Here is a 72089-nt window from a genome sequence, read left to right on the forward strand (position 1 = left end):
CACCGTGATGATCAGAGAGAGAGAGAGAGAGACACGCAAACTCCAAATATACAGCAGGCATCAGGGGTTGAGATCGAACCCACGGCCTCCTGTATACGAGGCGAGGTAGTTAACATCTCCTGGCCACCGTGATGATGATGAGAGAGAGAGAGACACGCAAACTCCAAATATACAGCAGGCATCAGATTTGGCATCAAACCCAAGACGTACTGTATACGAGGCGAGGTAGTTTACATCTCCTAGGCACCGTGATGATGAGAGAGAGATAGACACGCAAACTCCAAATATACAGCAGGCGTCAGATTTGGCATCGAACCCAAGACGTCTTGTATACGAGGCGAGGTAGTTAACATCTCCTAGCCACCGTGATGATCAGAGAGAGAGAGAGACACGCAAACTCCAAATATACAGCAGGCGTCAGATTTGGCATCGAACCCAAGACGTCCTGTATACGAGGCGAGGTAGTTAACATCTCCTAGCCACCGTGATGATCAGAGAGAGAGAGAGACACGCAAACTCCAAATATACAGCAGGCATCAGGGGTTGAGATCGAACCCACGGCCTCCTGTATACGATGTGAGGTAGTTAACATCTCCTGGCCACCGTGATGATGATGATGAGAGAGAGAGACACGCAAACTCCAAATATACAGCAGGCATCAGATTTGGCATCGAACCCAAGACGTACTGTATACGAGGCGAGGTAGTTTACATCTCCTAGGCACCGTGATGATGAGAGAGAGAGAGAGACACGCACACTCCAAATATACAGCAGGCATCAGGGGTTGAGATCGAACCCACGACCTCCTGTATACGAGGCGAGGTAGTTTACATTTCCTAGCCCCCCTGATGATGAGAGAGAGACACACAAACTCCAAATATACAGCAGGCATCAGATTTGGCATCGAACCCAAGGCGTCGTGTATACGAGGCGAGGTAGTAAACATCTCCTGGCCACCGTGATGATGATGAGAGAGAGATACGCAAACTCCATTTATACAGCAGGCATCAGGTTCGGCATCGAACCCACGACGTCCTGTATATCAGGCGAGGTAGTTAACATCCTGGCCACCGTGATGATGATGAGAGAGGGAGAGACACGCAAACTCCAAATTTACAGCAGACATCAGTGGTCGGGATCGAACCCAAGACCTGTATACCATATTCTTGGTTCTTTCGGTAAAGTAACGTAGAAGGGAAACAATAAAATAATACAAATATAAAACAATAAAATTCTCACGACGTTTCGACTGCAACACAAGCAATCATCATCAGGTGTGAAAACCACAACAAGAAATTTTGAAAAAAGTGGCGTTTTTTTAACGTTAGCACCACGGATAGCGATTTGACAGATGGACGAGTCCATCTATGTTCGGAAAAGAGGAGGGGGGAGACGAAAAATAATGGATGCGGTCTGAAAGCCACCTTAAGCGTGATCAATCAATTAAGACCCGAAATGGTTTATCAAATCCTTCCAATGATTGCTAAGCCAGAATCCATCTTCTCAGTTGAAATTGTTTTTATGTTTGTATATGTGGATAGCCTCATGAACGAATCTCTTATGGTAGCCAGATGGCTTGCAAAGAACCTCTGTCTTGGAGAAGTCAATGTCATGTGAACCTACTGAATTATAACAGTGGTCTGCCACGGCCGAGGTGTTGGTCCTACCGTGTTTCAGGTCTGCTTTGTGTTCACGAATGCGGTCCGAGACATGTCGTTTGGTTTCTCCAAACTAAGTTGCCTCTGTGGTAGCAGCTACATTGCACGGGGTAAGTCAGCCAGTGCCAATGTAGAAGTAGACAATGTGGGAGCTGGGCGGAGGAGAGCTGCACGGGGTAAGTCAGTCAGTGCTAATGTCGGAGTAGACAATGTGGGAGCTGGGAGGAGGAGAGCTGCACGGGGTAAGTCAGTCAGTGCTAATGTCGGAGTAGACAATGTGGGAGCTGGGCGGAGGAGAATTGCACGGGGTAAGTCAGCCAGTGCTAATGTCGGAGTAGACAATGTGGGAGCTGGGCGGAGGAGAGTTGCACGGGGTAAGTCAGTCAGTGCTAATGTATGAGCACGGACCAGTGAGAGGCAAGCTGAAGTCGCCGCCCGTCATGGTGCCGGAGCGGCCGCTGTGGTTACAATCATCACTACAATTGCTGCTGTTAAAACAATCACGTAGTTATAACCTTAATGAATAGTATTATCATTTGTGTTGTCATGCCCATTCCGACGCGCTCAAGTTGAACGAGGTGAGAGCCGTGATCATGATTTACAATTTAATGTCGTACCTGCTACCCCTATTTTGATTGCCTAAATGTTCGCATTATGATTGTTGATATAAGTGCTTTCGATGCTGACCCTCACGCATGTATATTTGGAGTTTTCATGTTCTTCCCGTGGTCGCGTGCATTTTTCTCCAGGCTCCGATTGCCCCCCCCCCCTCCCTCCACCCCTCCGCATTTAGAAGCATGTGCTAAGATCAATTATTTAGCTGTGATAAATTTCCACATAAGCCGCGTTTGTTGGCCTCTCATTTGTGGCCAGGTCGCTTATGAAAAAAAAAACAGCTATATAGCTCTAGTGGGCCTTACCTGGTAAAATAAAATAGCAGTTAAATAAGTTACACGTTTTCACGGTGAAACCAAACCTAGTTTTTCAATGCACACACTTTATTTGCACTCTAAAGTAAAACATAAATTATTTTAACCCCATAAATGAATAACACCTCATCAGAGTATATTTGTTTGCACGTTCACTACAAGTACTGTGTGTGGTTAATGCGGACTTTATTCCTTGCAAAAGGTTTCTATTCGGTGTTTGGACATCGTAACACACGCTGTTTTATTGCTCTTTGGTTCTTTCATGTAAATTGACGTAGAAAGAAAATAAATTTAATAATAGAGTACGACGTTTCGATTGCAACACGAGCAACCGTCATCAGGCGGGACAAAATTTGAGAGAGACAAAACACAGACACGGAGACACACAGACTTGTTTTATTGCCAGAAAGGGTAAAACCTATTCTTATTTTTTTTCAATCTTTAAACTTATATACTGTAGCACCTTTATCCGAGGTGCTTTACAAGATTTGAGTGTATTCTTAGCTCTTTCGGTAAAGTCACGTTGAAGGGAAACAATAAAATAATAAAATATATATAATACAATAAAAATTCTCACGACGTTTCGACCATAACACAAACGGTCGTCATCTGGTCGTCATCTGATGACGACCAGACGTTTCGACCATCTGGTCATCTGGTCGAAACGTCCAGATGGTCGAAACGTCGTGAGAATTTTTATTGTTTTATATATTTTTTATTATTTTATTGTTTCCCTTCAACGTGACTTTACCGAAAGAGCTAAGAATATGAATTACTGCAGTCACGAAAGCTTTAAATCAAAAGATTTGAGTGGTACAGTGATATGGCGAATCGGGAAGGGTATGGGGAGGGATGTTAGTGGGTACAGGAATTACTGGGGTACCTAGGGATGGAGGTAAGGATGGGAAAGGGAGAAGAGGTGGGTCTTGAGGGAGGAGCGGAATCAAGACAGGGAGGGTGCTTGCTACTTAATGTGGAGGTGAAATTTGTTCCAGTGCAAGAGGGGCAAGTAGGGAATAGGAGCGGAAACGGGGGATTGTTCACAAGGTAGAGGGGGGAACCAGTAGGAGTCGGAGCAGACAATATGAGACAAGAGAAGTGAGGTACGGTGGGGCAAGGCATGGAGAGATGTATGAACTAGCGTAAGGAGCTTAAACAGACACCGATAGTATATGGGGAGTCGGTGCATTTCTAGAAGGGTGGAGGTGCAGGAGCAGTATGGTAGGTTGTAGATGCATTTTTGTTGTAGACGCATTTTGGATCTGTTGCAGTGGAATGAATGCGTTGGCTGAGAGACCGAGTAGGAGACAGTTGCAGTGGTCTAAACGAGGGGAAATTAGAGAGTTTATCAGTAGTTTGGCGGTGGACTGAGTGATGAGAGGTCATATTTTGCAACCTCTCATCAAGGTTGCGGGCAGAGGGGACAGGGATGAGTGAGAATGGGGGGGGGGGGGGGGGGAGATGATGGTGGGAGTGGGTGCAGGGGAAAGAGCAGCAGGGAAAAAAATAACCTGGGTTTTAGAGGGGTTGATGGCAGGAAAGTGAAGCAACATCCAAGACTGAAGGGAAGTTAGGCAGGTTGAAATACAAGAAGGTCCGGAGTGAAAGTGGAGAAAGATAAGTATATTTGAAATGTTGTGTGGTGGGATAAGTTAAAGGAGGAGATTAGTGCTTCAAAGAGGGGAGATGTGGAGAGAGAAGAGAAGGGGGGCCCAGGACAGAGCCCTGGGGAACACGTGTTGTGACGGGGAAAGGAGGGAAACATGAGTGATTGAAGGAGACCGATGATGAGCGCGAAGAGAGATATGATTGGAGCCATGATAAAGCAGTACCGGAAATGCCCAGATTAGAGAGAGAAGAGTGGGATGATGGACAGTGTCCAACGCCGAGGAGAGGTCGAGAAGAATGAAGATTGGGGAGAAACGTGCGTGCGCCGAGTTGGTCAGGTGGTTCTGAATGATAATGAGGGTGGTTTCTGTGGAGTAGACGAAAACCAGACTGGTGGAGTGGGTAGAGGGAGTGGGTGCAGATGAAGTTGGTGAGTCGGGAGTGGACAAGACGCTTGAGAACTTTGGAGAGGAAGGGAAGCAGGGAAATCGGACGGTAGTTGGAGATGCAGTTGGCATCGAGGGAGGGTTTCTTAATGAATTGGGTGATGATGGCAGACTTGAAATTAACAGGAAAGGCACCGGAGGATAGAGAAGAATTGAAAAGGGAGAGTAAGAAGAGAAGGATAGAATGAAGGAAGGATGGATGGAAGAGTGGAAGCAGGGATAGGGTCAAGGGGTGAAGGTATTGAGATGGACTTTGGAGATGGTAACAGAGAGTTCCTCCAGGATCACCCGGGGGAAGTCGGTGAGGGCAGGAGGAGGGAGTTGGTGAAGGGTTGAGCGCAGAAGAAGCAGGTTGGAGGATGGAGAAACTGGGAAAGAGGAGCGAATGGCATTCGTTTTGGAATTGATGAATAGGGCAGAGACGCCAGTTGAAAGGGCGGGGAGGAGTTGGGGGGGGGGGGAGTATTAAGGGTAGAGAAGTGTAGGCAGGGATGAGAGAAAATTAATGTGTGGAAGGAGTTCTGTTTGATTATTTCCAACGAAGATAGGAATGGCCGGAGGGAGAGGTAAGAGAAGGAAGAGGGGGAAGGAAGTCCTATCCACGTATACTCTGACCTGCGCATAGAGCGACGGCTCCATTGGATGGAGGGGTTTAGCCAGGGCTGGGGGGGCTTCGGGTGGTGGGTGTGAGGGTGCAGGGGAGCAAGGAGTTGAGTGATGAATTAATGGTGGCGTGTAAGATGGCAGAGGCAGTGTCCAGGTTGAGGGAGGAAAAAGAGGGCAATTAAGGGAGGGATAAAGTGATCCGGGGGATTAGGGATGTAGAGTCTAGTGAGCGGAGATTGCGGGAAAGAAAGTGGTGGGGTAGGATGAGGTTTGGAAGCGGTGGACTGGGTAAGGTGAGGGAGAGGTGGTCAGATGCAGGGCGGGGGTCGGTGGCAATCGGGGAAAGGGAAGGATAATTGGAGTTCAAAGGAGGGGAAGGACATCTTAGAGGGGAGTGTAGGTTTAGGGATCCAGGATGGATGATTGAGCAAGCCTACGCCTCCACCTTTGTCCACCCGAAGAGGGGTGTGGGCAAAGGAGGAGGGTGAAAGGGTAGCAGGGGGTGGCGGCGGTGTTAGAGGGGGCGATCCAGGTTTCTGTGGTAGCGACGGCGGTTAATTTAAGAGATAGAAAATAATAATGTGGTGGCAGATTTATTGAACACGGCATGATGAATGGGTGAGTACGCGGATAATATAATAGGTTGAGTAGGTGGGTGCATGAGCGAATAGTTGGATGAGGGTGTATGATTGAGGAAGGTGAGTGGGTGAGAGTGTCTTCTTTGGTTCTTTCAGTAAAATCACGTAGAACGAAAATAAAATAAATTGATAAAATAACACAATAAAATTCTCAGCCAGTCTCGTCCCTTCACCTGATTAAGGCCGCTTGTGTTGTGGCCGAAACGTCGTGAGAATTTTATTATTTTATTTTATCAATTTATTATTTTATTCTCATTCTACGTGACTTTACCGAAAGAACCAAAGAAGATGAATCCTTGCAGTCACGAAAGCTTTAAATCGAAATTTGGGTGAGAGTGGTTGAGATGGTGCGTGAGTGAACAAGTTGCTGATTAAGTAAGGTGGAAACACACTAACAGGTTTAAATGAGAACGGAGGACGAGCAATTAAACAGTGAATGGGTTTTTTGAGCGAGTCAGAAAGTGGTTAAGAGATTCATTGTTTGAGATAGTTGGGTGAGTGCGTGAATAGTCTCAAGAGGGGTTAAGATCGGATGTGAGGATAATCGAGTGACAGGGTGCATGTGTTGCTGATGCAAAGAGGTTTACATGTGAGCGAGGGACAAGCAAGTATGAGTGAATGAAAAAGTGAATTGGTGCGAGTATCAATGGGTTAGTGGGAGAATGGCAAATTGATTGGGGCCGTGCGGCACTGCCCATTTGGGCGGCACAGCAGGCAAGCCCCATTGTCTCACGGGCGCCTTGGCAGGGCGGCGCGAGTAAGGAGGCAACAGCGGGATCCCAGCGGCGCATGCATGCGGCGGGAAGGTGGTCCCCGGCTCAGCGCCAAGGCAACCCGATGGTCGGGCGTAAGAGCCATGGAGGAGCACGGAGCCGCGCAGGAAAGGCAACGTGGGCGAGTGCGTCCCACGGAGCAGGAAGCGGAGTGGGAGCAGCCCAAAGTTTGGGGCGCCACAACGCGGGGGAAGCCGGCTTGGCTGCAGGTGCGACTCCATCTTCCCAAGGTATCATAAAGGCAGCATTTGATGTACTGAATAAAAGTGGGTGGCTTCCTTTCGATGTTTAATTTTCTTCGTGCAAGCCACCCACTTTTATTCAGAGCATCAAATTTTATTAATTTCTGGGGTAAAACTTAAGTTTTACTTGAGTGAAAATAAGTGTGTGGATTGAAAAACTATTTTTTTAGATGTTTTCACCACTGTAATGTTGACCTTCACTGACCAGCGTGGTGAAGTACTCTGCGGTCTATTATCCTGACCCAGAGTGCTTGGGAAGTTGATTGATAAAATAAGTTCTGCATGTGCGAGCATCGCGTCATCACAAGTTCTACGCAGCAAAGACGCGGCTTCAAAAATTATACTTTGATGTTCTCCGCTGTGTATTGGATTAGTCTATGGTTCTGTGATAAGATGAAGGATCCTGTAAAAGTTAACTTATTACGATGAATTGCGCGTGTAATTAATGGATCATTTTCACCAACTTCAGCCGACAATTTATTACACAATTGACGTGGCTTTTCAAGAAATACAACTTTTCAGACGTTTGTATATAAAAAAAACAACACGGACTGCTTTGTATTCATGACATTTTTTTAATACAATGTACAGTATGTATTAAAATAGGCAGGACTCGGAAAAAAATAACTTTAAAATGTAAAAACCCTCAAACCAGCATCCCGGGGCTCAGCTATCATCAATACAGCATTTCTGCAGTGCGCAATATGCACTGACATTAGGGATAAAAACACTTACTCCAACACACCCATACATACCTTTATATACATATAAAAGTTTATATACACAACACATACATACCCACCTCATGAATCCGTCTAATCCCTAAATTTTCCATCTCATCCCAGTTCTGATGAAGTCCGATTTATCTTTCAAATCCTTGTATTTTGTCTTCACAGCTCCCATTGGGATCCACAATCTCCTTTGCAAGACGTACAGTATCTGAATCATTGTTTCGTCAATGGCAACTTTTGAATCTGAGATTTATTAATATCTACACACCTCTGTTGTGTCCCATGCGGCTCTACATGTTTTAATATTTGTAAGGGCCTTGTTAATCAATAAACTATAGCCTTTAAATTGGCTTTTTAGGAATAGCCACATTTCTCTCACGAAAGTCACATCACTGGTGTTTAAAAACATCACCCCAGTGCAACTGAAAGTCAATTTACGTTTTTTTCAGCCCTATGGACAATGCTTCAAATGTGTCAGTAACATTTTTGGAAAATGGGCATTCTTCATAGCACATGATACAGGAAGGCCACAGATAGCGTTAATCAGGGTTGGAGTCCGCACTTAACACCATTGTGCCTGATGAGAAATTAAGTTTAACAAAAATGTGATCACCAGTTTTTAAACAGCCATATGAAGTTACCCAATAGCAGCTTGTGAGTAACAGACAAGCCCTTTAATAGTCAAATAGTATTCCTAAAAAAAACAATTAAAAGTTACAATATAAAATGCTACTGACACATTGCATTATGGGAAGATTTGTGCTTGTAAGAACAAAGTAAGATTCTACCCAGAAATAAATTCTAAGCCCAATTACCAGTTCAATAAAATAAATGTAACTACCTAAGATTCCTGAGGCAGAGGAGAAATAAAGTGAGGTACAACTATGAAACAAAAAAAATAAACTACAAAGGTTTTAGGTTTGTCTAGCACTCAATAAAGTTAGATTTTCAGTGAAGGTGAGGCGTTCAAAGCTGAAAATGTATTTGATTTTTGAGTTGTAGACCAACTTGATGCCTTTTTAGTTTCATTTCAATTATTAAAAAATTTAAGTTGATGCACTCATAAATTGGGGTTCAAATTCGATTAAAGATTCAATGATTTTGTCTCATGTGTAATGCCATCTATTCTGCCTTGTTTGTAATGTATCGTTCGCACCACGATCGTTAATGTAACAATCACATATGCTTTGCATAACTCTTAATTTTATGCAAGCGTCATGAGTGACAAAAAGAACGTTTAATCAATTCATCAATACATGTTAAAAATAGTAATGTCTCACAGCTGCAGTGAGAACTGAACCATCAATCCCATGCCAAGTAGTTCAGCGATGAGCAAAAAGAACACTAAAACTAACCAGCTACCACAATGTAAACCAACATCACATTCATATCACCTGCCCTGGACCAAAATTGCGATTTCAAATGTTTTATTCAACAACGTATTGGGATAAAAAAAAAATCCCAGACGGTTGCCTCTTTCAATAACTAAACAACCTCACCAAGCAATTATGCAAGCTGCTTGTACAATTTTAAACACAAAGGTCTGCGGTTGACAACACCACAACGAAATCGGAAGCTTTTGGCAAGTTCAATGTACACATTCATCATAATCACACCCGTAAAGCAAGTTAAACCCAGCATAGCCCAGTTAAGATAATATTAAGATTGGGAATGAATGGCTCATGCATGCAAATTAAATAAACTTGACACCATCGATTAAGTCTCAGATATGGAGAGATAATACGAAATCAAACGGAATGTCTCGCGAAAATGGAACGTGATCGGCACTGAGTTTTGAGTCCGGTTCCAGTATGAGGTTGGGCCTAAGGATTGGGAAAGGTGCATTTTGGCACCATCCCAGACCAATCTACTACTTGGGTCTGATTCATCAACAGTCTGCAAGCTATTTTTTATTGACAATTTTTTTCAGTAAACATCTCTGAAAGCACTTATCAGCCAACCCCAAAAAAGAAACCTCCCAGTTTAAATTGACCCCACAATATTCTATTAAAGCACACAAAAGCATCGTGAATCGATGTGGCTTTCTCCTGCAGCAATGGCCAATAGGCAAGATTGACAACAATCAAATTTAACACCATCGACCACAAAATATGCTGCTGCACACTTTAATCATTCGCCAGAAGCATTTAAGACATTCAGGCTACTCCTGAAGCCATTCAACCGGCTCACCTGCCTCGTTATGTACATAGGGTGCTGACAAACTCCGAAGATAGGATTGCAGAAACCTATAACATTTGAAAAATCATGTAAATGTTGCCATTTTATATTAAAGATCGGCACAGACCGCCTTTCCCAACACATGATTCAGACCCAACACGTGCCTGTGAGCCACAGGTTACAAGCTGTGAAGCACCCACCCAATGTGTTGTCTCTGTATACATTTTTTTACACATTGTTCCATCCTGCCATTGTCTGCGTTTAAAAGACTTAACACTCTAAAACCAAGTCTCAGAACTCCTTCAAACTTAATAGTTAAGATGTGCAGACGGCAGTCTACAAATGTGGATCTCCTAGTGTTGGATTTGAAAATGATGTTTCTGAAACAAAGTCACAAGATTTCAGTACCAGATGGGGAAATAAGGGTTCTGTGTTGGAAAAGTTTTTGTACAACGGTTGCTTGGTCGATAGTATTTTCAAATGCTTTTTACTGTAAATGGGTTTTCTCAAATAAATGAATTTAACATTTTAAATCAAATTTAAACAACTAAATTACATAATTGCAGCCCTCGTCAATGTGCATTTTGCCCAAGTAACAAACAACTTAATGTTCCCTTGAGCCAATTATCAAATCACACCGTGACATTCCCTAAAATACCAATTAAAGCTCCAGTAGAAATTATTGAAATAAAAATTACGATCCAAAATATACATATACATCCATTTGGGATACTTTACAGTATTCCGAATTAAAATCAGTTAAAAGCCAAATAAGTTTTCATTGCCTCTTAATGACTCGGCCAATGAGAAACAAGATCTCTGCCTTACCATTCCCGGACTGATTTGCTTACCCCAATTCATGCGCAGGCATACTTATTTCCAGTTTGAAATCAAATACAAGCTCTAATAATTTGTGCAGGAATTTTAACCGGACGTGGCAATGTACTGTGCCATTTCTAATCAGCCTTAAACAAAAAAAACAGCCAAAAGCAGGCAAACCCCCTCAGATCATTACGCTCCCTTTGCTGCACACCAACAGCATTTACAGCTAGGCGCAATGTACTGAAAACCCTGGCCACATACAAAACAGGTAGGATGGCTCGCATGGCAGCGATCTTCTGGCCCTATCACTAAAACATCTAAAAGTTGCGCGAAAGCCAGTCTCCCGAAGCCTCGTTTCACAACACTGTTCATGGGGGCACAGAGTATCGAACAGTTTATGCAATTGTGTAAGTCACATAGGTCAGGATTTTCCCCATTCAGATTCCCGATGGGATTTATACGAGTGGATTGTGTAAATTTCAATGAAAACGTAGGAGCAGGTGGGACCAGCCTTAAACCCACACGGAAAAAAATGTCATGCAAATGATTTTCCCACAGACATGCACTGGCATATATAGATGAAGATCCCCCGTAGTATTTTAGCAAACTGTTAGGAAGCACCTATTAAGGCAGGCACGGGACACATTTACTTAAAAACACTCGGCAAATTGCACACAAGACATTCCCACGCAAATACACTCGAACAATTATAAACACACAAATAAATGCACGCAAAAATGTTCACATTACTTTAAAAACAATAAAAACAATCGTACAACATACAACTCGGCCACAAACCGAGCGATGACATCAGCCGGCCACATCGCACAGGGACTTGATTCAACGGTAGCCATGTTGCATTAGATTGTTTTCCTGGCAGACGATTGGATGGTGCAGTAGAAGTGATGGCGTAATCCTAGAAATCACTGCCATGAGTCCATCTCGACGATCTCACTGGCACACCGAAATAGAGCAAACCCCTGCCCATCGTGGGGGGCATAAATCCGTAAACTCGGAGGCATATGGGCAAACTCGTATTTGGTTCACGGCTCAATACGACACCCCCTACTTTTGTTTTATGTTATCCTACATGAACTCAAACATTAAACAGCAAGTATTTTGAATGTAAAATCTGAATACGACTTTTACAGCAAATGTATTGAATGGGAAAAAGGCAGTGTACAGTATTGTACACTACATAAAGCACAATCGTATGGCTGAACCACACGCCCTTACTGGAGTCTGGGCACACGTGACCTGGGAATCGCGATGGGCCAATTGGGAGATAAGATGGAGACAAGATCGCGTGTTTATCGCAGGAGAATCATCGCGAGCAGCACAGTTACGATGCATTACAGGAATCTCGAGATCAACTGCGAATGGACCAGTCACTGTGGCACGATCGACAAACTATAGCTCAATAAATGTGGTGCAAAACCACGATAGCCAAACCTTCGAGAGGGAGGGGTTTGCTGGACTCTGCTTTTCACAAGACAGCATTTTAGTCCCTAAAGAAATCGCTGCCCGTCAGATTTTACAGTTTCTGTACTCAGGCCTCTGGTCTCTTGGAGATGCGCGTCAAGACACCGATTCTGAAGGTTAGTCTTCTGCATCAGTCTCTCGTGACCCTGAATCCTGGTTTATTGGCGCTGGGTCTCAAGACAATGATAATGTCGCCCTGTTCTACTGGATCCAAGTCTCAAGACTCTGGTACTAAAATCCAGTCTCCTGATGCCAAGTCTTATGACATTGATCCAGAAAAACCACCTCCTTAAGTCATGTCTAGTCACCGATCTGGAATCGTATACTTGGAGGCAAGCATCAAGACGCCAACCGAAAAACCTGGAGCCCGAGTACAGAAAAACTACGTAAATCCTGCAAAGCAGTATTTTGCGTATGCACCGAAATTGCGTGGTGTAAAACTCGTGTGTCTGTGCGTGTTTCCGCCACTCTGAAAAGATGGACACGAGTGATTAATATGGATTAGATACTCAGCTACCAAAAGAAAAGAGCCTCTGTGCAACATGACTGCTGTGACAGCATCGTGCCGTGCATTTCAGCCGGGTTGTGGCCACTTGTATATTTGTTTTTAATGTTTTTTAGAGTAAGGTGTGATTTTGCGTGTATCTGTTGGTGCGAGTGTGTGAGCGAGTGTATAACCATTCGAGTGTCTTGCTCTGTGGAGATGCCTGTGTGCGTGAGAGGTAATGTATTGTTTTTGTCTGCATCTGTCATGTTCCGGATTTAATAGGTAGCCTTTCAACAGTCTGTTGAAAGACTATACGGGCTACCTTTTTCTTTGTATGTTTGCGACAGTATCTGTATGGAATTGTGCACCTATGTTTGTGCGTTGGGTGTGTGTGTGTATGTTTGCATATGTGATGTTGTGTCTCTCTGCTCGTATTTGAGTCTCTGCATGTGTACTTGTGATAGTGTCTGTGTGTGGGTGTGGACATAAGTAATTGAGAAAAGGAGCCCCGTAGAATCTCAAAAATGTTCATTATCCCCCTTGCGTAAATCCCACAGGGAATCGGATATTAGACAAATCTTGGCTCGGTCGGTACTCGGGGCCCCTGGTTCCTGAGGGCCAAACATCAAGAAACTGATACAGTACATTAGTCCTCGGAAACCAAGTCTCAAGTCCTAAAAAGTATCCATATGTTTCCAGTGTTGGAAAATGAAACAGCTGAAAAAAAATCTTAGGCATTACTCTGATGTCATGCTACAACACTCCAGATAAGCGATGGAGTGGTAGTTTTACACATTAAACAAAAAATTCCGTATGGAATGTAAATGTCATTTTTTACATGCAAATCAAGTTTACTGCCACAGCTTTGAATTTCAATATAACTCACTCACAGCGTGTCCTGAACATTCCCGCCGCCCACCCCCCTCTTCACCCTCCCTCAATCGCCCACGCCCCCCACTTAACCAGAAAACGTCCTCCCCCCTAACGTGAATAGACACCCTACAGGGAGAGTCACTAGCCCAGAGGACACAACCTGAGTATTCTATCGCGAGTAACCGTTGGATATGCAATGGGTCCAATGAAAAAAATTGCATGATAAAAAAGTGATGCACACTTAGTAAAGGAGTGCTCATTGAGGAAAATCTCACGTTTGTAAGACCAAGGATTTTGTACACGAGTACAAAGTTTTTCTACAGTTCAAAGACTGCAGTTAAAACTTAAGGCTCTAATTCGTGCATTTCCCAAATAAAATTCCTCAGCTTTTTTGGCTAATTACAACCAGCATCATCAGGCAGTAGCCAAACATTTAATTTATGTAATCGGACCATAAAAAATATATAACATGCATAATGGTTTATGAGAGCCTACATGATAAAAAAAATGAGTTTCAAAGTTGCTCGTTATGATAATCCTGGAAACACATTGTACTCATATCATGTCAAAATTGGACAGCAAGTTATGCAAATATCTGGAGCACTGGCAATAGCAAAAAAAATATATCGTAAAAATCTTAGGCATTATTCAAACGTCACACATGTACCAGCTGCCAGCTCTTCTAGAAAGAGTAAATCCAGAATATACACTTGCTTGCAGATTAATTTCTGCAGTCACCTCAACAGATACATCCCTTATTAAAACAAACGAATGCTCAATGCAAGAAAAAAGCCACCTTTCAATAGCAGTAGGGTAATTTACTACCAAGAACAAGTCTCAAGCATGGTTGAATTAAAATTAACCTTGAAAAAGAAAGTCTGATTAAAAGAATGCATACTTTCCAAACCACTCATGTTCCCTTGCAAAAGTAGCAGCCAGTTGTAATAATAGGGTTTTTCCCCTTTTTTCTGGCAGCAAAACTGAAACCTTTTTACAAGGATTCATGTCTGCATTAACCACAATACCTGCAGTCAAAATGCAAACAAAAAACATACTATGATAATATATGCATTGTCCTTGAAACTGATTGGTCCACACCAAGGGACGGCTTTCTTTTGAGCCTCGACCCAATTGGCACTCGACCAGATGACGCCAAAAGGCGTACAGCTCAAAAGACAATGCACTATCAAAGTAATGAGGGCTCGGGGTGAGCATCACATCATTAGACCTCCTTTGCCAGTACCAAAATGTAATAGGGTTTTTCCCCTTTTTTCTGGCAACAAAACTTTTATAGTGCATTGTCTTTGAGCTGTATGCCTTTTGGCGTCATCTGGTCGAGCACCAATTGGGTCGAGGCTCAAAAGAAAGCCGTCCCTTGGTGTCGACCAATCAGTTTCAAGGACAATGCATATATTATCATAGTATGTTTTTTTGTTTGCATTTTGTCTGCAGGTATTGTGGTTAATGCAGACATGAATCCTCGTAAAAAAAGGTTTCAGTTTTGTTGCCAGAAAAAAGGGGAAAAACCCTATTAGTACATTTTGGTACTGGCAAAGGAGGTCTAATGATGGTAGCAGCCAGTTGTTGCCCCAGGTGTTGGAAACAAAGCAATGGGAGTTGCCAACCGTGTGCACGCAGCACCAGCCATTGGCAACTTGTAGGTGCCCAATTTTCAGTTCGCGATCGCACATTCGGATGGGTGCACGAGCCTAACAACGTCTCAAGGTTCCACGTCGCTTGTACCTACGACGTTAAGCTCCAGGCTCCCAGCGCTGTACCTGCACGGCACCAATCTGCTCTGCTACCACCCGTGCCGTGCGCATGATGCTTGGCGCCAACCTGCAGCTTCACGCAAGTGGGCGATGTTTCCTGGGTAGTCGAACTCAATGCGCGTGCGTATGCGCGGTGGTTACGCTTGCTGTGCACCCTCGTCGCAGGCGGCCGCATGTGCGGTGACGCTTGCCAAGTCCTCAAGAACGTGCGTATGGCGTTGCCTGGCTTATGGCTCCATGATTAGACAGTAACACCTACCGAGCGGTCAGCCACACATGGACCGCCTGGCTGGTGGTACGTAGTCTGTTCTCATATAACGCGTGTTTTCATAATGCGAATTGGATACAACGCGATGAATGTATTATGGAACATTTTTTATAACGTGGATGCAAATTGAATATAACGCGATTGAGTGAACAGAGCTACGTCATGCGAGTATGAATAAGCGGTTATACGGCTGCCTCGGTGTAGCATCACACAATGGTGGGATGCTGCTGGATGCTTCTAGATGCTACCCATGCGCCTCACACTGTTTGGCCTGCACACACATCGCGCATGTTATCACGGACTGTGCGTGCTTTAACCTATATTATAACGGGATTTTTCCACAATGCGATGTACTTCAGAAACGCAACTACCACGTTATAGCAGAACAGACTAATGTGTGACATGCAGTATTTGGCTGCCCTCACTTGAGTGCGCACGGTAATTCGCCAAGAGCTTGACTTCACACCAGTGTGCACGCGCATCGACATCTGGTGCTCGCTCAGGTCGATGCAAGCAGAAGTCAACAATGGCTAGATTCATAAGGATTCGCACAATGCGCTGCACTGTCATTACAACCGATTCTTAAAAGCATGCTTTGATGCGTGCATCTTGTAGGTAATAGATCCTGACTGATGATTCATTGCATGCCCAATACCCACTAATCACTCCGCTCCCAAGTGTTTGGCTGCTACTGGGAGCTCGCCAATTCACAGAATTCAGCTCAATGCGAGCGAAAGAGCAGCAACCTTCAGGCAGGCAGCTCTGCACATGCACACACGTGTGTGTGTGTGTGCTTTGAACATTAACAGTCTCATCACTCAGCTGCGTTCATGTATAGAGCGACTTTGCTGGGCGCTCGGCTGCACACGAGGCATGCAGCGCTGACTTGCACGCGAGCAAGAGCGCAGCAGCACTTTACCGGGCACTGAGCGCCAGGAAAGCATGTTTCAATCAACAGACTAATTGCTCAGCTGCAGGGCTTCATTTCTGCCAGATCGGTCCAGGTCAGTGAAACTGGGAAAATATTCTCATACTCGCAACAGCTGTGGCTCTCATCACATGTCTACTCCTCTGGTCAATTACAATTGTGCAATTCATAATGAATTACAACCACAATGTTAATTGTAAGTGAAATTTCAGTCAACAATGATGCCGTGTTTGTGATTAAGATGAGCCCTAGGTATGCTCCAGTCTATCGGCAATCCTGGAAATAATTTGGCAAGAAATTAAGCCCTGCTCAGCCTTGTGCGCGTGCATAGTGTAACACTCATCAGACGGCCGGGCTCCACACACTGGTGAGCACGTTTGAGTAGCAGCAACACGTGCTGGGCATCGCCAGGCTCCGCTCACGAGCGGCATTCGCAGCAGCGGCGGCGGTGGAATGACTGGCTGTCATCTCTGGGTGGCCTTCCGCGCAATGCAGCACCGCCCCCGGCTCAGCTCTGCGCGCTCTCGTCCTCCTCGTCGGGCTCCAGTTTGACGACGGAGAGGGGTGGAGGCGAGCGCTCGACGTCCTCTCGGGCATCACTTTCGGGAAGCGGCGCGACACAGTCGTCTTCCAACGCAGACTTGTCATCCACGAGCATCCCCGACAGGTCAGAGCACTTGAGCACACTGTGCGGGGGGAAAAGACACGTTCTTTAAAGTCATCGGGGTGCACCTCTGCGTGAGTAGGTGCCGCGGGGGAGAGATGTTAACTCCCTCGCTTTCTATGCAGGAGTTGGTAGGGTTCGATCCCGACCCTGACGATTCCTGTATTTTTTTAGTTTCTCGTGTCTCCTCGTGGTCGCGTAGATTTTTCTCCGGGTCCTCCGGTTTTTCCCATTTAGAATCAACGTGCGTTCAGAGTATTTGGCTGCTATACATTTCCACATAAGCCACTTTGTTGAGCTATCATTTGTGGCCAGGTCGCTTCTGAAAATGAGCTAGAATGCCTCAGTGGGCCTGACCTAGTAAAATAAAAAGTTTATAGTTTTGTTGATAAGAGGAAAATGCCTTTGGGTAAATATAAAGGTCTGAGTATATTGTAATCTGTGCGAGTCTTTGGGTTTTTGCAAAAACAGCACAGTATGGTTTGGATTAATTCAGTGTCTAAATATGTAAGAGTTATTGTAGTCCTGCCTTCAGACAGATGGACAAAGCTAATACAATATCTTTTGACCTTAGCTGGAGAGGCAGCACATGGAAGTTATTTTAAAAAATCCATGTTTTCATCTCAATTATGCTTTTGATATCCCATGAAAAAACCATTAATGAATAACTTTTGCATGGCAATGAAACCCTCTGTGTTAAGGGAATAGTCGACGGAAGAAGTAATCTTGCAACTACTTCTGACATCCGTGGACCACATTATGGGGCAGCACTTTCCCACCCACCCTCCTTCAGAGTGTCAAATGACAGTCAAGCCTATATATTTTAATTATCAGGGCTGGAATGTAGCCAAATCAAGTGGAGAGCATAATACAATGAGGAATAGATACATTCAAGTAATGGCCAGACATGTCATTAAGGCATGCTTGTAAAGTCACCACGATATCACTTAATGTTCTAAGTTTATTTTATTTGTTAGACAGCTGGTCCTGTATATCCAATTGCCCAGATATTTTAAGTAAAATAAAAAGTATTTTACCAGGTAAGACCCACTGAACTATATAGATCTTTTTCAAAAGAGACCTGGCCACAAATGAGAGACTAGGCTTATCATGTGGAAATTTATAGCAGCTAAATAATCTAAGCACATGTTTCTAAATGTGGAGGGAAAAACTGGAGGGCCCGGAGAAAAATCAATGCCACCACGGGAAGAACATGCAAACTCTCATGGTGAGTGACCGCAGCAACGACAAAACAAAGACAAAAACATCCATATTACAAAAAAGTAGTGGGTTCTTAAGGAATATTGTAGTTAATGAACGAGGTATTTAACGGTCTTAAACAAAACATACACTGGTAAAAAATAGTGCAAGTGTAATGTGAAAAGGCAGGTACAGGTCCACGTAAGCTCTATATTTTGGTCTAACAGCAACACACTAAAATCTAAAAAGACAGTGCAAACATGAAGGCGCAAGAGTTAGGTACAGGTGCATGTGTAGTGACTGTACTTGTCACTGTGTGGTGCCGGGACTTGCGAAGTCACGGCCGGTAATGTTGTCATTGCGGGCAGCCCGGATTGCGGGCTGCAGTACCAATACTAGCGGTGGTTGGGTGAGCGCTGGTTAGTGCGGAGGCACCGCAAGCAATGTGCGGTGCCAGCTCCCAGTGAGGGAGCGAGAGCAAGTGTCAGCCAGCCAGGGTTACTCTGGGGCATGACACTCTGGCTGACCTGCTGATACGTGACCGGACGATACTGGAAGAGGGCCACCGGTGGACGGGGGCCGAGGGCCGGTCACGTGGTCCCGGAGAGCTCTCGGGAACATTCGAGAAGGTGCTCGAGGAGCCTGGAAGGTGGGCGGGGCTAAGGGAGGAGCCAACCCCAGCCCTGTAGCATATAACGAGAGCTCCGTGAGGAGCTCGGGGTTCTTCAAGTGTTGGGTGTTCGAAGATCCACGTCGGGGAGAAGCCTCTAGCCACGCGGTCTGGGACCCAGCTTGTGGTCCGGACCGGGATAGCGAACTGGGTCTATTTCTGCCGTAGCGTGGTTAGATGGGCATTCGAGGCCCGAGCGTAGGTTGTGTTATGTTCGTGCTGTTGTGCGAATAAATAGTGCTGCTCCCAAGATAAGTCTGTGATTAAGTTGGACTCACTACACATGCAAGCTCTGTGTTTTGGTTTAATAGGAAGTAGGAAAGTTGAGAGGGAGCGTCACGGCAGGGAACCAAGTTGGAGATGACCAGCAAGCGTGTTCCAGATACGTGGAGCATCCATGCTGAGAGACTTTTGAGCAAGCAAAGTTTAAGCCAATGGAATTTTAAGTAGGAATAAAAGAGGAGCTTCTGAGGCTATGGGAGGGAGTCAGAGGAACTATGTGGGCCTTTAGGTTATTGGCGAAATTGTTATAGAGAACCTTTAGCACGAAAACAGCTCTCTCCAGATATCCAGAGGGAACAGATTTGAGTTAATGTACAGATTGCAAGGATTAATTATTTCAGCGGAGTCAAGGGCAAAACTGAGAATGAAGTGGTATAATGGAATCGGCACCACGGTGGCGAGATGCTTACTCCCTCGCCTGGTATGCAGGAGGTTGTGGGGTTGATTCCGACCCCAAAGCCGATATATTTGGAGTTTGCATGTTCTCCCCATGGTCACATGGATTTATCTCTGGGTCCTCCGGTTTTTCCCTTCACATTTTGAAATGTGTTCATTTGGCTGATAAAAAAAGAGTATTTGGCTGCTATAAATTTCTACGTAAGCCACTTTTGTTGAGCTATCATTTCTGGCCAGATTGCTTTTGAAAAAGAGATATATAGCTCAGTGGGTCTTACCTGGTGAAATAAAAATTGTTTTACAATGGTTGATAGTTAGGGAATTATACATTTTAAGGTAGACTCAGAAGCTAGGCAGTAGATGGTGTCACAATGAAATATGGGTCAAATGGTGGCTTTAACTACAGACGGAATCGAGGTGGAATACATCAAGTGATATAAATTTGTGTGCCATACCAAGAAAGTTGTTGACAAACCTCACAAAAAAGCTTAACTGGCACTGGATAGTCTACGACTCATAGCCTAGGGCAGACATGGGCAAAGTACGGCCCGTTGGGCTTTTTAATCCGGCCCGCCGAACTTGTCCAAATATTATTATTAAATTAAATTTTTCCTTTCTCCTGTAATGCCCCCATTTCCCCATTAGGTGGCGCACTTTGACCGGGAGTTACATGTTTTTGTATTGTTCATGTTCGTGCAATTTGTTAAATTGCCTTGCAAATAAATGCTTTGCTACCTGTTAAAGGCCAAATCCTTTCATGTAATGATTTTTACACGTCATTTATATTAGTTCACACAAACACTCCATCCATCTGTTCCTGGCCTGACCCCTCTGTCAAATTTTAGAACCCATTGTGGCCCGCGAGTCAAAAAATTTGCCCACTCCTGACCTAGGGACATGTTTACAAGAGTTGTTCAGTTTTTGTGTTGCACCTTCCTTTAAAGCTGGAACAGTAAAGGATGGGTGTGGTGCAGCCAGTACCACAGCCAGCCATCTGTGTCTTCCAAGTGCTGACATTTACACACCACGCCGTGAGTGGGACTCAACCTCGGGCTGTTCAGTTCATAAAGCAGTGCATGAACCATGGCATTACCACTCCAAATTTTTTTATCGACATAGCCTTTAAAAGCCTGTTGGAGCAGGTGCTGTTAGCGAGTGCCTAACGAAGGCCAATACGGCACACAAGGGGTGTGTGTGGATAGCCAACACTGCACCTGGCTGCCTTCGTCTCCACAGTGTTGATGTTTTCACACCACACCAGACCAAGTCCACCTAGGGGAGGGCCCAGGATCCGTTCAGATATTCATCACAGATGGGAATTGAACTTGGTTCCCCGTATGTGTAACGCAGTGCACTAACCACTACACTACCACTCCCTACAAAGACCCTGCTTATAGCCTTAACAGACTGGGGGCAAGTGCTGCAAGCGAGCACGTATGAGGACCAGAATGCCACACGAAGGATTGGGTGGCCTGCACCAACGCCCGGGTGCCTTTGTCTCCCGAGTGGCCATATTTACACATTTCCCCAGATACTAATGTGAGCCTGAGTCGACCTAGGGGATGCCCATGACCTGTTCAGATAATCATCCACGATGTTGGCCGGGAGTGGGAATGGAACTCGGGCTGCCGGATTCAATATGCAGCACGCGAACCACTACACCACCACTCCCACACAATACACATGTACAAACACACCTACAGTGAGGGAAAAAAGTATTTGATCCCCTGCTGATTTTGTACGTTTGCCCAATGACAAAGAAATGATCAGTCTATAATTTAAATGGTAGGTTTATTGGAACAGTGAGAGACAGAACAACAAAAAATTCCAGAAAAACGCATGTCAAAAATGGTATAAATTGATATGCATTTTAATGAGGGAAATAAGTATTTGACCCCCTCTCAATCAGAAAGATTTCTGGCTCCCAGGTGTCTTTTATACGGGTAACGAGCTGAGATTAGGAGCACACTCTTAAAGGGAGTGCTCCTAATATCAGCTTGTTACCTGTATAAAAGACACCTGTCCACAGAAGCAATCAATCAATCAGATTCCAAACTCTCCACCATGGCCAAGACCAAAGAGCTCTCCAAGGATGTCAGGGACAAGATTGTAGACCAACACAAGGCTGGAATAGGCTACAAGACCATTGCCAAGCAGCTTTGAGAAGGTGACAACAGTTGGTGCGATTATTCGCAAATGGAAGAAACTCAAAAGAACTGTCAATCTCCCTCGGCCTGGGGCTCCATGCAAGATCTCACCTCGTGGAGTTGCAATGATCATGAGAACGGTGAGGAATCAGCCCAGAACTACACAGGAGGATCTTGTCAATGATCTCAAGGCAGCTGGGACCATAGTCACCAAGAAAACAATTGGCAACACACTACGCCGTGAAGGACTGAAATCCTGCAGCGCCCGCGAGGTCCCCCTGCTCAAGAAAGCACATATACATGCCCGTCTGAAGTTTGCCAATGAACATCCGAATGATTCAGAGGACAACTGGGTGAAAGAGTTGTAGTCAGATGAGACCAAAATGGAGCTGTTTGGCATCAACTCAACTCGCCGTGTTTGGAGGAGTAATGCTGCCTATGGCCCCAAGAACACCATCCCCACCGTCAAACATGGAGGTGGAAACATTATGCTTTGGGGGTGTTTTTCTGCTAAGGGGACAGGACAACTTCACCGCATCAAAGGGACGATGGACGGGGCCATGTACCGTCAAATCTTGGGTGAGAACCTCCTTCCCTCAGCCAGGGCATTGAAAATGGGTCGTGGATGGGTATTCCAGCATGACAATGACCCAAAACACACGGCCAAGGCAACAAAGGAGTGGCTAAAGAAGAAGCACATTAAGGTCCTGGAGTGGCCTAGCCAGTCTCCAGACCTTAATCCCATAGAAAATCTGTGGAGGGAGCTGAAGGTTCGAGTTGCCAAACGTCAGCCTCGAAACCTTAATGACTTGGAGAAGATCTGCAAAGAGGAGTGGGACAAAATCCCTCCTGAGATGTGTGCAAACCTGGTGGCCAACTACAAGAAACGTCTGACCTCTGTGATTGCCATTAAGGGTTTTGCCACCAAGTACTAAGTCATGTTTTGCAGAGGGGTCAAATACTTATTTCCCTCGTTAAAATGCAAATCAATTTATAACATTTTTGACATGCGTTTTTCTGGATTTTTTTTTGTTATGCTGTCTCTCACTGTTCAAATAAACCTACCATTAAAATTATAGACCGATCATTTCTTTGTCAGTGGGCAAACGTACAAAATCAGCAGGGAACCAAATACTTTTTTCCCTCACTGTACATACAGCACCACCCACCACTGGCCGATCTTGTGCTGCTTGAGGTAGAAGTTGCGCGTGAAGGCCTTGCCACACTCGCACTTGTAGGGCTTCTCTCCCGTGTGCGTGATGCGATGCGACTTGAGCGTGCTGTACTGCATGAAGCGCCGGCCGCACGCTTCGCACGCGTACGGCCGCTCGCCCGTGTGCACGCGCTGGTGCCGCCGCAGGCTCTTCCCATGCACAAACGTCTTGCCACACTGCCAGCACACGAAGCGCCCGCCCGCCCACGGCTCGCCGCAGCTGTTGCCAACACCACCGCTGCTGGTGCCGTCGGCATTGCCGGTTGTGGTGCCGTCGCCGTCGTCGTCGCCGCCACCCCCCCCCATGGCTCGGCCCGCCAACGAGGAGCTATCGTCACCATCAACTGCGCGGCGGCGTTTGGGGGTCACTCCGTCCAGCTCGGGGCCATCCAGTTCGGGCGGCTCCAGCTCCTGCACGGATGCCGACTCCCACTTCATGTCGAGCTCCTCCGCGTCACCTGTGCGCGAGGCGGTGCGTGAATACGAGAGACGTGGAACAAAACATTACTGTTGAACAACCTAATTTTTTACTTGAAGGTTAAGCTAAAAAAAATCCCACGCATGCTTAGTGCTTGGCGATTGTTGAACGCGCGTGCCATCGATACGCATTGACGTAACCAACATTTGATGGAAACTTGTGAAGGTACACATCAAGATACTCTATTTTTTAAGCTTCTGCCTTCCTAGGGTCTTTTAATTCTACACTTTGATCTTCACAGGCCAAGTTAAATCAAAGGTGTGCTTTCCAAAGAAGGTTAACTTTTTGTTACTTCCACCTCTCTCGTATCCACCTCTACCCCTCACACAGCTCAACCCACACCACCACCCCGGCCCCACGCACCTGCTTCTGAAGGTGATGCCACCGCAGCCCGAGCCAGCAGCACCGGACGCCCACCACCGCGACCTCCACCACCACCACCACCACCACAACCGCCGTTATCTCCATTATCTCTTTTATCCACGTCATCACAACCATTGTTGCCGCCGCTACTGCCAAGCGCAGGGTCCAGGGAGCTGAACTTGCGCGCCGAATTCAGGAACTCTTGGCTCAGGCTGTTGAGCATGGACACGATGGTGTCGAGCACGCCACTGATGCAAGCACCGTGGGGTGGTGCTGGCTGCTGCTGCTTGCTGCGCCCACCATCGCCACCGGCATCGCCTGCGTGGCCGTGCGCTACCGACTCAATGATGCGGCGCAACACGGCGTAGCACGCGAACGGCAGCTTCTCCTTGGCGGCCGTGAAGAGTTCTCCGCGTACGCCGAGAGGCTCGGCACATGCCAACAAGTCGTCGTAGTCGCCGATGCCAAGCTCCCGCTCCATTGCCTTGGCGAAGGGCGCCTTCATGCCGTGCGAGCCGAGCCACGCGCCAAAGTCCCGGTATGGGCTCACATAGCGCACGTACGCCGCTGTCGACATCCTGGCCTGGCAACCACCAGAAAAGGTGCAGGGGAGATTGGGTCGAACGATACTGAGTTACAGAACAGGAAAGTGAAGATTCATTGGATTAAGATTGACACAGCACAGCGCCATATACGTGGCCATCATATATCCACTCTGACCAATTGCCGCCCACACAGAGTGCAGTATTTGTGATCGGTGTAACCATAATTTCCTATAGGTTCACAAATCACAAAGCTTTTCATGAAGAGTCACGTATTCTTAATTTGGTATACATTTGCCTACTTCCAAAGTACAGTAAATCATGTCGAAAGCAATTTTCGCATTATTTTTGTCCTATTAATTTATTCGTGCACGCGTGGCATAACGATAATTTTCTATAGATGTTCTCATATTCGACATCCACGTATTTTCCTTAACAATAGAACCTCTCTTAATGACGGTAATGGGTTCCATGAAACTGGCCGTTAAGTGGTTTGGTCGTTCAGCGAGTCTAGGATAAACATGTTTAAAAGCTTAATTTGTTCTGATAGCATCGAAAGTTACCCTTTTTCACCAAAAAAAGTACTAATATTTAAACAATGGATATTAATACATAAAGCTACTAACAATATTATAAACACATAATATTAAAAGAAACACAGCCTGTCGTTAACAGGGGAATGGTCGGTAAGCGAACACATTGGGCTCTATGGAGACCCGTCGTTAAGCGATTAGTCGTTAGCAGGGGTGGTCGCTAAGAGGGGTTCTACTCTACACTACTATACACTACACATTGGGCATTGGAGGCTCGTCGTTAAGCAATTAGTTGTTGACAGGGGTGGTCGTTGAGAGAGGTTCTACTTTACCTCCGTCAGATGTTACGTTGTCCTCTCAGTCTTTATAAATAGCCGAGATTCCCTTTCCTTCACATCCCCTCTATCAATGGTTATCCCCATTGAAACTGCTTATTTTTATAAATTGTCACCGAGTGGGAGTACATGAATGTTGACGTATAATTGATATTAAACTCACTATTCTTGGGTCTTTCGGTAATGTCACGTAGATAGGTTCAAAGAAACTAATAAAAAATAACAGAATACTACGACGTTTCGATCGCAACGCAAGCGGTCGTCTTCAGGAAATTCCTGCAGTCACGAAAGCTTTAAGTCAAAATTAAACTCACTGTTCTGTTGACCAAGATAACTGTTTATGTCAGTTTCAATAAAGGATGTATACGCATATTCACATTATTTGGTTATGCTGTATTAACAAAAAAACTTCAACAAATTAATGAAGAACACTGTGGCCTGAAAATGAAAAATATATAATAGGTAATGTATTGGGTAATGGGCCCTGCTTGATAAAATATCGAGTGGCCAAAGAGAATGAGTGGATAGTAGAAAGTTGGAGACTGCACTTCGTCACCATGCGGTCTGATGAGAATTAAACGTATAAACATGTTTTTTGATGGACAGTTTTTTTAATTGCCATATGAATAGTTCCTAACAATAGCTACTGGGTAACAGATAATATTATATATACAGACACACATACATAGAGACAATACTCAGGATGCATTGATGAAATTGCGTGAAAATAGTTTCGGAGTTATACAAATTATATGAGCAAGTTGTCAATTGATTGATGGATGAAGGCCTCCCCCATGCTGTCAAGCATGGAAGTGTATTGACCACGATTCAAAATGCTGGATAGTATGAGTTTAAGGGTGGGCCCAAGACCAGTTCAGATATCACGAGCCAATGAAAGCCACCGATGGGTATCCGTGGCTGGGATTCAAACCGAGGTTGCCAGGTCCAGTGTGCAAACCACTGCGCCACTGCTTATCCATTAAAACACTTTATAGAGGCTAAAGTAACGAATGATGAAGAACAAATAAGAGAAAACACCATTAAGGTGACAGCGCAGTTGAAAAAGTGCATATAAAATATACAGTACAGATGAGACCGGTAGTACAAACTCAACATGTTTTTACTGAATAAAACTAACTCCAAATCACAATGCACCCAACGACAAGGTACAGCGAATCATTATATACCCAGTACAGATGAAGTTAAGCAAGAGATCTTACATATGGTATGTTCCTTCGCTTCTGCACAGTTTACACCCGCCCTCCTAAGGTCTGCTCTTACAGGTGCCTTACAATATGGCTTAAGGGTTTATTTAATTTAATCATCAAGGGAAAGATCTGGTGGCACTCCCAATTCCCGCCTCAGTAACCTGTCCTCCATCCTGCACACGTGTCCCACCAGATACTGTAGGAGTTAGAGCAGTTGTTTAACATGTAGATGCTTTCATTCAGCAGTCGACCGTCATTTACTATCAGGTGAGGTGTCACTTTGGCCAGAGCTCTCGGCTCACAATGGGAAAACGTTGCAAATTAAATTAAATTACGAGTTGATTCGATCTTGATTTGAAGCTTTCCTGACTGCAGGAATCCATACTGTTTGGTTCTTTCGGTAAAGTCACGTAGTAGGTAGAAAATAAATCACGACATTTCGGGCGCAACTCAAGTGTCCGTCACCTGATGACGCTTGTGTTGCGCCCGAAACGTCGTGATTTATTTTATACCTACGTGACTTTACCGAAAGAACCAAAGAGTATGAGTTGACTCTACTTTGTGGTAAGTCGACAGCGGTTGTCCTAAAGTTCAGCTTCTGCCACGGTAATGTGGAATTTCCACTGCTGGCTCACGGTCGGAAGGGATGCTCATCACCCCATGCTCACTTTAACAAGGAGACACTTTATATATAGAGAGTCCATCTACCCGTTCACAGGATCTCAGCGAAGTGTTCGTGACGGTTGTAGTGTCATGTTTTGAGCCCCTTACCTACAAACAAACCACAGCTCAAGCAGATCCTCACGTTCTGCTATAAGTGGGTTTAACCTAAGCCCCCCTTCTAAGTCTTAATTTCCTCCAACTTCCCCTATTGACTGAGACGCTCGCGCATGGCTGACCCCTTTGTGCGTGGCGCCGTTAAGATAAAGGCTCACACGTGACCAAGTTCTCGTGGTGGTACAGTGGTCCGTCCGTGCGCTGCCCCTTGCATCTTGGATAACTTCGGTTAGATTCCTGGCTATGCACAATGCGCAACGTCAGTGGCGAGTGGTATCTCAATCTTAATGTTGACTGGGCTATTCGTGGAAATCTGGTGCGTTCGGGAAACACGGGCAGGTGTGGTGCTGTCCACGTTAGCTTAATAGGTGCTCGCTTACATCACGTGTCCCCTATAAGTAGACTGAATCTGAACGGAGGGACTTTTGCGTTCATCTCTAAGCGGGTACTGTGGAGAGAAAACTCAGGTGACCTACCACACCTACTACTATAACAAATCGCTAAACTAGCACCCAAAAGAAGTATTTTTTGACATCATAGGACAACGAAAGATAACGAAAAATGCAGTTGTTTACGATCGCGGAGCTCTACGTACAAACCAGAGTGTGTTTCGTCTACCTTCAAACACGTGTGAAAGTCGTCCCACAGTGACGATCATATTGGCGCCATGTCGCGCATGGCCCTGACATCGTATTCTCCGATGAACCACACAAGAAATTGAGGGGGGGGGGGGGGGAGTGTGCCAAGTAAAACAAGGCACGATCCCAACAAAGTGAAGAACCATTCCGTTGTGAAGACACGCTTCCCAGAACCACATCGCCCAAAACGCGCCAGATATCGCCTGCAAGCGAAGCAGGTACTGGACGGGTTTAAAGCTTTCGTGACTGTAAGGATCCATACTCTTTGGTTCTATTGGGTAAAGTCACGTAGGTAAAAAATAAAATAACAAAAATCACGACGTTTCGACCACAACACAAGTGGCCTTCATCAGGTGAAGGGACCAACCTGTCCTCCGGACCAACCTGTCACCTGATGACGGCCACTTGTGTTGTGGTCGAAACGTCGTGATTTTTGTCATTTTATTTTTTACCTACGCGACTTTACCCAATAGAACCAAAGAGTAAGGTACTGGACGGTGTGCTTGTGTGAACATAGTATACCATATTCTTGGTTCTTTCGGTAAAGTCACCACGTAGAAGGGTAAACAATAAAATAATAAAAATATAAAGCAATAATTACATTTTTTTCTTCATTATTTTATTGCTTCCCTTCTACGTGGTGACTTTACCGAAAGAACCAAGAATATGAATCCCTGCAGTCACGAACGCTTTCAATCAAAATAGGATACAATTGTATTCTTGCGTACGTAATAAGGAGCTAGACGCCAATGTCGAAGTCTGCTTGTATACACTGTACTTTATATAACTTATTTCGCGCCGTACGTAAACATCCGTGGAAATGGGAGGCTACTTGCCACGACAAGGGCTTTAATGAGTTCGTTCGTGTAGTTTTTGTTATTCAACTGAAGGAGCACACACTACAATGGTTTACGATATTGTCCACAGTTTGGGTTGTATATCCAGTGACACTGTGGCTTGGATATCGATTTTTTTTTTTACATCGGGCACTCAAATGGAAACGTTGCGGACCGCGCAGCAAAAATCAGGTGTTGTACAGTACTTGCCTTCCTCTTCCCTGGTTACGCCTATGCTCCCGCCCGCAAACCACACGATCAGAAGAAGGGGGGGCGGTTTCGGTTAATGTGTGGTCATCTACCAGAGCCTACGGCACGGGCCGTGCGGAATGCCCTCATCCAGCAGTGGAGAGAGACGAGGAGTCTCTCGTAACCACCACCACCAGCCCTCCTCCTCACGCCTTGCGCTGCTCACAATGGGCCCCTCTCAACGCGCCGCGACCTTCCCCGCCGCCGCCGCCACCCATTCAACCGCGTCCGCGGCGCTCACCTTTCGCTCGTCCGCCGCGCTGAATGTAATGTTCGTAGCTTCGAAGAGCGGTCTGCGAAAGGCAATGGACGAATTTGATTAAAGCAAACAAAAAAAATAAAACACCGATTTGCTGGAGTGGGTCTCTGAGGGGAGGTGTGGGTGTGTGGCGTGCGTGGGATCCACGCTTCGCTCGATGCACACAGCAAGAGGTGTGTGTGTGGGGGGGGGGGTGTTGCCACCGGGTCAACAACCGCGTCGTTCATTGGACGCGGGCGGGTTTACGCGTCACGCATCGTGCGCGAGCGGTAAGGCGTCTCGCGATTGGCCGAACTCGCTCGCCCCGCCCCGCACCACCGCTGAAGGGGGGGGGGCATGGGGGGGGACCGCCCCCAAGGCGCGAGGTGACCGCGGTTTTGTAGGCGAGCGTGCGCGATGACGTCATCGCGTCGGCGGAACACCTGGTGACGTCGTCGCGCAAAACGCGCGTGTGGGTCGTGACGTCGTCCCGCCGCTGCGTGCTGACGCCGCGTCGGTACAAAGCGGGGGGGGGGAGGGGTGACGTCATCACGCAAATGGTAAAAGCACGTGCGTCCATAGTCAAAGAATGATATAATTATTGACATTATATTCTTGGTTCTTTCGGTAAAGTCACGTAGAAGGGAAACAATAAAATAATACAAATATAAAACGTGACTTTACCGAAAGAACCAAGAATATGAATCCCTGCAGTCACGAAAGCTTTAAATCAAAATACAATTATTGACTTAACTTCCGTGACTGCAGGAATTAATATTCTTCATCATGACGACCGCTTGTGTTGCGATCGAAACGTCGTAGTTTTTTTTATTATTTTCTTTGAACCTATCTACGTGACTTTACCGAAAGACCCAAAGAATATCAATAACTTTCGATTTAAAGCTTTCGTGACTGCAAGGATTCATCTTCTTTGGTTATTTCGGTAAAGTCACGTAGAATGAGAATACAATAATAAATTGATCAAATAAAATAACACAATACAAATTCTCAATTTATTATTTTATTCTCATTCTACGTGACTTTACCGAAAGAACCAAAGAAGATGAATATCAATAACATAATTATTTGAGAAACATTATATTTTGTTTCGTACTGGAGGAATCCGATCAGCTATAAAGCTTTTTTTTTTACAGATATCCAGTAGGGGCGAGTCAGAATGTTACAACAACAAACAATACAAAAACACGATCGGAGTGTAAAGAATAGGAAAGGTCAACAAATCACTTTAAACTAAGAACTATTTTATTTATTTTACTTGATAAGGCCCCCTGAGCTATATAGATCAGCAGTGCCCTGGCCACAAATGATTGCTCAACGAAGTGGCACATCATGTGGAAATGCATAGAAGACAAATATTTTAGACGCATGTTTCTAAATGCGGAGGGTAAAACCGGAGGACCCAGAGACAAATCCACGCAGCCACGGGGAGAGAGAGACATGCAAGCTCCAAATACACAGAAGTCAGGGTCAGAATCGAACCCACGACTTAAATGTTTTTACAAAACTTGTTTTAATTTTACCAAGTAAATCCCACTAAGCAATTAACTTTTTGTATAATTTGATATACCGTACTGTGTAGCGTTATTCATGCTAATTGCATCCCACAACACTACATTCATTATATATAAGGGTTAAAGTCTATATGTAGCTACTACTGCAGAGAATCGAAATGAATAAACAAATCATGAAATGGCACCACAACAAAGGGCACAAACAACAAAGAAAGTTATCACGAAACAGGAGTGAACCCATTAAGTCAACATTCCGAACCATAATCTCAGCTTCTCACACAAGTTTCAGTTTCAGTTTTTCAGTTTCATTTATTTGGCAGAGCCGAATGGCTCACAGGGCTATACAAGGCAGGACACCTTCACAGGAGGCGCGGTAATTTAGACCAATCGGTCAAATGTTCAAAATGTAGTTATTGCACACAATGTGATTTCATCGCTCCATCTCTCAGAGGCACGTACTATCGGTTTGGCTGCTCCTCTGTCGTTAAATCTCGACCACCGGCACCATAATCCCTACTTCGAGCCACGTGAATATTGTTTCCCTCGATTGCGTCCGCAATATTATGCTTTAATTGCTGTAACTCTTTAGTTTACACCAATGTTCTCGGCGGGTCATTCCCGTAAATAAGCTTGAGGCTCAATATTTCTTACCTACGTTAACAAATAAAACCGACCACAATCACCCACTCTTTTAACAGTCAATATGATAAACAACAAATAGACGCATTATTAAGCATGAGGTGTGATGTGATCTTCCTCGTCTAGTATACAGGTCGGGGATTCAATCCTGACCATGATGCCTGTAAATGTGGAGTTTCCATGTCTCTCTCCCCGTGGTCGTGTGGATTTTTTTCTCTGGGTTATCCGGTTTTCGCTCCACATTTATAAACATGCGTTTAGAGTACAATATTTACATTCTTGATTTGAAGCTTTCGTGACTGCAGGAATCCATACTCTTTGGTTCTTTCGGTAAAGTCACGTAGGTATAAAATAAAATAAATCACGACGCTTCGGGCGCAACACAAGCGTCCATCATCAGGTGAGAAAGCATGGTCTGCCTCAGCAGGAGACTTTACCGAAATAACCAATAAGTATAGTATTTACATTTTGATTTAAAGCTTTCGTGACTGCTGGCATTCATATTCTTGGTTCTTTCGGTAAAGTCACGTAGAAGGGAAAAAATTAAATAATGTTTTATATTTTTATTATTTTGTTGTTTCCCTTCTACGTGACTTTACCGAAAGAACCAAGTATAGTATTTACATTATTTGGCTGCTATACATTTCCAGGTGATAATTAACCCCCATCTTGGAGTTATTACTTCTGGCCAGGTCGCTTCTGAAAAATAAGTTCATAGCTCAGTGGGCTTTACCTGGTAAAATAAAACATAGTTTAATTTGTATTTTTTTAGTGATTTGCTTAACTTTCCTATGCTTTTCACTACTATTGTGTGTATTTGTATTAAACTTGATTTGAAGCTTTCGTGACTGCAGGAATTACTCTTTGGTTCTTTTGGTAAAGTCACGTAGAAAGAGAAAATAATAAATTAAATAGATAAAACACCTTTTCTTGTTTGTTGTTGTAACGTTGGGACCCACCCCTACCGGACATTTGTGAAAAATGAGCTTCATAGCTCATTGGATTACTCCAGTATAAATAAATATTCTGATTCTAACATGAGTAAGTTATTTTCACCATTGAGTTCACATAACAGTGTATAAACCTAGGGCAGTATTCGAAGGTGCAGTCGAATCAAAATTACGAATTCACCTGCAGGATAGCAAGTTGGAGTGCTCTTGGAAACATATCAATACATTCACATAACAAACATCTATACAGATGCATTTGTAAATGCAAACATGGGATGCTGCTGTTGTGTAGTCTGAGCACACTGGATTTGCATTTCAGAGGTCTTCAAATTAGACCTCCCCGCTCAGCAGATGAACAAATGGGCAGGTTTCGTGAATCGCTCCACCTCCGTCCACCCAGGAGTATAAATGAGTACAACACAGTTAATTACCAGATCGAGTGTGGGGCAGGGGCTAAAGTGCGCGTTACTGTCACTTTTTCCAAGGCGTCTGAGCAGTGTGGAAGAGTAGACCAAATACGTTCTGGAGGGGTTTAAAGCTCGGTCTAGTCGAGGCCCTTCTGCCATCAGTGACCTTCGCATTAATTTCAGGGCTGCACTTTTAAACAAATTTAGAGTCGTCCTCCTGGTCACCCCGGGTATTTAGATTCACATGGAGACCAGATTTTTGCTCAGGGCTCCTCGCCGTTTATTCTTTCTTGCTCTCTTCACACTTCCACCTCCCGTCCACGTCTCCTTCCTTCCTCCCTCTCTCCCGAAGCTACCCCGCTCCGTCTCACATGTCTCTCCTCCAAAATCCCCCCTCTCTCTCTCTCTCTCCCCCTCTCTATCTCCTCGCCTTCCGCTCTCTCCCCTCTCTCTGGCTCCTCCTTTTCCGTCTCTCTTCCCGCACTCGCCCCTCGTTGGGTCCTCGCTGTTTTTGAGTTGAAAGCCTTTTGGCGTCTTCTTCGTCCAACACCAGTGGAGACTAGGCTCTAAGAAAAGCTGTCTCGGGTGTGGACCAATCAAATTCAAGGACAGTGCATATTATTATCAGAGTTGTCTTTTTTGTTTGCATTTTGACTGCTTGTGTTGTGGTTATTGCAAACATGATGCCTTGAATAAAGGTGTCAGTTTTTGTGCCAGTTAAAAGGGTAAAACCTATTCCTATATCTTGTTACTGGCAAAGGAGGTCTCATAAAGATACAAACATGCTCACGTCACACTTAATTGCTACTACACAAAATATAAATCAAATCCTTTATTTACAAACCAGGTCTAAGTTCGGTAAAATACGTCGCGCCCTTCTACATGGCAGACCTGCGTGTTTTAACACTTTAAATCAAACTAACATTTAATCATAAAATCACATATATTAAGCAAGCAATATACACGACTGTTTAAAACATTTCAGCAATTAGGTCAGGCCAACGAAAACACTTTGCATGTACTTTTTAAAATTTTCCAAATATTCTCAGATATTTATCTGTGAATGCTCAGTAGATTGCAGAAAAAAAGGATACATTATGGAACTGCTGGCGTTTACCAATTCAAACATTAGTGAGTAAGAGAAAGGAAACTCCACTAAGAGGTAATATAATTCTCAGATAATTGTAGAGCATATGAGAGGTGTTGCATTTTAACCCATACTCCTGGGATCGTATGAGGGCTACACTCTATTATGGATTTGTGTATACGAATATGATGGATAAGTGGAATACCACTGTTGTGGTCAACATACTGGGATGAAAATATGGCAGTTGAATGACACTTTTTGACAACAGGATTTGTGCATGTCAGGAAGCTAGATAGTAATACAAATTCATATTACTATTGATTTTTAGAAAATGTCTGTCAGGAAAAATTCGTGAAGGATAGGGAATACACCAAACATCTAGAAAAAGCCCTCTTTTAAAAATGCAGGTTTTTTTTTTCTTTTAGGGAACATGACCTCATATGGAAAGTGGGAAATAAGGTGATTGGCAGTGGCTCGTTACTTCAACAGTGGGGACTATAGCCCCAGGGACATATAAGGACGTGACCTTGTCTTGATCTCTGTTGTGAAATTATATCAAAGGACAGAAGGCCACCTCATTCAAAATTATTACTATTAAGCCGGCAGGACTGAATGAATGTCTCACCTTCACGTAAAACACAGTTGTATTGAGTGTTAGACAAATCGTATCCCTTTTAGGTTCATATATGTTGTACCTCCTATTGGAACACACATTTAACCTCTGAGTAAATTTGGACAGTAAGGGCTAAAAAGTTACTGAAATAAAACCAGACTACTTATTTGTTGATACTGCATTGGCAATTGTAAACTCTCAAATAACGAAAAACTTTACATATAAAAAGCTAGATATTCGAATTCCCCCCCCCCCCCCCCATAAATTATTCTGCCCTGCTTGCAAGGTGAAATTAATTAAAACATATGAAAGCTGCTTTGATTCTAACATTTCTTGCGAGCCTCTGTATTGAAAGGATAATTGGGCCAAGGAATGTCACCGTGCTGTTGGATTTGTCGACCTCACTGCAATCGGGCGACCAGTAATTGAATGTGCGAGCAAAATGTTGCAGTATTATACGACAGTAAATCATCAATTAATTATCCGGTGGCTTCGGGGGGGAAGGGGGCGATGGATTTTCAAAAACGCCGGATAATCACATCATTTTAACACGTAGGCTTTCGCGACCAATATTATTCATAATAAGGGTTTTTGGGTTAGATCGCGTTTATTTATAAATGTGTCGTAACCCTCCACCACCCGACACGGCCAATCAGCAAAAAAAGTGTCACGTTGACAAAAGACAAATACTTCACTACTTTAGCCCACCGGTGTGTTGAAGAGTGAATCCACATTTACAGTTTGAGTACGACGTTTCGCTGGTAAATACATCCAGCATCATCGGGCAATTCGCCAGAATGGTAAAGCCCTCGCTTGCTCCCGGTTTTATATAGAGCAGCAGGGTGACGTCATCACTTAACTCATATCAGGTGCAGTGATTAGAGGTGGAGGGGGGGGTATTGTAATTATATAATCGATTAGTAATCAGTCATTGGTTATGATTAGTAATGAGTTGTAGATTAGTAATTCTTTAATCAAAATGTAATGTGTATTATTTAATAATACGCTTCCAGGCCGCACTAAGCCTGTAGCTGTCAGAGCGATTAGAGTTATTCTTGTTCCTCTCAATTTCAATGGATTCTCTAATTAGTCTTTGCCAGTAATAATTAGTTTTACACACCACTGCAACATTGTCAAAATCAATTGAGTGTCCTTGTTGACAAGCATGTTCTGCCACTGCCGACAGTTGTGTTTGAGATAATTTAATATTTCTCTGATGTTCTTTTAGTCTTACACTGATGTTACGTCCCGTCTGCCCAATGTAGCAGCTGCCACATAAACAATTAATCCGATATACACCTTCTGTTGATAATTTAGGTAATGCGTCTTTAGTGCAAGATACTAGTTTTTGAATTTTGTGTACTGTACCAAATCTTACTGTAATGTTTTGCTTTTGCAAAACACGGGCTAATTTGTCAGTTACTCCTGAGATATATGGAATTTGTATTGTTTTAACAATCTGGTCGCTTTCAGCAGTATTGCTTTGCGATCGTGATTTGGCATTCAGTGCTCTGTTAATTTGAGCATTATTGTAGCCATTCTGTCGTAGTGCGTCTTTAACGTGTTTAATCTCTCTCACTAGACTCTCACCATCTGACACTGTTTTAGCCCGATGTATGAGCGTCTTGATAAGAGAGGATTTCTGAGCTGGATGATGATGTGTTTCTGCATTCAGATAGGCATCAGTGTGCGTTTGCTTTCTGTAAACGCTGTGTGTTATTTTACCGTTTAGGCCATGTCCAAGCAAAATATCTAGGAATGGGAGTGTGTTATTCACCTCCATTTCCATGGTGAACTGGATGGCCGGGTTTTGTGCATTGAGATGATTTAGAAAATCATTAAGTGTATCTTTACCATGTGGCCAGATGATATTCTGGTAAGTTTTGATGTGATTTCACTATTCACTAAGGTTCCAGTGGACGAATCGCTTAAATTACTTGATACACTAGTAAAGAATACCGGTTTACCAAAAGATATTCCGAAACTTGCTGGCCATTGTTTAAATAACACTTACTTCTTATGGAGAGGGGATTTCTTTAAACAAAAGGAAGGAGCAGCAATGGGTTCTCCTTTATCCCCTGCTATAGCAAATTTGTACATGGAAAACTTTGAAATAAGAGCACTTTCCTCGAGCACATTAAAACCATCCTTTTGGTTTAGATATGTGGATAACACTTTGGTTGTCTGGCCACATGGTAAAGATACACTTAATGATTTTCTAAATCATCTCAATGCACAAAACCCGGCCATCCAGTTCACCATGGAAATGGAGGTGAATAACACACTCCCATTCCTAGATATTTTGCTTGGACATGGCCTAAACGGTAAAATAACACACAGCGTTTACAGAAAGCAAACGCACACTGATGCCTATCTGAATGCAGAATCACATCATCATCCAGCTCAGAAATCCTCTCTTATCAAGACGCTCATACATCGGGCTAAAACAGTGTCAGATGGTGAGAGTCTAGTGAGAGAGATTAAGCACGTTAAAGATGCACTACGACAGAATGGCTACAATAATGCTCAAATTAACAGAGCACTGAATGCCAAATCACGATCGCAAAGCAATACTGCTGAAAGCGACCAGATTGTTAAAACAATAAAAATTCCATATATCTCAGGAGTAACTGACAAATTAGCCCGTGTTTTGCAAAAGCAAAACATTACAGTAAGATTTGGTACAGTACACAAAATTCAAAAACTAGTATCTTGCACTAAAGACGCATTACCTAAACTATCAACAGAAGGTGTATATCGGATTAATTGTTTATGTGGCAGCTGCTACATTGGGCAGACGGGATGTAACATCAGTGTAAGACTAAAAGAACATCAGAGAAATATTAAATTATCTCAAACACAACTGTCGGCAGTGGCAGAATATGCTTGTCAACAAGGACACTCAATTGATTTTGACAATGTTGCAGTGGTGTGTAAAACTAATTATTACTGGCAAAGACTAATTAGAGAATCCATTGAAATTGAGAGGAACAAGAATAACTTTAATCGCTCTGACAGCTACAGGCTTAGTGCGGCCTGGAAGCGTATTATTAAATAATACACATTACATTTTGATTAAAGAATTACTAATCTACAACTCATTACTAATCATAACCAATGACTGATTACTAATCGATTATATAATTACAATACCCCCCCCCCCCTCCGCCTCTAATCACTGCACCTGATATGAGTTAAGTGATGACGTCACCCTGCTGCTCTATATAAAACCGGGAGCAAGCGAGGGCTTTACCATTCTGGCGAATTGCCCGATGATGCTGGATGTATTTACCAGCGAAACGTCGTACTCAAACTGTAAATGTGGATTCACTCTTCAACACACCGGTGGCTAAAGTAGTGAATTATTTGTCTTTTGTCAACGTGCCACTTTTTTTGCTGATTGGCCGTGTCGGGTGGTGGAGGGTTACGACACATTTATAAATAAACGCGATCTAACCCAAAAACCTTTATTATGAATCACATCATTATTAAAAATAGCTTATTTTTGCACATTCTTTGATAACATGTTTTAGGTGTATATTTTAGTGCTTTAAACTAATATTCTTGGTTCTTTCGGTAAAGTCACGTATAAGGGAAGCAATACAATAATAAAAATATAAAACAACACATTTCTCACGACGTTTCGACTGCAACACAAGCAATCGTCCTCAGGTATGAAAACCACAGCAAGAAAATTAGAAAAAAGTGGCGTTTAAAAAAAAAACTTGTTTACTATACGAAATTGGCATAAATAAACATACGAATAGACACAATTAAATATCATACTGTAAAAAGTTACGGTATTTACTGTAACGTACTTACCACTCTCATCTCGAAGACTCTGCATGGGGTGATGTACTTACTACGCTCTTGTTTCAACAACATGTTTGACGATCGCCGGACTGATGTGAACGGCGAATTATTCGAACTTTTCGCCGGATCTCAGTGTACTTTATTTTTATTACTGTAGTTATTCGTCATGAAAAATGTATGTACGTGCAGTATTTTCATTGTTTAAGTTGTATGTAGTGGAAAAGGACGACATGTAATATTTGGACACTGGAATTAAGCATAGCTACTTTTTTTTTGTCATGCACATGGTGACGATCGCCGGACTGGTTAGAGCCTTTAGAGCGGTTTTGCCGAATCAGGCCGGGATCGCCGGATAATCGTGCGCTGGATAATCCATGAACAACTTTAGATTAGAATACTATTTTGCTGGCTGTCTACCTGCCTGGATTCCTGACTGGCACTAAGTGCGTGTGTGCACAGGTGAGTAATGACATCACCAGCATCCCATAGGGTTGAGGCGGGTTTGTGCGTGCTATAATACATTTGTAATGATCGTTCACTTTTCATATACCATCAGGAAGCATTAAATCTGTTAATACTTATCAGGCCCCATGGCATATCGTGCAGTCTCCAACTCTATCTCTGGCCACTCTATTTATGTGCTATGGAGGGCCATTGTAAATCTCCACCTTCACAAGTAGTCTTTAAATAATGACGGGTTTTCTGTGCATGCGTTGCTTATGGATTTCAGGTTTGTTCCAGATATAGCCATTGCTATCTTCAACAAGACAAATTTGCGGGGTTGATGTATTTGGCAGGTCGCTCGCGAAGTCGTCCCTGTGATAAGCCGCCGTCATTGGCGTATGTTTTGTGGTTTGTATTGCCGGCAAGGTGGACCCAGAAGTTCCAGTTGCTGATCATCGAGTTCAGCAGATTCAGTGTTGAGCAGCACTTGATGACGCGCACTGCCTTGAGAAGGGGCCTATGTCTCCAGACGATGTCCGTAGGTGAATGCAAGGTCTATGAAGGCGGCGCCGGGTTTTTTGTTTTACTGAAATACAAATTTGATCTCGCTGGTGAGGAAAAGGACCTGCTCACAGCAGCTTCTGGCAGTTCAAAATCCAGCTTTTTCGACGGGCAGGTGTGGCTACATTGTGGGCACGATGTGTCAGCAGAGTGCCCTCCATCAATTTGTATTCCATAGATAGCAGTGATATTGGTCCATAACTTGACGCCTGGTCTTAGAATTTTCCAGGTTTCAGCAGGGCAATGCCTATTATGTTCCCTTTCAGGCTCTGGGGATTGTGCCGCTTAACTAGACAGTGGTAAACGAGGCCGCTAGCCAGTCTTTGCCTACAGGTCCCAAGTTCTTGAAGAATATGAGATAGTCTTGAATTGAAGCTTTCGTGACTGCAGGAATCCATACTCTTTGGTTCTTTCGGTAAAGTCATGCTTTCCCACCTGACGACGGACGCTTGTGTTGCGCCTGAAACGTCGTGATTTATTTTATTTTATACCTACGTGACTTTACCGAAAGAACCAAAAAGTATATGGGATAGATGTTGTATGATTGGCTATGATGACCCGAAGTCCGTCAACAATCTCTTTTAAACTAAACTATTTTTTATTTTACCAGGTAAGGCCCACTGAGCTATATAGCTATTTTCCAGAAGCGACTTGGCCACATATGATGGCTTAACAAAGTGGCTTTTCACGTGGAAATGTATAGCAGCCACATCCTGTAAACGTGTTTTTTTTCTAAATATGGAGGAAAAAACCGGAGGACACGGAGAAAATTCAACACAACCACAGGAAGAGAGATGCCACATACTCCAACTATAAAGACACACATACTCCAACTAAAAAGACATCAGGGTGGGGATTGAATCCACAATCTCCTGTATACCAGGCAAGGTAGGTAACATCTCGCCACTTTGGCGATCTTCCCTCGAATAAGGACGGCAGAATTTGGAACTTATTGGTAGACACCTTACAGTTGCGGTGAGATCTTTGTACATATCTTGATCGTGCTGCTTGTTTATTGTGGCTATTGTGCAGGCGAGGACACGAGAGACGATTTTGTTGGCAATTACTTGCGGTGCTTTTATATGTGGAACGCTGGTACCAAGATGGTAAAGGAGATTCCACGCGTGGGAGCTGGAGGGTGCAACGTTAATCTCTTTAACTGTTTCTTCCAATCGCTGTTGTCCGGCCGAATGTCGCCTCTAATAGCATTGTTGACTTTGCCTCGTCACCAAAGTTATTTTCTACTCCTTCTGGAGTTCATCGCTTTTCATGTCATCCTGTAGATTTTGTTGGTGGCCGCTATGATGGTGGTCGTGGCGAAAATGGTCGTAGTTATCTGACACTGGATCGATCGTTTGCAGCGTGATAATTATTTCGGTCGAGAAGGTGCCAGTTTGCCTTCTGGAAGTTCCAGCGGGTAACTGGTTGGATGTGATGATCGGAATTTGAAGTCCGATGTAGATTACTGCTGACTGGTGTTGGGTTTCTGTTGAATGGTCTTCGGATTTTTCTCATTGCAAAGTGCACGAGACTATGGTGATCTCGAACACAGAGGTCTGGGTTGTACTCCATTTTCCATCAAGCAGAGTGCAAACTGCCTCTGTTTAGGGTCGAAAAGCAAACGTAGATCGTTTATGGATGACCAGTCCGTTTATTGACATCCTTCTTCGTTGTTTGTAGAGTAGCCTCATCGCGTGTGGTGGCTGTTAATGTCGCCCACATATATCTATGGATGGGCTGCAATAGGTATCATTGGAGTTGGCCAAGGACTCTTCTGTTGATTTGTACATATTGGTCACTGACACCTGGCATATTCTGATGGTAATGACCGTTATTTCATTGGTGAGGACTTTCACCTCAATCTGCAAGGCCTTGATTGACGAAAGTGGCGAGGCTGTATTTTTTATGATTGATGGTGAAAATGATGTGGTATCCGTTACTTTAAAAGTTCACAAGTCGGTTGTCTTCTGCATTTGTTTGCTAGAGCGCAACGTCGATGTTTTCTTGATATAAACACTTGGCGACATCACACTTTGCACGTGAGAGGCCTTCCACTTTAAATTGATGCACTAGTAATGCAGATCCCAATCTTCTCGGGATGATCTTTTGGCCCTTAATAGGACCGTTTTTCTGACAGGATTTAATACTTGAAATCGAATATATAAACGATATCATAATATAAAAAAATACGAACGATTTCCAAAAATGCTGAAGTGATGGTATTAGTGCGATGAGACACTTAACAGGTGGGCCGTGTGAAGGCTACCATCTCCCTTTTAAGGTGGTGTTTTTTTATGAAGTCTTGAGTATTTTGTTATGTGCCTCTATTTGGACACGGCTTCATCTAATTAATTTTATTCTTTGCACTTTAAGTTTGAATGTGAATGGACAGATCCTGTCGTCTATGGGGCAGCCATGCTGGACATCTGAATGACAGATATGAGTTTTACGATGAAGGATAACTTTGTTTTCAGCTGAATGGATGGCCTCTGACCACAATTGCTGAACATATTTTTAATCCAAAAGTACGATATATGTAGGGTCAAACAAAATGAGTAATTTTACGTGTCGCAACTCAGCAACAAAGGAAAACATAAACACAGGCAACACTGGTGCAGTGGATTTGAAATGATGAAGTCAATAAGTAATGGCCTGGAAACACTGGGAAGCAAACGTGTTTTCATTTTTTTTCTTATTTGGACCTTCAACTATGGAACAAATGGCTATGAATGAAATGTTCTCCAATGGGTTATCAGGTTGCACCACATGCTGTTTGGCATATCTGGCATTTATATCTGCATACTGGGAGCTTATTCAATTGAGGAACTGAATACCTTAAATTCAGTTCCCAAAGAAGCTCCCAGCACATAAAATGAAACGTCGGACAACACAAGGTACAAACCAAAAAGACCAAAAAATGTAGTCGCGTGAATGCATTGTAATGTCGATTGTTCAATCGATACTGCCAGCAACACTCCAAATCTTAAGGTAGACGATTTCCCATTTCCAAAGTGTCAATCCAACCTCAATTACAACTCTTCCCCTAGGGTGGGTAAAATGAGCACCACCTCAAATGTCTGTGCCACTTCATGCAGATAAATCAAATACGGGGCTATTGCTGTGACGATTCATACACTCCGCCATCATAGGAATGTGGAATTTTCACAGTGTACTGCTGGGATGCCGAGTGCTTGTGTCATCAACTAGACAAGCACTTTCTATGGGGGATGTGGAATTTCCACTACTTGGCACAGTGGTCATGGGTGGCTGCTACATGAGAAAAAGACTGCGGGTCCTGCCATAACTACACACAATGTCCACGACATGATTAGAACCCAGTGGAAATATGAGCACTGCTCATCGATTATGTTTGCAAGGGAACTTTCATGCTTTTTGTTTAAATGTTCCATTACTCCACATACTGAACATTAGGTGTGGATTCAGCTCAACCCATCACCCCGTTGGGATCAATAAAGTAGCACGTTGCAATAACTTAACAGTGGGTGTCCTGTGGAAAGACTGGCCTCTGCCATATGATGTGAAATGCACAACACTCGCTTCGAGCCAACAGATACGAGCTCTGTTCCACACGTTTGAACAGGAAGCCAGTGGCATTTCTTACAATTGCCAACTAAGGTTGAGTGTTGCTTCCTTATCTCTGTATGCTTGTCCATCTCTATCCATCTGTCTGTTACAGGGTGGGGGACAACTCTCAGATGATCCAATAAGGACACGTTACAGTTTTGTTGCTATTTTGGACTTCACTTACAGAAAACCGGTTAAAGTGATTAAAGAGTCACCCAGGCCCACCCTGGCAAAGCTCGCTGAGACTTTTTTCATCGTGGCCTATGAACGTGTCACTACTTTGCTATCATGATTAATAATGAAACATTTCCCAGGGTAAACACATGTTGGGAAGCTTTTCGGAATCCATGCAATGTGTCCGATTCTTATTTGATTTTTAGTCTTTCATTTGGGAGCATAACACAGCAGTTTTAAGACTTTAAATGTACTATACAATAAATCGGGAGTGCCGTATGGACTGTTCCACAGCAAAAAAAAACATTTCTACTACATTCAGTGGCCAATATAACACTAACATGAATGCTGAGCACAGCTAGCCAGCTACGGCTACCTACGAAAATAGGCTTTGGAAAGCAATATGGGTCGCTTTCCTGACCCATATTATACAAGTTTTTTTGGGGTTAGATCGCATACGTGTATCGTTCACCCACCACCTCCCGACAGTCAATTTGTAAGGTTTGTCACGTAAACACAACGTGCCAATTCGTCACTACTTCAGCACACCAGTGTGTTGGAGAGTAATCCCACGAAGTTTCACTGGTGATTACAACCAGCTTCATCCCGTTGGGATCAATAAAGCAAGTAGCACGTTTCGGTAACTTAACAATGAGTGTCCCGTGGAAGACTCGCTCCTGCCATGTGATTGTGAAATGCACAACACTGCCTGAGAGCCAATAGATACGAGTTCTGTTCCACACACGTTTGAACAGGAAGACACTGGCTTCATCGGCATGAAGCTGGTTGTAAATCACCAGCGAAACGTTCTACTCAAATTGTAAATGTTGTGGGTTTACTCTCCAACACACCGGTGTGGTGAATGCGACAATTACCACGTTTTGTTTACGTGACAAACCTTACTATTGGCTGTCGGGTGGTGGTGGGTTAACGACACATTTATATTTATGCGATCTATTTTTTTACGAATGCAATCCAATATGAACCTTGTGTTTTTTTTTGCATAATCACTGAGCATAACATGTCAGGTAATAGGTGTGGCCCTGAATTGGCTTGCTCAACACCACTGCGCTGTTGTTATCCTTTTCCCGCTCCTCCTAATAGCACAGTTGGCTACATACGATGGGTGGGCAAGAAGTTCAACATAATACATACTGCTGGTGAAAGGGGCTTCCACCAGAGGGAGCCCCAGAGAGCCCTTCCAGGAGGTACTTGACCTACTCGGCCACACTGGCCAATCGTCTGCGAAGGAGGCAGTACCCATACTTTACCCCACCGAACACTACCTGCCGATCGACTAACCACGAGGTATCCACGTATACTGCTGGGTGGATACTATAGAGGTGGGGGGGGGAGAACGAACGTACCTAAGCATGTTCTGGTTATAATTACTGCCACTTTAATACAGAGATGAACATGAATCTATGTATAGGAAATCCTCAACACAACTTCAAGACTCATTTTTTTAGCTAGGGTTCAGTTTCAAATGTTTGGGCAAATAATATTGTATTAGTGAATTACTAATGTATTGCATGTTGGGGGAAACAGGCATACATGGATAAAGCACACACGTATGAAGATAATTCTCAATGACAGCACAACATTCATGCATGCACAGGAAAAGAGAAGACTTAAAACCTGGAGAAAATCCGTATGGGATGAGCATCTGTCGAGCCCGATAATTGCACCAAGCAATGCGCTCTGTGGAATCGTTTTACCCATTTTGGAACTGCCAAGATGAGGTCATTTGTATTGCAAGGCAACTGTGCTTTAATATCAACACACCCATCCTTAAATTAAGTTCACCGTTGAATGAAAAAAGCCCAAAAGTGTATTTACATGGCGTCTAAATGTGACCGCATCTTGAGACGCTGTAGAAAAAGAATCGTTCTTAGATTCACCAAGGTTCGTCTATTTGACAGTGTTCTTACCTCTAATATGGGAACTATCTCATTCGGTCATAAACCTATGAGATGTGCTGCCCATTAACATTACGTTTTCACCACTGGACCAGCTAACAGTTTGATTCCTGATACATTAACACTATTATAATCATCATAATCATCAATCTGTCCAGGTGGTTAAGTGGCAGAGCACTCAACTTACGATAATATCGTGAGTTTCACCATAATCATTCCCACAGTCGCCATGAGGTTGATAATACCAGTTCCACTTGTGTGAAATCAATGGAAAGAATAAAAGGACTCACACCCAGCATCGAATTGTGGAATTTCCACCATTGGCTAAGAAACACCAACTGACAAGAGGACTGCCCAATTTATTCTTTGAGTAAAGATATTCTTTGAATAGATATTTGCCCAGGAAAGCCCGAGTCTCAATTCTCCTTTTCGAGAAAGGCCCTGCTTGGCCTTTTTGGACAATTTCTTAACAAGTACAGGGTGATCCATTTCATATGTACAATTGTGTGTGCATATCTACATATTTCACTAAACCAATAGGAAAATAGAGCAAACAAATATTGATTTCAAATCTTAAGTCTCCCACCAATCTCAAATCATTAATTACATGTTTTACACTTGCCTGTGTATGACATGGAGCCATCGCTTTCATAATATGCAATCACCTGTTGAGAAGAACTTAAGATGACCAATAGAAATCAGTGGGATAGCTATAAAGGGATGACCATGTAATCGAGTACAAGGAGAAGAGACACACACGAGAACATACAATTAAATTTACATTCATAGGTTGGTGGGCGATCTACTTTCTGTTCTACCTTCTATACGACATATTGATAGCCTCACAGGGTTTAGTGACCAATAGGATATCAAACTGCCTGCATTGTAACAATTCTGACCAATGGTAGCTTTCTATCCCCATGAATTCCTGAACATTACTACTCAAGAGTAAATACATTTCAAGTGAGGTGAAGTATGAGTGAAACGTGAACAGTGTTGGCTGTAAATTTTGGAAAATTGCAAAAAAAATCAAGTTATAATGCCCAAGCCGGCTACAGTCAACCCTAGATTATCTGGTGTGTTCTGGGTAAAAAGGCCAAACGCACAGCATGCAAAACGGATGTCAATTAGGCTATATAACTGTATTTGTGACTTATTTATACAGAATAAGGGTGAAGAAGAGATTTATATCTATTTTTGTTTACTATTCGATCCAACATTGTTCTCGCTGCCAACAACCTAGCTAAAATCTCTAATCCACTCAGAAATAAAAAAAAAAAAACACCAATTTGTTGATGACACAGCTCTCATGGTCTTGAACAAATCTCTGCACGGTTTTTACTCCAATCTTATAAAGGATTTGTATTCCCTGCCATTAGACCTGTCCTCAATGCAAATAAAACAATATTAATATTGGCTTCGGATCAACACAAGCCTGCCCCCCCTTCTCCACTTCAAGTTGTGGCTCTGAACTCCCTGAAAATTGAAATCGTTGACAATTTAAAAAAATCTGGGCCTTATCCTAGATTCCAAAATCTCTTTCCAGGTTCTTATAGAACATATTTGTATATTTGTAGAACTTATTTTGCACCATACGTAGCCAACCGTGCTAATTGGAGGTGCGGGGGGAAAACAAATTAAGACAAATACAAATTGGTTTCCTCTGCAGATACATCCATTGTATTCTCCTCCATCTCAGATTGGACACTGTCAAAGCTACCATTCTCCATAACTTTGACTACTGTGATGCCATCTACAAACTTGCCTCAGACTCTTGGTCCCCCTAAACCATTCAGTCTTTCATTTTGCGTTTGATGCCCCGTACACAACACACCACTGCGACCTGTACTTAAAAGGCAACTTCCCTTGACACTCAGAGGCAGCGTTACTGGGCACCATTCATCCTCAAAATACTCCAAAAAACTCCGCTAATTACAATCCGTGACCGCCTCTCACCACAGTTCTCATCACGTTGTCTTACAAGCTCCTCTCTATCTCTCCTTAATATACCCAGAATGAGATCTAGCTGCAGTGAAAAATCATTACTTACTTTTGGAATTAACTCGCTTTACATCCCTCCCTTCCCTGGCCTTATTACATTCCTTCCTAGATTTAACATTTATCCATTTTCTTGCACGCCGCTGTTAGCGAACCCCACACGATTCGGTGTTTTATTTCTGTGTTATCTGCCAGTGTTCCTTGAGTGGCGCATTACTTGAATGTTATCCGAGATTGTGTTTGTTACTCAGTAGTCTGCAATGTTATGATTTATATGCTCTAAATTCCTTAATTTCTACAAGGTCTTGTCTTGGTCATTCTTGTCAAACAGCTTGATGTTTCTTACCTGCATAAACAAATATAAAATGAATCTGTTCACTTGCCAACACGCTTGTGTTCACGTAGGCACTTAGCCACGGACCCTTGGCTAGTGAGCAGCAGTTAATAATTAAACACAGCACACATATAAAGGGTGAGAATGAGCATGGTTGATCTGTAACCTGGATAATCTGCTTACAAATCATCAAGAGCTAACCTATTAGGCAAGTAAAGATTAACTCCCATCATAATTTTATGAAATGCCACAATTCATGGTCAAGATTTAATATTATTTAACGTTTTTAAATGTTTTGTCTGGACCGTATATCTAATTTGTTCTGTATACTCTGGACCCTCTCAAAAATAATCTTACACGCATGAGTCTATGAACGTATCGCTGAACATATTACACGTGCGTATGAGCTGTGCCGCTATTCGCTAGTGCGTATAAAAAATGACTAAGCTAGCAATCCAGTCTCCGAATAATAAAATATAGTTTTAGTCTTAACAGAAAGCCAGGAGAAAACCTCCAATGCATGTGAAAGGAAAACTCTAAAAACTCGATTGTAAAGGAAGCCTGCGAAAAACTGCTTGCTGAACTGCCTTAATACAGGCAGTATCTCACTAGGTCAGAAAGGCATTTACTGCACTGCCCATGAAGGCATCACCACCAGTGATAAGCGGGTGGGCATCACATCCCTTGCACAACGTCACCATCAGCGCCAAGACTTTCAATGCTTGCGCAAGATTCAGGGAGCAATACACTAAACTAAAACCTGTATTTGCCGAACAGTTAAATAAAAGTGTGCACCAACGCCAGCTACCATCGCATCCTTGTGGCACGTAAGACGAGATGACTGACATTGCGCACAGCTGATGGGCTAGGGTTACGGTTAGAGTTAGGGTCAGAGATATAACTGGGATACTAGGTAAAAGGTTAGGATAAGGATCTGAGTCAGGATAAGAGTAAAGGTTTGATGCCAGAGTTAAAACTCTCACCATAGTAATGCAGAGTTTTCACCACTGGCTCTGAGTTTTAAACAGAGAACCAATGCCTAAAATAGAGCACCAATGCAAACTGATTAAAGTAAAGAGGGTCTCGGTCATATTCTTTTGGGCATAAGGCCAGGGTTTGGGTGGAGGTCAGAATGAATGCAGGAATAAGTTAGGTTAAAGGCTATGGTAAGGATTAGGATTTGCATCAATAATGATTTGTATTCATAGGGTGCTTAAATGCTTCAGCATCCCAAATCGACTTACACCACATTATGGTATGGTTTGAAATCAATCCACAACCTTAGTGTCAAGCAAAGGTTGTGTTTATTTTTGGGGTCACTGTTAGATTCACTGTCCGTCTTAACCCTAAACCCCCACTGGGTGATACTGCAGTTACACCACTCAATTCACAATACTCTTTTTTTTGTGAGTTCATATCACCCATTGGGGGCCAACTCAACCCATCATCTCTCCAGGGCTAATAAAACAAGTACTACTAACTGGGACATTAACAGCGGTCACCCTCATTGGTTTTTTCGGTAAAGTTATGTATGTAGGAATACCATAACATTATATTAAAACAAATCAATCACGACGTTTCGACCGCAACACAAGCGATCTTCATCAGGCGTAAGAAACAAATCACGGAGGTAAATACAACAAGATGAGAGACGAGAATTCAACACACCTAAGGAAAAAATATAATGTTATGGTATTCCTACATACGTGACTTTACCGAAAAAACCAATGAGTAATTTATGCAGTCACGAAAGCTTTAATTCTTTAGCGGTCATTCTATCGAGCAAAATGCACCATCCATAGGAATGTAGAATTTTGACCACTGTATAGATATCACCAGTGGAACTAAGCAGCACCTACTACTCCTTTGTGCAGTAAGATCCTTTCACTCAACTTTCGTTTCTCCTCTCACATCCCCTCCTATGCCTACAGCAAAATGAAAACACAGTCCATCATTATCAAGGCTTTTCACATCTAACCCAATGCCACCCCATCCCATTCCCCCCCCATCTACCACTGTCACATGTGCACGCGCCGATGCCTCTTGAGCGTGTATGCCAGCAGGAACTCCTTTCCACACTCGTGGCACTTGTAAAGCTTCTCGGTGTGGATGCGCTTGTGGCGCGACAGCCCACTCGAGTGCGTGAAGCCCTCGCCGCACAGCTGGCACACGAAGGGCTTGCGGATCACAACGCCCGGCGCTCCGAGCGGCGGCGGCAGCAACAGTGGTGACGCCAGCCTCTCTGGCGGGAGCTGGCCACCCCCTCTCGTCACCTCTCTCTCCTCTCCTCCTCCGCCTGCTGCTGCTCCGCCATCGGGAGCTGACCACCGGCTGGCGAAGGCCTCTTTGACCGACGGAGCGAACGGCCGAATGCTGCCCGCACTGCTTCCGCTACCACTACCACCGCCACTGTCCAGTCCGCCTCCCGCAGCTGAGCTCTTCATGAGCTGGATCACGTACATGTACTGCTGATGCATGGCCTCCTGGCCTGACAGGGGTGGCCGCGTCAGGGGCGGCTGTGGAAGCGGTGGCAGAGAGGACGACGGCCCAGGCAGTGTAGTCATGGGTAGTGGAGACCTTGAGAGGGGCGGAGGAGGCCTCAGTAGCAAGGCTTCATCTCTTTCAGCATCGTCAGCACTGCCGTGGCCATCCTCCTTGGTGATGCACATCCTGTCCACGCCCTCATCCCCGCGTACTGCAGGGTTTAGGGAGAGACGCACAGAGTGTGGGAGAGAGGCCCGTCAACCGATTCTAGTATGGCGTAGTTATTTATTTAAACCATGGTTGGAGATACCTTTTCCTTATCGAGGGCTGAATAGAACTTTGAAATACCTTTCGCAAAACACGAATTAAGACACCTTAGTGACTTCTGTGACTTCAAGAGGCTCGTGCAGTGAGAGATGTGACCGAGTGTGCTAAAATGATACATTTAAGGTTGCCAGGTCAAAAATGTTCCCCTCTCGTGTCTGACTGGAATGGCCAAGATCTCTGCGGATTGTTTCAAAGCGATAAGCCTCATGTGGTCGGGTGGCCATTGCAAATGAAGTTGTGTTGCGGATACAGCCAGCGATCCATAGGTTATACATGCATGTTGCAGGATAGACATTTCTACAAGAGACCCTTGAATATCGAGGGGGTTACGTTCTTGGAAAGTCCGTGAAAGCCAACTGCGATATTCAATACCGAAGCCTCACCTAAATAATGGGGGTTAGGTACACAGCAACCAAAAATAGACAACATTAGAAATGAAATAAGTACTGTACTGTATGCCAAATAAACTAAAAACAAAATAATTGAAATACGTAACATCCCTGTACAAAAAACATTAATAGACAATAGGGGTATAAATACCGAATACTGTACTTAAAGGGTGTGTTTGTGCGCGAGTGGGGAGTGGTACTGCTATGGTTAGCGCACTGCACTACGAACCCAGCAACCCGAGTTCGATTCCCGCTCATGTCTAACACCATTGACAATTATCTAAATTGGTCCTGGGCCTCCCCTCAGTCGAGGCTTGTCTGCAAGATGCTCGTCTGCCTCGCACCATGGTATCAGCCAATGATACAGTACCTCCGGGTACAGTATATAAGTGAAAAGCCACAACTAACCCCCGCAGTAGCTAAATTGGTATACAAAGAGGTTGCTCACGATAGGTCGAAACTGCGAACGATAAACCCGTGATATTTAAGGATCTCCTGTATACACATTTGCAAAAACACCACTGTTAAGCAAGCGGCACACATATTGGCAGGCAACGCATTTCTAGGTTCGTGAGCTTATCGCACCGACGTACAATTGACATAACATCTTAAAAAGCAGCACTTGCTTCCAGGATCACCTGTGTAGTCATCATTGATGGCGGCGCCAAATTCTGCTGGGTCCCACACGGGTGCAAATGTCCCTTCCCCATGCAGTTCCTCCTCTTCCACCACCTCCTCCTCCACAGCTTCATCTGAGCGATAAAGACAGCATTTAACAGCAAGTCACTGACATCAACAGAACTTTATACTATAGTTTTGTTTTTATTCAACCCTCTTTATGAGAATTATAGTGCCTCTCATTATGAACAGACAGAACTATCGCATAAACTATTTCAACCTTCGTTGCAAAGGTGTCATGACGTATTTTATTTATCCAGGAAAGCCTGAATAGGTCTGAATATTCTTTTTCAGAAGGCTTCTACATTGTATTTTTCTCCCATTTGCATTTAAGCAAAGTTTTTATGAGGGAGGACACTGGAGTCGCCACAGAAAACCCACTATGCATATGATAGATAACACTCAAAGCAGTTATTATTGCCAAGTACTTCCAAGGACCAACATATTTTGGAAAGCCATTAAAGAGTCCACACATATGCATGAAATTTCGTCCTTGTTTTAGTTTGGATGAGCCAGTTGCTCTTAGGATCAGCCGATGCCAGCATGCTTCAACATGAGAAATGCTGAGCACATCTTTGGCCACTGATAAAGTGGGCTGCCGCAGCGGGAACGGATAGAACTCGGGTTGGGATAGAACTCTGGTTCTATCCCAGCCTGGTTCAGGCACTTGTTTCTCTGAGTTGTGATGTAATTGAGGCAGTAGATGCTGCAGAGCTAAACCCCACAATCGATCGTGGGCCGTGGGCTCACACCTTTGCAGTCCTCAGTCTTGATTCTCACGGCGTTGTCCTCGTAAGGCATGGGCGACACAAACCCGTCCAGCCTCACACCCCCATCACTATCTACACGGAGACGGAAATGGCAACAGTATGAACATCAACAGCAGCAGAAGTGTCGTCAACAGAAGCACAAATAGAAAGCAGCAGTGGCAACAGGAAAATCAGCAGCAACAACATGAACAGTACCAGAAGCTTTGACAGCAGCAAGCAGCAATATATAATGAAAATTGGAGGGGCAACAGCGGCAGAACCATCTATGAAGTCTAGGTTCAAGAGGTGGATAATTCCTGCATCAAATCCATTAGCCAGCCACTCTTTGATACATGTTTAAAGCCCTGGGGATGGGTCTCTCTTTCAAGTGCAGACAATGTCAGGGCACAACGCCAGCACATCTGGAGGAACTTAGCTCTTATCCCAGTCTCACACACCCATTATTCCAGCACCCAATCCCCCACATTGAGTGCCTCCCCTCACCTGGGCTGGCCGCGTCTCCATTATATCCGTCGCCAGTGCTCCACTGTTGGCCTAGCGTGGGGTCGAGGGCACTGAACTTGTGTGCCGACTGCAGCAGCTCCTGGCTCAGGCTGCTGAGCGTGGCCACGATGATGGCAAGCAGCCCCCTCAGGCCCACGCCGGCCTCTTGCTCGGCGCGGGCCTGCGGGAGAGCGGGCACGCATGCCTTGATGACGCGGCGCAGTGCAGCATAGAGTGCGAAGGGCAGCCGGCACCGAGCCATCGCAAACAGCTCCAGCATGACCTGCGGGATGGGGAGGTTGGGGTTAGAGTTCAGGTCGGTGTGACTGCTGTCATATTTATTTTATTTTTTATCTTACCAGGTGAGGCCCATTGAGCTATATAGCTCTTTTTTTAGAATCGACCGGGCCACAAATTATAGCTCAACGAAGTGGCTTATAACGTGGACATTTATAGCAGCCAAATATTTAAATGCATGTTGATTATAAATGTAGAGGGAAAAACTGGACGACCAGAGAAAAATCCAGGTGACCACGTCAGGGTCGAGATCGAACCCACGACCTCCTGCATACCAGGCTAGGGAGTTAATGCGATACCACATCTGGGGTGGAGCACCTAGTTCCTAGCTAACTGTATATGACAGAATTCAGCGTAAAGCTGTCAGATTTATTTAAGATCCAGCACTCACCCATTCACCCCAGTCACTCACTGACTGGCGGTCACTCGCGTTCTTATCAGACTTCTGACGCTGCTACCATGGTCAATGTTTTCGTGCAATTGATTCTTCCATCTTGATTTGGTGCTTTCGTGACTGCAGGAATTACTCTTTGTTTTTTTCGGTAAAGTCATGTTGAGGATGCCATCTACCAGACCGTATTATCTCATCCAACGTTTAATTCCTAAACTACATTTCTAAACACTTCCCTGCCTGCTTCTACCCTCGCACTACTAACCCTAGGAATTCACTTTTTTTAATAACCTTTCTCATTTCAAGAAACACGTTAACTCATTGATTACAACTGCAATGTTTTTTTTTGCAAGCCTCTGGATGCGTTGCTCAGCAACTGTTTAAACAATACAAAACAGGGCCGGTGAGCAGGGTGAGCGTTGTGACGAGGGCCCGTGACCACAAGGCAAGACTAGGTAAACTGGAGAAGGCATAGATTTAATAATAAATTAGGTGGTGTGCTGGGTATGTAAATATTTGTTGACCTGGACTAATTCAGCTGAAATTAAGGTACTAAGTATAGTATGATGTAAACAAAGCCACCACCATCTTCCATTATCTAGCGATGCAAAATCCCACCCAGCAACATAACACGAGCTGATTCAATCGCTCCATATCAACGATGAACATACTGTCAGGCCTGTTCTCTTCTTTGGTCACCACTCCATAGTTAGTGAAGAACACTGGTCATCATCTCTTCTAGCATCATGTCCCTTGCAAGCCCACTTACTTTTCTAAACAGCCAATATGATGTCTCTAACGTGCACATATGGGTGGTGTAATACGGTGAAACAGCTCCCATCACCCAAACGGCGTAGGGAGGCCATCAAGATTGGCAAGGGACTGTTCATGTATATGAAATTAAGAGAATAAGCTAGGCCTGACTAACTACTGTATGTCCAATCACAGACAACTCTAACAAAGACTCTCTGGTAAATACAACATTTAAATCAAAGCACAACGCCGCCAGTTCGCTGTTAAGAAAATTTTTTTTTTTGAAAAATCCTAAGTTACTAAACGTATAGGAACCGCACCTCCGATCCCCTGCACCTCCAATTAACACGGTTGGCTACGTACGGTGGCTAAAGAAGTTGAACACACATACATACATACATTAACAAGCATAGGCCAACATTTCTAGGAATATATTCAGTTAATTTATAATGAAACCTGGTGATTGAGGTTTCTCCTATGGTTTAACAGGTTATTCAAATCTCCCACCTATGCATGGTGCACCAAAACCACCTCTGCATCATTGACATGGTTAAATATATTTGCGCAGAAACCACCAAAGTCACATTCGCGACCAGTCTGGACCACACAGTTAACACCACACAATAGTGCCACGATTTTCACAACCATATGGTGAGGGTCAGTGAAAGGACTATGGTAAGATTCAAGGTTAGATTTAGGATCAAGATTCAGCTTCGGGTTATGATGAGGGTTTCAAAACGAAGGTCAGAATTAGAATATCTGCGATTGTGACAACATTGAAATTAATTGTAAATAAATCTATTTTTTTCACTTATATTTAAATTGTACCATAAACATCATGTCATGAGATAAAGAAAATGGAAGAGATCACAAATCTGCTTCTGAAGTCCCTTCGATTGCCTCTTATCCAGATTAGTTTTTGATTCGCTTTTCACATGCCTTGCTATAGAGTTCGTCATGGTCAGGAATTGAACTTAAGTCAAGAGGTTCATAGCAATGTTCTCACCACTGCACCACTAGTTCACTCCACTGAATACACAAAGTCTCAACTAATTGCCGAGGCCAAGCTTTTTCAATCCAGGTTTAAGCCACCTGTGATATAACCACAGCATTGCCTGCCTCCCCTGGGTTACCTGCTCGTCCTCGGCACATGCCATGAGGTCATCATAGTCCCCAATGCCGAACTCTCGCTCCACGGCTTCGGCAAAGCAGGGCGCCTTGACTCCGTGTGCGCCAAGCCACGCTGCGAAGTCAGCCCGGGGATCCGGCAGCTCCACCGCGACGCACGCCATGACTGCGCAAGTTCGATACAATTTACAATTACAATGTGGATTGATCAAATCCAAGCATTAGTACATTTGGTATTTCCAGCATTAGTATTGTGCAAGGATATCCCAAAGGCGCTTTGTTTTACAAGAGAAGGCGATTAGCATGGTTGGCTACGTATGGTGCAAAAGACGTTCATATATATGTGGAATTCAAATAGAGTATTTTTGTAGGTAAATGTTAAAATTTGGACCATGACGTGGTGCACTATGGGCCTATTCTTTTTGGGTTATGTCATGGGATCTTTAATGTCTGGCGCGCAACAGACAGCAGGTATTTTACGGTTAATTCACCCACAGTATTAACATGGCGGCCCGATGGATTTTAACTGCTAACCCCTTACAACAAGTTGAACACACAACTGCTGGGCCATGTTATCGCAATATTTTTTTTGTATATCAGATTTATGCAGCATCTACATGCGACCCCATCTGAATACACTGTTAGAAATGTTGCGAATGCTTGTCGACAGTCATGGATACATTCTATTATATAGAGCCTCAGTGATTTATATAAAGTTCCACTCAGATGAAATTACAATTTTAACGTATTCAAAGGCATTGCCCAAAAACAGTTGGAATATTTATATTGTCGTGAGAACAAGGCAGTCAGTCATAGGGATCCATACAACCCATAAAACGTGCATCTCTGCCAATGCGGGATCATAAAAAAATGTGCATGGAAACCACACCTACATAAAGTACAACACAATGTGAATTTACATTTACTCTACACATCTCAAGACGCTATAGAGAAAGAGTGGGCATGTTTACTTTATGTAAAGAAGACGGTAAGAGGGAAAAATGTATGGTGTTGATCAGTGTTCCTCGTTGGCGGCCTTTAGTGCGGCCTCCGACAATACACAAAATGTTAAAACAACCCCTTGCAAGGTGGCTCACACGCACTGAAGTCTTGTAGGGGAGAGAGAGTGCCCCCCCACCACTTAAAATTAGTGAACACTGCTCTTGATCTTGGACTTGAACAGGGTCATGGAGTCAACAGCACGAATGACTTTGGGGGGGGTGGTAGTTACAGAGTATGATGCCAGCATGTGCAACCTCACAGAGCTACGGATCTTGAACAGCAAGTGTTAGTTGCCGGATGCGAGTAGTGGCATGGGAGTGGATGCAGATTTGCTAGTGGCGGCGTGAGTTAAGTGCGTGCGTGTTGTGGTAGTTTTGATGTCGGTGGAGGGGGGGGTGGGAATAGCTTTGTTCACTGTCGTATTGTCGCTGTCGACGCGTCTGAAATCCGTGCGAGTGGCGTGAGATTTGATTCGTGGTGGCGTTAGGCCGGAGTGTGGCGACTGTAGGATGTTTGTGGCGGCCGGTGTGGGCGTTGTGGTTGCGTGGTAGTGCTGTCCGGTTGTGTGTGTGTGTGTGGGTAGAGAGCCTACGTTCTCTGTACTGTATCATCATAACAATTATTATTACTGGCGACGCGTGTGAAAATACGTGAGGGTGGCCTTGGCGAGTCTCAAGGGCCACGACGCACGCGCGAGATTCGTCCCGCGAGTTGGGCGACCGCGGCTGAGGCGGCTGAAGCGACCAGGCCCCGAAACGTCGGTCTCACCTAGCCCGCCCGCCCGCCCGCCCCTCTCTCCCGGCCCCGGCTCGCCTGGCCCCGAGACGTCGTCCTCACCGACCGCCCCGGCTCCGGCTTCGGCTCGCTCAGCACCGCACGGACGCACGGACGGACGAAAGGACTGGCGGGCGAGGGAATTACGGAATTCAGTTGGGAACTTTTAACGAGCGGCGCTCAAAACAGCGCGACCACGAACCCACTCTCTCTTTCTCTCGTTCCCACACCGTATAATAATGTAACAATCTCTCTCTCTCTTCCACTCACCGTATAATAATAATAATCTCTCTCTCACCACAACCACGGCAGGAGGAGGAGGCGAGATCCGCGCTTTGGCCGTGGCTGATGATGCCGTGGGCCGGTGGGGAGGGGAGAGAACGGAGTAAAAGGGCGGCCATCTTGGTGAGGGTGAGTTCAGTGGGGGCGGGGCGAGCACAGGGGAGGGCGGGGTGGGGACAAGGGGGCGGGGTGGGCACAGGGGAGGGCGGGGCGGGCACAGGGGAGGGCGGGGCGGGCACAGGGGAGGGCGGGGCGGGCAGTGGGGAGGGCGGGGCGGGCACAGGGGAGGGCGGGGCGGGCAGTGGGGAGGGCGGGGCGGGCACAGGGGAGGGCGGGGCGGGGCGGGCACAGGGGAGGGCGGGGCGGGGCGGGCACAGGGGAGGGCGGGGCGGGGCGGGCACAGGGGAGGGCGGGGCGGGGCGGGCACAGGGGAGGGCGGGGCGGGCACAGGGGCCGGCCGGGCTGCATGACGCGTGAATCCACGGTACCCAAACTCTTTTGTTATTTCGGTAAAGTCACGTAGGTATAAAATAAAACAAAATAAATTAAATCACGTGACGTTTCGAGCGCAACGCGAGCGTCCGTCATCAGGTGGGACAACCACATCAAGAAACAATTGCTAAAGTGGGCAAAAGGGCTGCTATAACAAGAGTCTAAATAGATAAGAGAGGGGGGAGGGGAGAGAGAGGAGGGGGCAGCGCTGCCGAGTGAAGCGCAGCTAGAAGGGGTTAAAGGGCGAGCAACGACACAATGTCGGGGGGAGGGGGGGGGAGTGGGCGGGGCTGGCAGTGGGAGGTTGAAGAGAAACTGGAGATGCGGATATGAAGGCAACACCGTAAAGCATTTAAGGTTTTACCCGGTTAATAACATCCTTCCAATGATTGCTCAATTTGTATCCATCTTCTCGGTTGAAGTTATGTCTATGTGTATATATCTGGATAGCTTCATGAACAAACCTTTGATAGTAGCCGGAAGGTTCACAGTCCCTGTGATCACTGTTACGTTGCAATTATGGCTTTATTTTTTTGGTGATTTCAAAAAGTTTTTTGGTTTGGACATGTTTGTTTTGTTGTAGTACGGAGTTAGACTGATGGCCTTAATCTAAGTTTTCTTGTGGTTGTTGTTGTTTGACTTGCAAACAGTGTTAAGATAACAAAAGAGGTTCCACAGGGTTCCATCCTCGGCCCCCTCTTGTTCTCTCTTTATGTCAATGACTTGGGCACTGACCTGGATCATTCCAGGGTAAATCTTTTTGCAGATGACACGATACTGATTACTGCTGGCCGCTCTCCGGATGACGTGATTGCTAAGCTCCAGGGTGATTTCAACATACTACAACATCAGCTAGTTGCTCTTAAACTAGTCCTAAATACCTCCAAAACCAAGGTGCTATGCTTCTCACCGGGACTAAAGCAGGAAGTTATTTTTCCCAAATTACATTCCTTAAATAATGATCAAATAGAGCAAGTCAAGTTCTATAAGTATCTTGGAGTCATCCTGGATTCAAAATTGAATTTTGAAGATCACATTGATTATATTGCTAAAAAGACAAAAATAAAAATTGGTTTTCTGTACCGACACAAGCACTGCTTCCCCCCTATGTTCCGTTTGGAATTGATAAAAGCTACCATACTGCCTCTACTTGATTACTGTGATATCGTGTATAAATCAGCCCCAAGTACTGTACTGAAGAAGCTTGATTCCATCTATCACTCGGCCTTAAGATTGGCATTGAACTGCCCATATAGGACTCACCACTGTGATCTCTACGTTGGATCAAACTTAACATCTCTTCATGTTCGACGGCTTGTACACCAGATCTTATTTATTCACGATGTACTTACAAAAAAATCCGCAGACTACCTGCTGGATCTCCTCTCTGTTTCAAAGAACAAATTTGACCTCAGGTCTTCGCTCATCTACCAGCTTCACATTCCCTATTGCCAAAAACCGGAGGAAGGGCCTTTGCTATTGATGCCCCCAGGGTCTGGAATGCTATTGCCAATCAACTGCAGGAGTTGTACACCCCTAGCTGCCACTGCTATTCAGTGGCCTAAAATAAAATAAAATGTTTCGCTCCGAATGACCGCTGCAAAGTATTATCTGTATTTTGATTTAGTGTGCTGATGTTAAAGGTGCATTGAAAAATGTGATACTCCGACTGATGCTCCTGTTGTTTGTGGAGTGACTCATGCAGCCAGCTGTGGCTCTAGGGTTTGGTGTTACATGTTATTTATGTAGTTTATTGTAAAAAATTCGGTCACAGTTCCTATGATCACTGTTACATTGCATTTATGGCTTTATTTTGGTGATTTCTAAAAGTTTTTTGGTTTGACCATGTTTTTGTTTATTGTAGTACGGAGTTAGACTGATGGCCTTAATCTAAGTTTTCTTGTTGTTTGACCTGCATCCCACTGGGATTTTTGCACACAGCGTTGGTTTACGGTGCTATTTCAGAAATATTTTGATGTTTTTTCCTGGATTTTCTGTTTGTACATGTACAAAGTCACTTTAAGATGTTTTCTTGTTCATGTTTTAGTTTTTTTGTTTGTTGCAGTTGCACCCGATTCAAGAGCCGAATGGCTCACAGGGCTATACCAAATAAATGAAACTATGAACTATGAACTATCCCACTGGGATTTTTTTGCACACAGCGTTGGTGTACGGTGCTTTTTTCAAGAATATTTTTCTGTTTTTTTTTCATGGATTTTCTGTTTGCACAGTCACATAGTCACTTTAAGATGTATTTATTGTTCGTGTATTCTGTTTGTTGTGGTTGCACCCAATTCAAGAGCCGAATGGCTCACAGGGCTATACCAAAATAAATCAACTGAAACTGAACTGAGCACCTTGGTCTCGGAAAAAAACAATATCATGGGAGCCCACAGCATTATAACAATGGTCAGCCACGGCTATTTTATTAGTTCTGCCGTGTTTCAGATCTGACTTGTGCTCACGAACAAGGTCCGAGACATTTCGTTTCGTTTCCCCAATGTAACAATCACCACAGGTGCAACTTAGTACTGGTAGGAACCTCCTGGTTCCACCAGCCCACAGGGGATTATTGTGTCCGTCCATCGTGCATCCAAAAATGGGAGTGGTGGGGGTGGAGAGAGGACAGTGGGGAGGGGCTGGGTAGGGAAGGAGGGGCTGGGCAGGGAAGGAGGGGCTGGGTGGAGAAGGCGGCCACGGCACACACGTGGGGGTGGGTGGCCACCAACCACGTCCGGCCATCTTCACGACATTTTTCCCTCCACGTGGAGAATCAACAACATGCTTTTGGAGTATGCGGCTGCTCTCAATCTCTACATTATAAGCCACCAATTCGTGGATATTGTACTCTTTTTTTTGAGGAACAGCTTTTTTTTTCTCTCCACCATCCCAGGTCCCCACTCGGTCCCCACTCTTCACGCCGGCTTGTGCCCACCCTCACAGTCGGGCATATTGTGCGGAATACACCACGTGGTGCCGCCGTTGACCCTGGCCATTGACCGAGCAACCCAACGTTCCTACCAGCTCCCTCCGCAGGAATGTGTTTTGTAGACAGTGAATTTGCATCCATAAAAGTACAGAGGGTACTGCTGGATAAAAAATACTATAGCCAGCAATTCTCGGTATGTAACACAGTAACGCTGTTCCGCCGGGGACAGCATTCTACTGCCGTAAGCAACCACCCGCTCGACGCTGTCCACCACCTGCAGTAATAAAGTGCCTATGCCGGTGTTACTGGCGTCTGTGTCCAGAATGAAAGAGAGAGAAAAATCGGGGTACTGAAGGGGCGGCGTGTTGGCCAGGCTGTCGCGCAGCATGGCAAACGCAGCCTCCTCCCCTCACCAAAATTTCTGTCCCTTGGACGTGAGGACATGCAGCAGCTTAGCGATTGTAGTGAATCCGGGGACAAAACGTCTGGAGTACGACGCGAATCCAACAAAACTGCGCACCTCACCCACTGACGTGGGGGTTGGCCATGTGCGTACGCACGCAGTTTTGGCGGGGTCCATCGATATCCCCGATTCGCTGACAATGTGGCCAAGGTACCGGACAGACCTTTGCAATAGGTGGTATTTCTGCGGTTTAAATTCTAATTTTGCGGCCCGCATTTTGAGAAAAACCGTGCGCAACCTTCCTAGGTGTTCCTTCAACGTAAGGCTGAATACAATGACGTCGTCAAGGTGGATCAAGCACGCGTCCCATTGTTGTCCCGCCAACACCAATTCCATCAATCTTTGGAAGGTTGCCAGGGCCAAGTTTAATCCCATCGGGAGCTGGTTAAATTCGAAAAGGCCTTGTGGTGTGTGGAACGCGGTCTTAGGTTTGGAGCTGTCGTCGAGAGGCAACTGCCAGAACCCTGACAGTAAATCGAGAGTGGAGAAGAACTTTGCCACTGCTTGAATAAAGACATACACATTACGTGAGTTGAGGCGAGTCTTTTATTAACACTTCGCTTATGGGACGGGTTCTATAATTGGTGTAAGCGTAACTACCCCTATGTAACACTTTGTAACACTATGTAACCCCTTTACACACGAGGCTATTGAAGATCCCAACCAGACGACGTGACCCGACCCACCGAGTGTTACCCACAATGACGACCCTTTACCGTATCCACGCTGCCCTTTTATTCCCCTGGCGGGGCCTTCCCCCCGCCCTCTGGCTACGCCCTCCTTCTGGCACTTCGCAGCAGGCTCGCTCCCTTAATTACCCGAATGACGGGATATACCGGAGTTTCACTAGGCTCACTCCCCTGATTACCCGAATGACGGGATGTACCGGCATTACACTACCCACCCTTTACAAAAGACAGCCGACCCTGGCTGTAACCAACCTACAATGGCTTTAGCTTGCTTTTGAACATTCCGGGTTGCTGAAAAACATATGATTTGGCTTAATTTGCCTATGTGACAACTTGATTTGGTTAGCTGTTGAGTGGCGGATGGTATAGCTACAAATTTGATTATACTTACATGATCTACAGTAACTCAAAGTAACTAATGATAAGATTACCATGTTTACATTTTCGGTGTTATCTTGGTTAGTTTTCGTATTTTTTTTACCAAGAAAATGTAAATTAATAACGCACTTGCTAGGTAGTTCTGGGTTCACAATCGCAAGGTTGTGGGCAAAAATTCCAGTCAAGAACAACTCTTGTCTCATCACCATAATCATCAGCACCATCATCACCTCTCCAAGACTGTAAAATCACCATCTTCATTGTCACCATCATAATTCTCACATCTCAAAAATCAGTAGAATCAGCAGCACTTAATCAGTCTGCACCACTGGGCACAGGCGAAGGCAACATCAGCTTCGGTGTTAAGGAGAGATGGGACTGACTGTAACTCGGAACTTTTCAGTATGGATGTTATATCGTGGATGCTTTAAGAATGGACGGAGCCTGGCCAAAGCAATGTGTAATGTTTGACTGGACCTCACCTGAACAAGGCGCGACTTTTACCACTCCGTGGGAAGTCACCTGTGGATCTTATTTTGCTACGCAAAGCCAGAGTCTTGCAAACGGAACATGCAATTTCCAGCACTGCCTCTGAACCATGAGTGAAGACAAGCAATGCCTATCGGTCAAACGAGCCACGAAATCCGGTCAAACGTGAAAAAAACATACCAAATAAATCCAGTTAGCTGTTATCTGGAAGTTACATATCTAGACTATATACTCCAGTCTGTCTGTCTTACATGACTTTCAGCCTTTGTAAATGAAAACGCGACTTCCAGGCTTTGGCATGCCTCTAGTGATATCACTGTGGCATAACTGCCACACCTTTTAATACATCCATGTCGCAACGAGCGGTGCGTTGTGGAAGCTGGCTGTACTGAACCAACAATGTAAGTTGGTATATGCACGTTGTTGTATACAGTGAGGGAAAAAAGTATTTGATCCCCTGCTGATTTTGTACGTTTGCCCACTGACAAATAAATTATCAATCTATCATTTTAATGGTAGGTTTATTTGAACAGTGAGAGACAGAATAACAACAATATCCAGAAAAACGCATGTCAAAAATGTAAACATTTATTTGCATTTTAATGAGGGAAATAAGTATTTGAACCGGAAAGATTTATGGCTCCCAGGTGTCTTTTATACTGATAAGAAACGTAGTGGACTGGAAGCCCAACCGGGATTAATTCACAGGAGGCAGGGGATTAATTGTGTATGTCTGTGAATGTCTGTCCATGTGTATCCGGACACCCGGATATATAACAAAATGCGCTCCTAGTGGGCATTACTGGTAGGAAACGTAGTGGACTAGAAGCCCAACCGGGATTCATTCACAGGAGGCAGGAGATTAATTGTGTATGTCTGTGGATGTCTGTCCACGTGTATCCGGACACTCGGATAAAATGGGAGGGGTGGGGCTGGGTGGATATGGGAGGGTGGGGAAGGGCTGGGTGGGGAGGGGAGGGTGGGGAGGGGCTGGGGAGGGTGGGGAGGGTGGGGAGGGGCTGGGGAGGGTGGGGAGGGGCTGGGGAGGGTGGGGAGGGGCTGGGTGCGGAGGGTGGGGCTGGGTGGGGGGTGGGGAGGGTGGGAGGGGTGGAGGTGGTGGGGGGTGGGAGGGGTGGGGCTGGGTGGGGAAGGGGCTGGTCACCCCGTGGTGCCCTTATAAAACTCAACGTTTAACCTACTCACGTTGGCTTGTGCCCGCCCTCACAGTCGGGCATATTTGCGGAATACACCACGCCGCCGGTGACCCTGGCCATTGACCGAGCAACCCAACGTTCCTACCAGCTCCCTCCACAGGAATGTTACAGGTAATGACCTGAGATTAGGAACACACTCTTAAAGGGAGTGCTCCTAATCTCAGCTTGTTACCTGTATAAAAGACACCTGTCCACAGATGCAGTCAATCAATCAATCAGATTCCAAACTCTCCACCATGGCCAAGACCAAAGAGCTCTAGAAGGATGTCAGGAACAAGATTGTAGACCTACACAAGGCTGGAATGGGCTACAAGACCATTGCCAAGCAGCTTGGTGAGAAGTTGACAACAGTTGGTGCGATTATTCGCAAATGGAAGAAACACAAAAGAACTGTCAATCTCCCTCGGCCTGGGGCTCCATGCAAGATCTCACCTCGTGGAGTTGCAATGATCATGAGAACGGTGAGGAATCAGCCCAGAACTACACGGCAGAATCTTGTCAATGATCTCAAGGCAGCTGGGACCATAGTCACTAATAAAACAATTGGTAACACACTACGCTGTGAAGGACTGAAATCCTGCAGCGCCCGCAAGGTTCCCCTGCTCAAGAAAGCACATATACATGCCCGTCTGAAGTTTGCCAAGAACATCTGAATGATTCAGAGGACAACTGGGTGAAAGTGTTGTGGTCAGATGAGACCAAATGGAGCTCTTTGGCATCAACTCAACTCGCCGTGTTTGGAGAAGGAGGAATGCTGCCTATGACTCCAAGAACACCATCCCCACCGTCAAACATGGAGGTGGAAACCTTATGCTTTGGGGGTGTTTTTCTGCTAAGGGGACAGGACAACTTCACCGCATCAAAGGGACGATGGACGGGGCTGTGTACCGTCAAATCTTGGGTGAGAACCTCCTTCCCTCAGCCAGGGCATTGAAAATGGGTCGTGGATGGGTATTCCAGCATGACAATGATCCAAAACACACGGCCAAGGCAACAATGGAGTGGCTCAAGAAGAAGCACATTAAGGTCCTGGAGTGGCTTAGCCAGTCTCCAGCCATTAATTCCATAGAAAATCTGTGGAGGGAGCTGAAGGTTCGAGTTGCCAAACGTCAGCCTCGAAACCTTAATGACTTGGAGAAGATCTGCAAAGAGGAGTGGGACAAAATCCCTCCTGAGATGTGTGCAAACCTGGTGGCCAACTACAAGAAACGTCTGACCTCTGTGATTGCCAACAAGGGGTTTGCCACCAAGTACTAAGTCATGTTTTGCAGAGGGGTCAAATACTTATTTCCCTGATTAAAATGCAAATCAATGTATAACATTTTGGATATGCGTTTTTCTGGATTTTGTTTGTCGTTATTCTGTCTCCTCTCACTGTTCAAATAAACCTACCATTAAAATTATAGACTGATCATTTGTCAGTGGGCAAACGTACAAAATCAGCAGGCGATCAAATACTTTTTTCCCTCACTGTATATTCAGTCTTGAAAAATTATTTTAAATTTTTTTTTATGAAAATTTAGAAATGTGTAATTTTCAAAAATTATGCTAAATTACGCATTTATGCAATGTATATATTATGCTAATTAGGAAGGTCTGGTTGCATTAAGTTATGCAAGTGTATGTAATTATGATCATTTATGCAATTTTTATAATTAGGCTTGGCTTCGTTGTCTAGGGTTGTGGGTTTTGTGGGCAGCTCACGAACAGTTGTTGCATTTGGGCGCCCACAAAACCCTCGGCCTGCTGCGCCGAGAATTATTTTGGCCAGGGCTGTTGTGAGATGTGACCGACATCCTGCAGGGCTACACAGTGCGCACGCCGGAAGCCACCGGCGAGGCCGGCATATCCGCCCTTGCAACTCATTACAGTATCTTGTATTAATGAGCTGGTGGCCCTGGACATTTTGGGACCCTTCCCTACCACGCCTAGAGGTAATAAGTACCTGCTGGTTGGGGTGGAGTATTTTACTCGCTAGCCCATGGCTTGGCCTCTCCCCAACCAGTCGTCAACGGCCATCGTGGAGGCCTTTGTTGAGGGCTATGTCCTGGACAAAGGCGCTCCCGAACGGCTGCTGACTGACCAGGGAAGAAACTTGTCGAGCACCCTCTTGCGCGACGTGTGCAGCCGATGGCATGGTGGAGCGCCTTCCCAGAACTCTCAACTCTATGTTGTGCCACCAAGTTGACGATTCGCATACCGGATGGCACCACACGCGGCGACCAGCTTTTCGCCATTTTTTTAAATGTACGGCAGGGATGCGGTCCCCCCTGCCGACGTTCGCTTGAACGTTGACCGGCCATCGCCAAAATTCAAACTCGCAGACCACCTGCGGTTCAACCTGCGTAAGCTGACGGAGGCACGCGAGGCCGCCATTGAAAATTCGGCCTCTCGCCAACGTGCCAACTTGCGACTGCGCGACCCCAGGACGGCCACACATGCGTGAACTACGGGGGACAAGGCCTGGCTCCACTACCCCCAAGTGTCCTTGTCCACGTCGCCCAAACCGCTTAAACCATGGAAGGGTCCCGTCAAAATTGTCGAGGTCGTCCGGCCCCAGTGCATTAAGATCCGATGGGGCAGGCGACGTTGGTTCGTACACCCCTCCCGGTTGAAGCCCTTCGTCGCGCCGCGCATTCCTGCGTCACTCACACATCACGGGGGCCGAGCGTGCGACGTGTCCGACGAGCCGGGTGATGTCCCATTGGTGCCTAACCCACAGCGCAGTGGTGTTGTCCTTCCTGCAGGTGACACGGGAGTGACAGGGCCGCGTCAATTGGCGCCGCCCGCTCCTGACGCCGAGTTGTCACGGGCCTTGCCAGGCGTGCCAGCTGACTCACCCGCCCCACCTGTACCACCAAGGAAGCCGTCCATTTCCTATGACGGGCCAGCGACACGCACTCGCGCTAAAACCCGGGGGTTTTCATGAGGGCCTCGTTCACTTTCCCTCACACACACACGTTCTATATTATTCACTGCCTTGCGCCACTGGTTCCTTGCGTCATGGCTATGGGATTACTTACCGTCCGTCGTGCTGAGGTTCCCTCCATTCTTCTTCTCCTTTCCCGTTGGCTTGTTGTTGCCCACGTCATGCGTGATCGTGTGTGTGGCCGCTCGATATCCGGATGTATATATGTATATATGGTGTGTATTTGTATAGGGGACTAGGGTATTTATGTTGGCATGTTGTTGCGTTTTTTTACGAGGCACACACGTTCTCTGTTCATTTTCACATTTTTTTAATTGTTCGTTCCATTGTTACAGACGGGACGGCTGCAGGCTACGAAGGGGGGGGGGGGGTGATGTAGGGGTAATCGGCACTCACCACCCTGTGGGCTGGTAGCTCCCCCTTCTCGTCAAGAGAGGGCGGATGTGCTATCACGCCAGTGTTAATAACCATGGCCCAAAAGGGGCCAACGACAATCCCTGGGAAACGGATCCTGGGACACCTTCCCCGGGACCCCGGGGGGGGGGGGGCCCGGGGGATGATGTCACCTTCCAGAAAGTTCTGTAAGGGAGGCGTGGCTGGGGCAGAGCAAACCACGAAGCAGTATATAAGCCGTACCTCTCAAGGGTCCGGCTCAGGCACTTCCTAGCCGAAAACTGAAGACCTGGGCTGAAGTTAAGACCCTGGACCCAAAGCTCCGTTGTCCTTCTAAGGGCCGAAGCTCAGTGAAACTAGTGGTCAAGACCCGAAGACCCGGTATGGTTGGGTCAGCATAGCCTCCCCTAGGGCCCCAGCCGGAGCACGAAGGTTAATGGGGTTCCCAGTGATAGGGCCCGTATAGTCCGGAGGCCATACCTTCCCAGGTATCAAGTAAAGGGGCTGCTATACCCCTTTGTGTTAGGGACCATGTATAAGAGCCAAATAAATATCGTGTTGCCTCAGGAAGATAACCGTCAAGTAATACCCACTACATTTGTGTTATCAATCGTGATAATACAATGAAGGTGTAATTGTATTAAGTTATGCAAGTGTGATGTAATTATGCTAATTAGGCTCGGCTTCGTTGTCTAGGGTTGTATTATCAATCGGGATAATACAATGATTCTCGCTTTAACTTTTACAGATTATGTTTTAGTGTGTTTATGTCAGGTCTCAAAATTCAGATCTCTCCACAGGAAACAGTTCTAACAATTAAGATTATTACGTATGAATTTAGGAAGGCACCACCCAGACTGTTCTGTGTTAAGCAACTTTAATATCTAAAAACACTCTAACATGCGAACACTTATGCTCGGAATTGTCAACACGGTACTCCACGAGATGTCCTACTCATTGATCCATACATTTAACCCTCAATGGTTAAGTTTGTTAAACTGGGTAACAGAACAATCAGCTAATTCCTCAGAGTAAAGCGAGGACAACGGCGATGGGAAAAAGTCCTTAAAATTAATGTGACAATATTCATACGAACAGTGATAAAGAAACATGTGCCTAAAGCAAAAGTAGTTATCAATTAATTCATTGGTAAGATTATGCAATTAACGAAAACGAATAACTAAAATACTTCTAAGCACTCTTATTCATATTCTTGGTTCTTTCGGTAAAGTCACGTAGAAGGAAAATAATAAAATAATAAAAATAAAACAATAAAATTCTCACGTTTCGATTGCAACACAAGCAATCATCATCAGGTGTGAAAACCACAGCAAGAACATTTGAAAAAAGTGGCGTTTTTTTCTTAACGTTAGCACCACGGACAGCAACTGGCGGTTGTTCAGACGGAGGAGGGGGGAGAGAAGAATGGAATGCGGTCTGAAAGTCATCGTAAGCGTGAACACAATCAATTAAGACCCGAAATGGTTGATCAAATCCTTCCAATGATTGCTAAGCCAGAATCCATCTTCTCGGTTGAAATTGTCTCTGTGTTGGTATATGTGGATAGCCTCATGAACGAATCTCTCATGGTAGCCAGATGGCTTGCAGAGAACCTCTGTCTTCGAGAAGTCAATGTCATGCGAGCCCACTGAATTATAACAGTGGTTTGCCATGGCTGAGGTGTTGGTCCTACCATGTTTTAGGTTTGCTTTGTTTTCACGGATCCGGTCCGAGACATGTCGTTTGGTGTCTCCAATGTAACTGCTACTACAGAGGCAACTTAGTTTGTAGATGCCAGGGTACTGTATGTCTGGAATCACATCTTTTACAGTCGGGACCAGATCACGGATTTTATGTACTGTGTTGAATCGGACCTGGACCTTGTGTTTATTCAAGATTTTGGAGATCTTTTTTTGTGACCCCCGCAATATAGGGTAAGGTGATGTTTTTTTAATGGCTCCTCAAGAGGGTCCTTCTTCATAGTTGGAGTGATGGCTTTGCGGATTGTGTAGTCGGAGTAACCATTAGCCTTGAGAGCTTGGTGTACGTGCTTGAGTTCACAGGCAATGTGTTCCTGGTCGGAGATGCATTGGGCTCTATGGTGTAGAGTCTTGATAAGGGAATTCTTCTGGGATGGTGGTGGGAATCCGGTTTTAGGTAAGCATCCGTATGGTTAGCTTTCCTGTAGACAGAGTGGCTCATTGAACCATCATATCTCTTTTTATTAGGACATCCAAAAAAGGTAGCTAGCCATTTTTTTCGACTTCCATGGTAAATCTGATGGCTGGGTGTATGGAATTGATGTGGTTGAGGAATTGGTCTAGAGCAGGCCGGCCATATGGCCAGATGACAAAAGTGTCATCCACGTACCTCTTCCATAAGGTCGGGCGTAGAGTGGCAGTCTGGATGGCGTCAGTCTCAAATTTCTCCATGAAAACGTTGGCTACAACCGGAGATAGGGGGGAGCCCATTGGGGTGCCCTCTGTTTGTAGAAAGTTCAATTCCAGGTGAAGTATAACTTTTTGGAACAATCTTATTAGTCCCGATATGTGTGTTATGTGTGTGTCTTCTTTGCCACTTGTTGAATTGGCGGCTTACTGAAAATACCTCGGGTTCCCAGCAGGGCCGCTGGGACGGCGTGTGTATTGAACACATGGCGCTCTTGCCTGCGCCAACACTCTTCCTCTTGGCATTGCCAGCTCTCTCCACTGCTGGTTGGTTGAGTTGGCCCGATGCTCGCCGTCGGCAGTATGCGATGATTCTGTCATCAGATAGCGCTCGCAGCTCGTCCGTTGGTCGCCGTTCCTCACTCTTGTCTTAGTTCCCAGCTGCTGCTTGTCGGTGTGTGGGTCGAACCCACGGCGCTCTCGCCGGCGCTCTTCTCTTCCTCCCGGGTGGCTGGTCAGACTCTTTCCACTGCTCTGTGCTCTCTCCCTTTGCATGCAGCTGCCAGCTTCGTGCAGACACCCGGTGGTGCCTCTCCTGCCCTTACTTCAGGCTGCGCCAGCTGTCTCCATTCTCTCTCCACTGCTTCGTGCTCTCTCCGTGCTCTCTCCTTTATCGTGCAGCTGCCAGCTTCGCAGACACCCGGTGGTGCCTCTTCCGCCCTTACTTCAGGGCTGCGCTGGCTCAGGCTCTTTCCACTGCTCCGTTCTCTCTCCTTTGGCGGGCAGCTGCCAGCTTCGCGCTGCCACTCAGTGGTGCCTCTCCCACCCTTCTTTCAGGGCTGCGCCTTGTCGTTGCTCAACTTTCATGCTCTCCCCTTCTTCCAAAAGGGCTCCTGCTGTGAGCTGCTCGTCGCTGGCTGGATCACTCACTCTCAAAACTTGTAAATTGTATTAGCACACCTCTTACACAACTCTGATAGCTTGGTACAATACAACTTATTGCAATCCTTGATTCTGCAAGCGACTCATAACATAAGGATAAATGTATAATACAACTTTCAGCGATACTCTGTTGGTCCACGCTGAACTCAGCTCTCAACAATACAGTGAGGGAAAAAGTATTTGATCCCCTGCTCATTTTGTGCGTTTGCCCACTGACAAAAAAATGATCAGTCTATAATTTTAATGGTAGGTTTATTTGAACAGTGAGAGACAGAATAACAACAAAGTCAAGAAAAACACATGTCAAAAAAGCTATAAATTGATTTGCATTTTAATGAGGGAAATAAGTATTTGACCCCTCTGCAAAAGATGACTTAGTACTTGGTGGCAAAACCCTTGTTGGCAATCACAGAGGTCAGACGTTTCTTGTAGTTGGCCACCAGGTCTGCACACATCTCAGGAGGGATTTTGTCCCACTTCTCTTTGCAGATCTTCTCCAAGTCATTAAGGTTTCGAGGCTGACGTTTGGCAACTCGAACCTTCAGCTCCCTCCACAGATTTTCTATGGGATTAAGGTCTGGAGACTGGCTAGGCCACTCCAGGACCTTAATGTGCTTCTTCTTGAGCCATTCCTTTGTTGCCTTGGCCGTGTGTTTTGGGTCATTGTCATGCTGGAATACCCATCCACGACCCATTTTCAATACTCTGGCTGAGGAAAGGAGGTTCTCACCCAAGATTTGATGGTACATGGCCCCGTTCATCGTCCCTTTGATGCGGTGAAGTTGTCCTGTCCCCTTAGCAGAAAAACACCCCCAAAGCATAAGGTTTCCACCTCCATGTTTGACGGTGGGGATGGTGTTCTTGAGGTCATAGGCAGCATTCCTCCTCCTCCAAACACGGCGAGTTGAGTTGATGCCAAAGAGCTTCATTTTGGTCTCATCTGACCACAACACTTTCACCCAGTTGTCCTCTGAATCATTCAGATTTTCATTGGCAAACTTCAGACGGGCATGTATGTGCTTTCTTGAGCAGAGGGACCTTGTGGGCACTGCAGGATTTCAGTCCTTCACGGCGTAGTGTGTTACCAATTGTTTTCTTGGTGACTATGGTCCCAGCTGCCTTGAGATCATTGACTGTTGTCACCTCACCAAGCTGCTTGGCAATGGTCTTGTAGCCCATTCCAGCCTTGTGTAGGTCTACAATCTTGTCCCTGACATCCTTGGAGAGCTCTTTGGTCTTGGTCATGGTGGAGAGTTTGGAATCTGATTGATTGCTTCTGTGGACAGGTGTCTTTTATACAGGTAACAAGCTGAGATTAAGAGCATTCCCTTTAAGAGTGTGATCCTAATCTCAGCTTGTTACCTGTATAAAAGACACCTGGGAGCCAGAAATCTTTCTGATTGAGAGGGGGTCAAATACTTATTTCCCTCACTGTACATCATTCCTTTTCTCTGTGAGACACGACACCCATGGTTGATCTCAAGGCCATGCCCCGGAGCCTGCTCCTTGCAGACTAAGTTGCATGATGTGTCCTTGCTTATATGTGAAATTCTCTTACCTCTGCACGTCTCTTGCGAAAAAAAACAGATGCCCTCTGTCTTGTTCTCCTCCCATGGCCGCAGCCGCCTGGTTGCCCCACCCCCCTTTTTCCTTTGACTGGCTGTTTTCCGTCACCATGTTTTTTTGTTTGCGTCCCCCCCCCCTCTGCCTTCGTGGTGTCTATCTCAAGGAGAAGCCCTTCCTTCATACATAATTTATTG

At 45.0% G+C, this 72089-nt stretch overlaps 3 protein-coding genes across 5 annotated transcripts in view; all 3 read right to left on the reverse strand.

Annotated features, from left to right (window-relative positions):
- Positions 1-7364: 7364 nt before the first annotated feature.
- Positions 7365-29571, reverse strand: LOC116942907 (uncharacterized). The gene is made up of 4 exons (XM_032955352.2): positions 29214-29571; positions 23855-24437; positions 22970-23471; positions 7365-17127 (listed from the first exon to the last, which is right to left on the reverse strand). The coding sequence occupies exons 2-4, from the start codon at positions 24429-24431 to the stop codon at positions 16950-16952; spliced, it is 1257 nt and encodes a 418-aa protein (XP_032811243.2). The 5' UTR covers positions 24432-24437; positions 29214-29571; the 3' UTR covers positions 7365-16949.
- Positions 29572-41755: 12184 nt separating this feature from the next.
- On the reverse strand, positions 41756-57167 carry LOC116942878 (uncharacterized). The gene is made up of 7 exons (XM_076061865.1): positions 57041-57167; positions 56737-56869; positions 54972-55132; positions 52398-52680; positions 51897-51986; positions 51105-51218; positions 41756-49961 (listed from the first exon to the last, which is right to left on the reverse strand). The coding sequence occupies exons 3-7, from the start codon at positions 55128-55130 to the stop codon at positions 49285-49287; spliced, it is 1323 nt and encodes a 440-aa protein (XP_075917980.1). The 5' UTR covers positions 55131-55132; positions 56737-56869; positions 57041-57167; the 3' UTR covers positions 41756-49284.
- A 10693-nt stretch (positions 57168-67860) lies between these two features.
- LOC116942806 (uncharacterized) overlaps positions 67861-72089 on the reverse strand; it is a 15802-nt gene continuing 11573 nt past the window's right edge. For all 3 annotated transcript variants that reach the window (XM_032955137.2, XM_032955128.2, XM_032955100.2), the window contains one exon: positions 67861-72089. This exon is cut by the window's right edge and continues 2435 nt beyond it. The gene's annotated coding sequence lies outside the window, so the exon portion shown is untranslated.

The sequence above is a fragment of the Petromyzon marinus genome, chromosome 1 (assembly GCF_048934315.1).
Source record: "Petromyzon marinus isolate PM22_M1 ecotype Great Lakes invasive population chromosome 1, UKy_Petmar_22M1.pri1.0, whole genome shotgun sequence".
In the NCBI taxonomy this organism is placed as follows: Eukaryota; Metazoa; Chordata; class Hyperoartia; order Petromyzontiformes; family Petromyzontidae; genus Petromyzon; species Petromyzon marinus.

Excerpts from the sequence above, each read along its gene's own strand:
- LOC116942907 (XM_032955352.2), bottom strand. The coding sequence starts at position 24,431 with ATGTCGACAGCGGCGTACGTGCGCTATGTGAGCCCATACCGGGACTTT. Across the intron at positions 23,472-23,854 it reads GGCATCACCTTCAGAAGCAG|GTGACGCGGAGGAGCTCGAC; the intron begins GTGCGTGGGGCC and ends CCTCGCGCACAG. Across the intron at positions 17,128-22,969 it reads CAGCACAAGATCGGCCAGTG|TGTGCTCAAGTGCTCTGACC; the intron begins GTGGGTGGTGCT and ends CCCCCCGCACAG.
- LOC116942878 (XM_076061865.1), bottom strand. The coding sequence starts at position 55,130 with ATGGCGTGCGTCGCGGTGGAGCTGCCGGATCCCCGGGCTGACTTCGCA. Across the intron at positions 51,219-51,896 it reads CAAGACTGAGGACTGCAAAG|ATGAAGCTGTGGAGGAGGAG; the intron begins GTGTGAGCCCAC and ends TTTATCGCTCAG. Across the intron at positions 49,962-51,104 it reads CATCAATGATGACTACACAG|TACGCGGGGATGAGGGCGTG; the intron begins GTGATCCTGGAA and ends TAAACCCTGCAG.